Source organism: Mytilus edulis, chromosome 7 (assembly GCF_963676685.1).
Source record: "Mytilus edulis chromosome 7, xbMytEdul2.2, whole genome shotgun sequence".
In the NCBI taxonomy this organism is placed as follows: Eukaryota; Metazoa; Mollusca; class Bivalvia; order Mytilida; family Mytilidae; genus Mytilus; species Mytilus edulis.
Genome location: NC_092350.1, coordinates 28,071,872 through 28,143,960, shown reverse-complemented (window position 1 = coordinate 28,143,960; position 72,089 = coordinate 28,071,872). Strand labels below are relative to the sequence as shown.

At 33.8% G+C, this 72,089-nt stretch overlaps 5 protein-coding genes across 5 annotated transcripts; 1 reads left to right on the top strand and 4 right to left on the bottom strand.

Annotated features, from left to right (window-relative positions):
• Positions 1–29,304: 29,304 nt before the first annotated feature.
• LOC139483059 (uncharacterized) lies at positions 29,305–30,690 on the bottom strand. Its single transcript, XM_071267085.1, has one exon. The coding sequence runs from the start codon at positions 30,688–30,690 to the stop codon at positions 29,305–29,307; it is 1,386 nt and encodes a 461-aa protein (XP_071123186.1).
• A 1,045-nt stretch (positions 30,691–31,735) lies between these two features.
• Positions 31,736–32,929, bottom strand: LOC139483058 (uncharacterized). Its single transcript, XM_071267084.1, has one exon. It carries the CDS (start codon positions 32,927–32,929, stop codon positions 31,736–31,738), a length of 1,194 nt encoding a protein of 397 aa, XP_071123185.1.
• A 24-nt stretch (positions 32,930–32,953) lies between these two features.
• LOC139483057 (uncharacterized) lies at positions 32,954–34,783 on the bottom strand. Its single transcript, XM_071267083.1, has one exon. The coding sequence runs from the start codon at positions 34,781–34,783 to the stop codon at positions 32,954–32,956; it is 1,830 nt and encodes a 609-aa protein (XP_071123184.1).
• Positions 34,784–35,302: 519 nt separating this feature from the next.
• Positions 35,303–35,935, bottom strand: LOC139483055 (uncharacterized). Its single transcript, XM_071267081.1, has one exon. The coding sequence runs from the start codon at positions 35,933–35,935 to the stop codon at positions 35,303–35,305; it is 633 nt and encodes a 210-aa protein (XP_071123182.1).
• Positions 35,936–41,781: 5,846 nt separating this feature from the next.
• On the top strand, positions 41,782–42,717 carry LOC139483054 (adrenocorticotropic hormone receptor-like). The gene has a single exon (XM_071267080.1). It carries the CDS (start codon positions 41,782–41,784, stop codon positions 42,715–42,717), a length of 936 nt encoding a protein of 311 aa, XP_071123181.1.
• Positions 42,718–72,089: the final 29,372 nt, after the last annotated feature.

Genomic DNA, 72,089 nt, shown 5'->3' with positions numbered 1-72,089 from the left:
CATATCAGCTGGAGGGAAAATATGATACCAGCCCAAACGAAAAATATATAGGTAGATAATTAAGCTGATCTGTAATATTCATCTTTATGTCTTATACATCATGTACTGTGTTACGACGCTAGATAAAAACTGAAGAGGAAAATTAACCTCCGGCTACTGAAAGCTTGATTTTTTGTCGAGTCTAAGTGTTGCGATATCTCGGTAGCATGAGTTCGAATCCCGGCCAAATTTTGCTTCCTCAAATACACAGATCAAACATTGCTGGGCTGTTATATACACGAATTATATATACAGGATTTGTTTTCAGCGTTGTATCACCATCACTGATGGATAAAATCTGTCGTAGAGTCGTCAATGGCTTTGACGTACTTATATGTATATATATATATAAAGAATCTAAAAAATCTGACAATGTTAGAGTAGATATGATTGTTTACTTCCTCCCAAACCGAGACTGGAACCTTTCATTTTCACTTCATATCTCTACGGCTATACCACCTATCATTGATCAGACGCCTTATCCCATCTTCTTAATATTACTGATAAAAATCAGCTTTCGTTTCGGGAGGTGTTCCATTTCGTACTAATTAAACTAAACACCATAAAGAGCCTGCGTCGCACACCTTGGTCTCTGCGCATATTAAATAAAGGACACACATTAGAGACGAGAATATAATTTATGAAAAAATTGTGTTTTGGTGATCGTGATGTGTTTGTAGATCACTTAAGGTAGCACAATACAAAGATTTTGTCACTCCCAATCAGACAACTTTAAACTGATGTAATTCATTTCATCCTTCTTTATATTTTATAAATGAGGTACCAAAAGAAAGACGAAAGATTAATCTTTCAAATTGTGATAATTTCATTATGACATAATTATTACATAATTAATTATTATGTAATTAGATGCTATATTGTGATGTCCACACTTGAATGAATTTAGCTTCTTTGTTCTTCATAGCATTCCAAAATATTTTATAGATGAAAAATTCCGGTATTATCCAATATGGATATAGAAATATATCAATTTTTAATTTTAATATTCAACTTTTTCAAAATGCCGCTGGACGTTAAGCAACCAACAATCAATCAATTTCAAAATGTAAAAAAAAACATTTTTGGTGCCGGTAACTAAACTTTTGACTTGAAGTTATTTTTAAAATACTAATTCACTATTATGTTTAAAATTATTTAATACAAAGTTAACACTTCCGGTTAAAAAACAGTATGGCGTAAATTTCAGAGTATTAACAATACAATACAACCTCGTTCTCTTTAACCGACATGAACTACCGAATAAGCCTTAGAACTGAATTTTAAATATCACATGAGCAACACTACTGGTGACAAATGTGGAGCAGGATCTGCTCACCCTTCCGGATCAACTTATATCATCCCATCTGCCCTACATTGGTAAACCTATTTAACATCTGTCTAACATTGGTATTCACATTAAAAATCCGCCTATACTCACTGTGTCTAAACCACACCGGCAAAAATTGTTCGGACTCGATGGTATCTAACATCCGGCACAATGACGGAACATCAATAGATTTCTCCTTATTTTACTTTCTTTTATGATATCGAAGAATATATATACATATACAACTAGTTTCTATTGTGAGATGCAAGATTTTCTACAACCGTTCTATATTAACGGAGAAATAAGTCAAAATGCACATCAAAACGACGAATTGAGTGAACCTTGCCTCGAAATTGTTTAATTTCTCGTTAAATTGTTCACGTTGTACGGAAAGAAAGGTACGGGAAGATAGATACTGACACGGAGATTGCAAAACTATGCATTATGAACATCTTAACACTTGTATTTCTGAGTATGGAACGAAAGAAATGGGTCATGTCAAAATGAAACTGGCCGGTTTGTCAATGTTTACCACCCGGTTTTTGTCATAGATTTCACAATAACATAACCCGGTTTGGTCAAATAAAAAAAAAAATCATAATCGCATCACATTATCATTAATTATTGAACTTTAGCGTTAGGGTGGTATGGGTGTCTTCCGCCATCTCTGATTGTTAAAAACAGAGAATCTAAGGTCCATATTTTCTATGAAGTTAGCAAAATTTGATGCAGGAATGCAGATATTTAATGTAAATTTCATTTGAATGATCCAATTTATAAGAACATAACTTATAAATATATCAATATTTTTACAAGTGTTGATTATCTATGGTTGTTTTTAAATGTTTTTAAATTTGCATTTTAAGGGGAGGTTACTCTAAAACAGTGCATTTTCTAAAGGATTGTACATAAATTTTCTTATTTTGTATTTTAGCCGGAAAAAATGTACGGTGACCCTATCTTTTCTTTTGATATTCTCAAAGCATTGTCTGAAAGCTATCTTTTCCTAATTTATCTTACAATTCTATCATTTTGTTTAGTTTCTAATCACAAAATGGTGTTTTTTCCTGTATAATCCATACAAAATGTGTCACTTTGTCACAACCTGTAGCTTGAGAAAATGCGCGGTGACCTATCAATAGATACTACGTTTTGGCAAATTATGAACAAATTCTATCATTTTTATTTTAGACTCCCATACCATGGGTCGTTGGAAAACATGTTCTTTCACAGAACAACGGCTTATTATTTATATGAGTCTCAGATTCAAATAAACAATAAGCAAACACGTGAATACCTACTCTTATAGAACGCAAATAATTTCAATTTTACTTTGCTTCCCAAATTTTTTTTAACAGCAGAATAGATAGAAATGAAGATTATAACGCAAATTGAGGTTAAATCTCTCTAAATATGCGTTTTCTATATGAATTATGGAAAATATGTTTAAACTTACGGTCTTAAAAATCGAAACACACAATTAATATGTGATTTTCTCGCACAATAGGATGGGCACCTTTATAAGGGTGCATTTCTTTCTAACACACACGATGCAAACGGCTAAGCGCGCACATGGGTTTTGATCATCTTTTTCAAACACAATTGCAAAGTTTACATAAACTTGGACAAACTATGCAAACGCTAAAGATGCGTCTGCAGTTTGTCGTTTGTTAGTACAAACGCTGCATTTGTTTCTAACTTCAAGCTGATTAAACGAAGTATTTGTTTCTACGTTTGTAAAAAAGTCTGTTTACCAACAACATGTGCATGCTTTATTGAAAGTAAAAACAGGGTCAATTCGAACAGCTTTTACATACCGCCGAGCGTAGCGAGTCGAACAATATTTTCACTATTTTTTTGCTTTAAAAAATCGTTAAATACATGAATCAAAATAGTTTTGGCAATCAAAGGTGGGGTCGGGGGCCTGCAATCTATACGTCTTCTAGATTCACCACTTATTTTATAAAGTGTATACCGAATTAAAATATTGCAAGAAATAAGAAAACAGGGACACCCCGCGCGAAATCGTATTATGTGAGTTTGATTATGTTTATTATAAACATTCTCATTGATATTTTTAAACCAGCGAGACCAAATGATTCGAATTCATAGCGGTTTGAACTATTTGTATAAAGCTGCATCTGCAAAGTTAGAAGGTTTGACTGCAACATATACAAGTATGGAACACATATCTAACGATTTTTTTTCTATTTGCCATATGTCTATTGCGCTTGCCATTGACCTCATTTCTATATTATTTTTCCTGTGGCCACATGACGACTTATGAGACCAAGAACTTATTTCCTTGATTAATTGGTAAATGTTAAGGGTTTTGTGTTGTGGGTTTTAATAATTAGAATTTGTTCATGTCCGTCTGGCAGGATTCATTAGACCTCGACTTAAATAGTTCCATAACCAATCGGTTAAGTTTCTGTGACCATTTTTTTTTATCTTACAGAACTTCAAAATAAATTGAATTGCGATCATTTAAGCATTTGTGACATGTCAGTGCGTACACTTAAGTATGAATAATATGTCTTATTATTTTTTGTTGAAAAAAAAAAACGCCAGTTAAGTTGTTTGCTATGTCCGATCAAGTTATCTCGTTCGTGAAATTTGAAATTTTCAGTTGTTCCACAATTTCTTTTTAAATTCAAGAACGGTGCAATTTTGTTTGGAATTCTTGGTTTTTAGCTAACTTGACCCAAAAGGAAAAGTCCTTCTGTTTTCATCACTTGGCAGCGGTCGACCGTCGTTCATTGTCTTTCATATATTTTTTTACATAAATTTTCACATCTAAAATTACTAGGCTGCATTTAACAAATCTTATCTAAAGTCATATGCCTTTTTTAATTATAATTAGGGTATCTAGTTTTAAAAAGTTTACTGTGACCCCGCTTGTCAACCAAGATGGCCGTCATGGCTAAAAAATAAACATAGGGGGACATGCAAGTGCATGATGTCAATTATTTAAAAACAGCCGTAAACATTGAAAATTCGAAAGGACCAGATGATTATCTTCAAAATGTTGAGCTCTAACATTTGTCCATTTACTTCAAAATTCTCACATGTCTTCTTAAAGGAGTGAATGCATTGCCCTTAAATGACGAATTTCAAGTTCTTTTATCTATTATTTTCAAATATATAAAAGTAATATAGCAAAAATGATAAGGAAGACAAGATATACAAATAAGTCGACTTGGCCGATATCCTTATAAAACTTATTGACCTTTAATTACGAGTTTTTTTTTCATTTCTTTGCGTTTTTACACGCCTGTCACAATTTTTACAGGACGTATTATTGTATACATTCGTCCGTCTGTCTGTCCTTCTTTCCATCCGTCCGTTTCTCCATCTATCAGTCATTCTGTCCGTCCGTCCGTCCGTCTATCTATCCGTCTACCCTTCTGTCCAGCGTAAACATGTCGCGCCGTAACTTAAGAACAGCTTATCTAATTTTCATGAAACTTAACATAGTTATTTCTTATAATGGTCAAACGAGCTGTAAACCTTTTAGTGAAAATCAAATTAAATCTTTTTGAGTTACAGGACTTTTAAATTTTGATTAAGCGTTATTGAGTTTTTTTGTAAAAAAAAGGGGGGAGTCACATATTGCAATGTATCTCAAAACCTATATAAAAAATATAATAATGTTATAAAATAATTAGATATCAGTGTTTGCTATTGAGTAATTATATTCCATTTAAAATTATGTTGAAGATAAGTGAAATAAGGGATTCGCCTTTCATTAGGAAAATGTGTATTACCATAATTACCTATGTCAAAAAGTGTCCGTTTAAAATAAATTTAAACACGCCAAGTTTACTTTACAATAATTAGGTCTTTCCACCTTTCGTGTGGAAAGACCTATTGAATTTGTTCTGATTATTTTTTTTTTCTTCCGCCTAATTTTTTTCTTGCGGTGTAAAAATGTTTCGAAAGATGTCGCTTAGTTTTTTTGTATATGAGATCATACAGTCTATACGCTTTTGAAACTCACCCTGTTTAACCGAACACTTTTCTTTGTAAGAGTTATCTCCCCAAACACTGTTTTTCTTGTTATCAGATCTCCTCCGCAAACGTTAAAGAAAGCGACAAATTTATTTTTCCAAATTGCTCGTTATATCCTCAGGATGTTACGTTTTTATTTTGACCGAAGCTTTACGAAGACCCCATATGTGAGTAATTTCCCCTTTTGTATTGAGGGAATAAGTGAAATAAATTTGTAACTGGAAAACCATAAGTGATAGAGGCCTAGGGTCTTTTGATTTGAGGCCCTTGCTCAAAAAGTATGAAAATGAGGTCAAGGTCAAAGGTCAAGGTCATGTTCAAATTTTTTGATTTTGGCTTGTTATCTCTTATTTTCAGAAATCATACAAGATATCGAAAAAATATTTTCACACAATTGTTAGTTGCGACATGTCATAACATGTAAATTTTACTTAAAAGGGTACGTAACATTTAATGCGAGTTTTGCCCCCTTTTATATCTAATATAAGTTGTATGGTAATATAACTCATTAACAATATAAAGTAGAGGCCTAGAGTCTTTTGATTTGAGGTCCTTGGTTGATGACCTTGAAATTGAGCTCAAGGTCATAGGTAAATATAACGTTCTAGATTTTGACCTTTGCTTTTTCCTCTTATATATACATGATAAAGCCATGGGACTTTTGGCAAAAATTTGCAAGCAATGTGACCTTGAAAAAGCCAACCAGAAGTGACCTTTTGTAAACCGGAAGTAGCCATTTTTTGTACTAATTTAATGTAAAAGTATATAGAACCATCTATTTTTGGAATCAGTGTCAAGTAAACTATCAAAACATACCGGAAATAACATCTTTTTAACCGGAAGTAAAAAATGATCTCCCTTATGTATATCTTTTTGCATAGAAACCATATATTTTTGGAATCAGCGTCCAATAAGCTGTCATTTGACGCTAAAATTGACATTTAAAACCGAATTTTAATATTTTCATATAAAAAAGATCCTTACTGGTGGAAAGACCATCAATGGTTCTCTGAACAATTGGTTTTTAATTATATTCAATTTCTTTCGAAAGTCAATGTTCAGATCTGTGTTAACGTAGCTTTTCATAAATTGTTGGTTTTAAAAAAGATTAAAAAACCGGGTGATATATATAGACGAAACCGGGTGATTGTGTAGTAAACAACATTGACAAAACCGGTGTATTTTAATTTGACATGACCCATTTTTTTTCGTTCCATACACAAAAATACTAGTATTGAGATGCTTCTAATGACTAGTTTTGCAATCCCCGTGTCAGTATCTATCTTCCCGTACCTTATTTTCTGTACAATGTGAACAATTTAACGAGAAATTAAAAAAATACGAGGCAAGGTTCACTCAATTCGTCATTTTGACGTACATTTTGACTTATTTCTCCGTTAATATAGAACGGTTGTAGAAAATAATGCATCTCACAATAGAAAATAGTTGTATATGTATATATATTCTTCGATATCATATAAAAAATTAAAATGTAAGGAGAAACCTTCCTTTCTTCTGTCTATTGATGTTCCGTCATTGTGCCGGATGTTAGATACCATCGAGTCCGAACAATTTTTGCCGGTGTGGTTTATACACAGTGAAACTGGTAATCCCTTTAAACAGGTCGGGACCACTACCTGATATGGAAATGCATTAATTAGCATACTTATGCTCTCGCACATGTAATTGTTTATTTACATGTGACGCAATTTATTTTTACCTAGGTTTTTGACCAATCCACTAAATGAGTAAGGCCCTCGAGTAACAATGCATGATGGACTACTACGTGTTTACAATCAACCGAGAACACGTGTTATTTACTGAAATACAACACATTTTTTTTGTGCAATTCGGGATTTACAATTTCGCTTAGTTTTTCATTTTGTGTATCCTCATTTATAGTTCGTGATAAAAAGTATTCCTTTCATGCTCAGATTAACGAAGACGGAAGAGTTGTTTCTATGCGAAGAAAAAAGGGTTTGAATTACCCGATATATAGCCATTAATATGTTTGATTATGGCACGGATATTTCATGTATTCGTCCACCAGACAGCAACGAAACAACAGCGAAAAACACAATTACCCACGAGACAAACTTAAGCCGCCGATAACAGCCGGTGCTAATATTCACGAGTACAGCAAATTTCGTATAGATGATTAAAGGCAAATGTGTGATCCTTGAATTGTGTTCGTAAAAAAGGCGAAACAATATTTACATACATGGCAGTGTTAACAAAATCTATCAGTATTTATTTTTGTCACATTTCAGTTTATGAGACTTTCAAACTGTTCCCTTTGATTTGAAGGTAGTGAAGTCAGCAACTGTAGATTCATTTTGTTTTCGTTTTTTAACGGGCTCGGACATTTGCCAAACTGAATAAAATCATTACAGCTGATTTCCTAATGCTTGCAAAGTAAAACTTTGGTTGGCTTGCTTGCTTTGTGTGTATAGTTGTTTATACAAGCTTTGAAAATAAGATTGACATCTTTAAACAATATATATAGGCATAGTTTAACTTTTATATTTTATATTTGAATTTAATTGGTTGTTATCCTAATATGAGTGTACAATAGACAAACAAAGCAAGCAAGCTAACCAAATGTGCTCTACATGCATTAGGAAATAAGCTGTAATGATGTTATCCATATGTATGTGCGACGAGGTGGAAAATTTGATATGTTTTGTGAAAATTGCAGCGTTGGATCTAATATAAAAAAGAAGATGTGGTATGGTTGCCAATGAGACAACTGTCCACAAGAGACCAAAATGACACAGAAATTAACATTTATGGGTCACCGTACGGCCTTCAACAATGAGCAAAGACCATACCGCATAGTCAGCTATAAAAGGCCCCGATATGACAATGTAAAACAATTCAAACGAGAAAACTAACGGCCTTAATTATATAAAAAAAATGAACGAAAAACAAATATGTAACACATAAAGTTACGACAACCACTGAAATACAGGCTCCTATATATACAAACCTATATACGTTTTTATTTATAAGATAAATTTATTTTCCTTTTATATATTATATTGGGCCGTTTTTTGTTTTTTGTTTGTTTTTGTTTTTTGTTTGGATTGTTATACACAAGTAATTTTTGGGTCATTTATAGCGTACTTTTCGGCATTGAACCTATGACTGCTTACTTTACTAGAGTATGTCTTTTTTGGAAAGATGTCTCATCTGGCACTCATACCTCATCTTCTTATTTCTATATACAAAGCACGTTTTGGAATAAAAATGATAGATAATATGGCACCCACTGTGATCCAGAGGCTATTAATATTGGAGATATTTCACATACGTCAACATGACAGCAGCCGAACGATAAAAAAACCTCTGAGATATATTTTGTGATAAAATTAGCAACAAACGGACTTTATCGATGGGTGAAGCTATACAAAATGTATTAAGCTATATACCGTACCCGCTCAGTGGCGGATCCAAGAGGGGTCCGGGGGTTGGACCCCCCTTTTTTTGAACGATCAATGCATTTGAATGGGGACATGTAGTTGGAACCCCCACCCCCTTTTGTCCTGGGTTAGGACCCCCCTTTTTAAAATGGCTGGATCAGCCCTGGCGCTTTCAAAACACTTATTTTTAGCATACTGAATATTAAGATGTTTTTACTTCAGTTCAGGTCCCGATAAAAATTTTACACATCCAGTACAGAAAGAAGTGTTTCAATGAAAGTTGTTGTGTTTTTCTAGGCAGAAATGATTTTGGAATGACATTATACAGGTTTAAAAGAGCTCAAAAAATTTCATAGTGGACAGTGGTCATTTCATCTGAAATTTCACTGTTTCAGGTCGTAAAATTATTGCACAGGTACAATGCATAACATGGAAAAAACCTGTTCAACAACTTTAACAAGGCGAAAAAGAAAGTCGAATAGTGAATCCCGTAAAGAATACTTTTTTAATTTGAAGATTATGTTATATATTTTACAATAATCACATTCACAGAACAAAAACATATATTTTGAAAATCCCAGACACTTTATTAGTTGACAGTTCTTCCACTAATTCCACGTGTTGTAGTAAACTCGTAGCCCACAATGCATTGTAGCTCATTGAGTCGATTGATCAGTTTTTCAAGGCCGTATTGGCCTTGTGTTTAGGAAATTACAATGCAAATATATTCTGACGTAAAGAAATCAAGAGTTCTCGACCTGTTAAACCTTTGTCTCATATTGGAAAACACATTAAAGGTTTGCCGTACATTTGAAAACACCTTGACCACTTACCTTACATTGGTATAAAACTAGGACAGATTGAAATGAAACCAATGAAAAACTAATAACTTTGATTACTAACCTTTGGCAGTTTCAGTGTTTATGTATACAGTCTGTACTGTTGTAAATGTTTCCCTGCACTGTGGACATTCAGTTTTGTTTCTATTTCTCCATTCAGTGATGCATTCATTGCAGTAAAGATGTCCGCAAGGAATACAACACATTGGTTGTTTTAGATGTGCAAGGCAAATGGCGCATACTACCATTGTTACTTTTGAACTTTCTGTATGCGTAAATGAAATAATATAGTTTCACGATGTAAGATACAAGATTGACTTAAAAACAGACAATACAATATGCACAACAAATTCAAGATAAATGCAGCTGCTGTTATTTTCTTGTTCTTTTTTGATATTTTTTTATAAGATAAAATCTATATAGAACACGGACAAATTTCCGGAGACGTGGTTTACAAGTATCTCTATCTATAATAAACTTGGCTTTATAGTTTCAGAGGAAGATACATCTAAATAAAGTTTTGAAAAATTGACTTTAAAAGACAATGACTCTGGAAGTGGTCAATTCAATATTTTGAGCTTAATTTGGTCCAGATGAGCAAAAAAGAACATTTAAGGGGGCTCGCGGGTCTAAATCAATTTTTTTATTTAATATAGGATTTCGCTATATTTTTCTATAAATGAACTTCATCTTATACTTAATAGAAAAATGAAATAAAACAATGGGGTCACCGATTTACGCTCACAATCTGCCTTCGAAAGAAGTATATATTTTTGGTAATGTCCTTTTTTTCTGTTGAACTGATAGGAGAAATAGTGGTAACATCGAAAATTTTTTGGCATTTTTGCACCAAAGGGAGATAATTTTGAGCTTTTTCAATGATATCTACATTTTAAAAGTCAGTCCTGGGGCCAACACGAATTGATTTTTTGGAAAGATTTTTGTACCATATGATATAGTAACAACTACTAAAGGAAATAAATAAAATTTGTAATGAAAAATAAATGTTTATTTCTTTTCTGAAAATCTTATACCCGCGAGCCTCCTTAATGCAATTCACAAAGTATTATTTTAGTGTACATAAATAATCACCTATAAAAACCCTTCTTCCGGTATTATACAATATGCCGGACATAGAAATATAAATTTTTAATTTTAATATTCAACTGTTTTCAAAATGTAAAAAAAAAGTGTTTTTGGTGCTGAAACTTTTGACTTTTGGCAATTGGCGCATATTATTATTGTTAATTTTGTACTTTCTGTATGCGTGAATGAAATAAATATAGTTTCGCGATATAAGATACAAGATTGACCTAAAAACAGACAACACAATATGCACAACAAATTAAAGATAATGAAGCTGCTGTTATCTTCTTGTTCTTTTTTTTTAATATCTTTTTTTAGATAAAATCTTTAAAGAATACGAACAAATTTCCGGAGACGTGGTGAGACATCTAGTAATTTTTTTATACACAATAAAAATATAGTAATTCTGGTTAACCATTGTTCTACTGTCTGTCCCATGAAACTCTAGTCGCATTTTTCTTTCTGAGGAGCCACGAATCAGAACTCCACGAAATTAAATATAACGCATTTTTGTAGCTAAATTATAAAGTCAGGAATTTCGTAATCATAACATAGCTTAAATCTATAACTAAATTCTTTCATAGATACAAAGATTTGATAAGTAAATTTGGCTGCATTATTTAAAACGGCACTTCACATCAATTTTACGGCAATATTGTAAAATCGATTTTGTTATCAACAAATTAAAATATTACTAAATCTGTATTCTTTGTAAGAGGGATGTGTAGAAACACATTCACGTTCATTTTTTCCTATAAAGAAGTTAACTCCTAATTTTCCTTCTGCCTGTCAATACATTTATTCAAGTCATATAAAAAGCAAAATGTGGTATGTTGGCAATGAGATAATTCTCCACAAGAGACCAAAATGACACAGAAATTAACAACAATAGGTCACCGAACGGCCTATAACAATCATCAAAACCCATACCGTATAGTCATCTAGTAATGGACCCGAAATGACAAAACGAGAAAACAAACGGCCTAATTTATGTACAAATATGAACGAAAAGCAGACAGATGTTAGAGGGATCCCTACCCTAAGCTGGGACAGTGGTGTAACAGTACAAGATAAGAATGAACTATATATCAGTTGAAAAAGGCTGAATTCATCAGATGGATACACATGGAAATACATCTAAAAAACCACAGAGTGAAGTGGATGCATATACGAGAGATAAATAAACTCACCATACACTTTAAATAAATGTCTTCTCTTATTCATAGACCATTTGTTTATCTCAACTTCCTTGTGTAAGAAGTCCAAGGTACAAGATATAGATGAAGATATGATAATACATTAATGTACAACGTACTATTTGTTTTAAATGCGCATTTGTTGATTAAAATGTTCTTTACGCAAACAGCCGAAAGGTGCAATAAAAATAATTTTAGTCAAGGAAAACTTGTCTTAGCGAGTTACAACTAGAAAGCCGAAGATTTCTACATTCGAAGGTTTTTTTTTTTAAGTCTATCACTTTTAAGAGCAGATTCCAAATCCTCTAAACAGTGTTGACAGAATTTGTTACGTATTGAGACTTGCCTTTGGAGTAAAAGTTACTCGAGAAGTTTTAAAAAACTAAGGTTTTTCTACCTCAGGAATAGATTACCTTAGCTGTATTTGGCAAATTTTTTGGTCCTCAATTCTCTTCAACTTCGCACTTTATTTTACCTTTAAACCGTTTTAGATTCGAGTGTCACTGATGAGTTGAAACGCGCGTCTAGCGCAAATACAAAATTTCAATCCTGGTATCTATGATGAGTTTATATACACGGTAGATGTAATGTCCGACTGGGAACGATGGTTTTTGAGTGAATCGGTCATTTTTTTCCAATTTAGATCGGCATTTTTTATTATTAAAACATGCGATAAGGCATGCCCTTCAACTTCGTACTTTATTTGGCCTTTAATCTTTTTTTGATACGATGACTTTTTGTATTTTATAACTGTTATAAAGTGGAGGACAATATTTTATATTCCGAATTAATCAGCAAAACATATTACTACGTTGATCAAAATGAACCTTTTTCAATTTAATGCAAATTTTCTGTTCAAAATATGTCCAACTGCAAATTTGCAGTGTTAAATTAGAAGGTAATGGGTCCTTTATAAAACGGTCTTTAGAACATAGTGCAGGGGATTCATAATATTTTCATCATAAATTGATGCTACTTGTGATTTACAGTAAATAATATATCTTGTGAATTTAAGAAAAAGGAGTTAGAAACCTACTGGACAGCAATGAAGAATCAGAAAATGTTTTGTAATAAATAATATTCTACTAAACGAGGCCTGCCCCGCTCCCGCAAAAGAACCCAATTAATAAAAAAAAAGCACACACATACACTTTATACGCAACATTGGCTATACAATTTGAATTAAATTTCACATAACAAATAAGAAAATGAATAGTATGTATGCATGTATGTATGTAGGTAGGTAGGTAGGTAGGTAGGTAGGTAGGTAGGTAGGTAGGTAGGTATATGAATGAATGTATGTATGTATGTATGTATGTATGTATGTATGTATGTATGTATGTATGTATGTATGTATGTATGTATGTATGTATGTATGTATGTATGTATGTATGTATGTATGTATGTATGTATGTATGTATGTATGTATGTATGTATGTATGTATGTATGTATGTATGTATGTATGTATGTATGTATGTATGTATGTATGTATGTATGTATGTATGAATGTATGTATGTAGGTATGTAGGTATGTAGGTATGTATGTATGTATGTATGTATGTATGTATGTATGTATGGATGGATGGATGGATGGATGGATGGATGGATGGATGGATGTATATATGCATGTAAGCCAAACCCTAGCCAAATTCTTCATCCGGGTTATAATAACCAAAATAATGGCCCAAGAGGTCCACTTATATGTTTTCGCTGTGGTCAACCTGGCCATATGGCCAGAAATTGTACTGGTAACCCAAGAAGAAATGACAAAATGAACATAAAACCACCACCACCATCATTTAATGCTCCCTGGACTCAAAACATACCCAACTGTGATCAGAGAGGAGCTTATTCTTACAATGGTCCTCCATCACAAGACTTTGGGTTAAACTAGAAAGGATCGACCGGAACAAGACCTCAAGTTTCGAATTTAAAGGCCAAAGTTTGGTAGAGGAAAGTATTCCTATTGACAACAAAGTAATTAATAAAGAAGTTAAATTCACAGTGGGCAATGTTTCATCTAATGTTAAAGATGATAGATCCTTAGTTAAAATAAATTGTAGTCAGGGGCAAGAAAAATCCTTAGATGTTACAAATGAAAAATCTCTTATACCTGAAAGTGATGAGGAAGTTGAAATTTCATCTAATGTTAAAAGTTGAAACTCCTCATTCAGACCAATTGACACAATTGGTCGACAAGTCGTACGTTGCGACGGTGAATATATAGGTGGCAGTATTCAAGGAGTCAAAGTTACTTTTACAGCAGACACAGGTGCTGCTCGAACTGTCATTTCTACTCATATTTTCAACAAAAAAAATCCACATTCTGATAGACCTAAACTTGAAAAGTCAAGTACCTTGGCTAGTACCAATGGCCAACCCTTAGTTGAGAAGGGGAAATCTATTTTTAACCTTGAATTGGGAAATTTATCCCTAGCAAAGGAATTAGTAGTGCCTGAAATAGAAGATGAAGTTTTATTTGGATTAAATATTTTAATGAAGGGCGAGATGGGCCCTGCTGATATAAAATTAACCGAAGGAGTTATATTGTTAAATGGAGTAACTATTCCATGTATCCAAATAGGACAACCTGAACCCGTTAGAAAAGTCAGAGCAGCTGACAATTTTATCATTCCCCCCAGAGTGATATACTTATTGATGTTTTTTAAAATAAAACAGAAAATGATCCTATATCCCCACCCCAAGATTATTTGATAGAACCCAGTCCCCAATTTATAGAAAATCATCCTGTGATGATGGCATCTAGTCTAGTTGATATTTGCCATGATGTAACTAATAAAGTTAGATTAATTAACCCTTTTGATCGAGAGGTTCAAATTAATCAAGATACTGTAGTGGATTAGCCGAAAAAGTTGAACCAACCCATTCTTTGGTTTCATATGAAAACACTAAAGATTCTACTTATTTTGATAGTGTCAGACGTATCAAACTGGAGTCAAATCCAGTTATTGGCAAACCAATGAAGGTATAATCCGCAATATTACCAAAAAGGGTACTACGGACGGGGGGGGGGGGGGGGGGGGGGAAAGTGGAGCTGTTCTTCCACACTTAATAAATTTATATACTGAGGCCTCTGAAGGTCGCTCAGAAAGAGAATATGAAGCCATTGCAAATCTTTTACATAAATATGCAACAGCCTTTTCTGCCCATGGGACAGATTTTGGACTGACTCATTTAACTGAGCATTCCATTGATACTGGAGATGCCAGACCTATAAAGCAAGCCCCCAGCGAGTACCTCTGACCTTTGCGGAGGAAGAAAGGAAAATTATAACCCACATGTTTGACCAGGGGGTTATAGAACATACATATTCCCCATGGGCCTGCCAATTACTCCTTATAAGGAATAAAAGTGGTAAGATAAGACTAGCGGTGGACTATAGAAAAAATGAATTCTAAGACTGTTTGTAATACCTATCCCCTAGCTGAGGATAACTATTGTCTAAACGCTGTGTCAGGCGCCACCTAATTTGTAGACCTAATAAGCGGATTTCATCAAATTCCCGTGAAACCTGAAGACAGGCCTAAAACAGCTTTTACAACAAAGTATGGACTCTATGAGTTAAAAACTATGCCATTTGGCGTTTGCAATGGTCCGGCCACATGCCAAAGGCTCATGGAGCTAGTATTAAATTGTCTCCAATGGCAAATATGCCTCGTCTTCTTAGATGACATTATTGTCTTTGGTAAAAACTTTGAAGAACACATGGAGAGACTAGATATAATTTTAGATATAATTTCTAAAGCTGGTTTAAAATCAAACCAGAAAAATGTAGCTTACTTCAATCTGAAGTTACTTTTCTTGGCCATATTATTTTAAATAAAGGAATTCAACCTAATCCGGACAATGTATATAAAATTTTAACTTGGCCTACTCCCAAAACTGTCCCTGAAGTAAGGCAAGTTTTTGACATGGGAAGTTATTAATGGAGATTTGTAAAAGATTTCTCATCCTTAGTAAAACCACTAACAGAATTTATCAAGAAAATCAAAGGGTTAAGTTGGACACAATACTGCCAAGTTGCCTTTGACAAATTAAAAAGTGTATTTACAAGCCCAGAAATAATGGCCTTTCCAAAAGATGAGGGCGAATTTTATCTTGACACTGATGCATCTGACATTGCAATCGGTGCTGTTTTAAGCCAAATGCAAGACGGTCAATTAAAAGTAATCTCTTATGGGAGTCGGACCATTAATAAAGCTGAGAAAAGTTACTGCGTAACGGACAAAGAGCTGTTAGCTGTTAAACATTTTGTAGAATATTACCGACAATATTTATTGGGACAGAAATTCTGTGTCAGAACAGACCACCAAGCACTAATTTGGCTATTTAGTTTAAAAGAGCCAAAAGGCAGAGTTGCCAGATATGGCCCCTGTAAAAAATGCCACAAAAGAGCAATTGATAGCTCTCTGGTGAATTTATCAGAGATGCTAAACCAGACAATAGCAGGTCAAAATAAAGATGACCTAGTCCCTAGTAATGAAATCATTACAGCCCCCATATGTATGGTAAAAATCAGACAACAGCAGAAGGACCAAAATATTTGGACTCCTTGGGAGGGTGGACATTCAGAAACTGAGTTGTGTAAAATGCAAGAAAATGACCCTGATTTAGGACCACTCCTTAAATGGAAGAAAAGTTGTCACAGACCAACAAAATCTGATATACAGCAAAATAGTGCTGCGACACGACATTACTGGCACATATGGGATTCCATTGTATTAATAAATGGATTGTTATATAAAACTTTTAGTAGAAGGGATGGTGTAGAGGACCATACACAGTTTTAAGTCCCATTCCTACTCAAGATTTTTTTTTAGAAAACTTGCATAATTCTATATTGTCAGACCATTTAGGCAAAAAGAAAACAAAAGCTAAACTATCCCAGAGATACTTTTGGCACGAAATGAGGGAGGATATAGATATCTGGATAAGCCAATGTGACATATGTGGTGCAAATAAACACCCTCATAAGTCAGCAAAAGCCCAACTAGGAACTATGCCTGTTGGTGCACCACTTGATAGTTAGCCACTGATTTTCTAGGTCCCTTACCCACAACACCTAGAGGCAATAAATTTATTTTAACTGTAACCCACTCTTTTACCAAGTGGGTTTAGGTTTTTCATGTTAAAGACCAAACTGCTGTTGTATGTGCACAGTTGATTTTGAATGAAGTCTTATGTCGTTTTGGCAGTCCCTTGGCTATTCATTCTGACCAAGGTCGAGCCTATGAAAGCCACCAAATTTTTCAGGAATTATGTTAAATTCTTGCAATAAGAAAAACTAGGACAAGCACTAGAAATCCGAAATATAATGGACAAACAGAAGATTTAACTGTAGTATTATATCTATGATAAAATCTGATCTTAGGAGAGAACAGACCAAATGGGACATGAACTTGGGCTGTTTAGCTGGTGCATACAGAGCTAGCACAAATGAGTCTACATGTTTGACCCCAAATATACTTATATTAGGAAGGGAAGTTAGACTTCCATATGATTTACTACATAAAGGGCACCCTGGACCCAAATGAAGCTGATACTTCATGGGGCAATCATGCATTAAAATAAAAGAACGAATGCAACGTGCACACTGTTGCACAAAAACATTTGGAAGTAACATGTAACAGGCGAAAAGACTTTTATGATAATAAAACCATATAGAGTCTCAGATAAGGTGTGGTACCGTAATGAGATTAAAAGGAAAGGAATATGTCCCAAATTACAACCCCTTTTTAATGGTCCTTGTCTAGTGACCCAAAAAATCAATGACCTGCATTATGAAATTCAAATAGATGCCCATACCAAAAGGAAAGTTGTTAATCATGACAAACTGAAACCATATAATGGTCCCCAAATGGATTAAAAAGTTGAAACATTAAAGTATGACATCTTTTGAAGAGTCAATACTGAGTCAACACATTGTTTAGTTTTGTTATTTGAATTGTGTATTCACATTATACACAAAACATTATAAAATGTGTTTGTTGAAATCCTATGTCCCATGTGTAACTATTGTCTTTGACAATAAGTTTGACTTGAACTTAAGTCGAAGTATTGTGCTATCACTATTGCTATATACTTGACAAAGGGAGGTCACATGTACTTTTAAAGTTTAACAACTTCAAATTTTGCAAAGTCGTATGAACTTTGATCATGTTGATCATTGTTTTATAATTAGACTAAAGTCTAATACCTTTATGCCAACTTTTCCATTGTTTTCTATACATGAACTTTAACTTTGATCAGGGAAATATCACTAACGGTTTACAGAATTTAACACTTTTGCCACAAGGTCATGTTTTCTATTATGAGACTTTTATCTGCCCTTATTTTTTTCAGATGTCTGCACAAATTCGCAAAAAAAAAAATGTCAAAAAGAGGCTTGGCCTTCAGGTGTTTGAAATGTCCCCACAGAAGAAGCCTACGTGGCTGTGATGACCCGTATGGAGGCCCATATCTTCAAGAGACACCTGGCCCTAGAGGTGGCTCCGTTTTTCTGTACCCTCTGTATGTACATATGTGAATATCCGAAAGCACTTTACAAACATGTGGACACCTTTATGTCCCATGTAAATCAAAGGAACTTGTGCATTACAGACAACAGATTCAGAGGAGATTTGAGTACTTGTTCACCAGTTCACAACCACATCTTTTCAATGATGTACAAGACTTTCCGGACTACGAGGTCTTGCTAGCTTTGGATTAACAGAGGCATTGGGCATCCAAGGTCCGGGCAAGTCCTCTAGCTACTCCAGTAGGGGCAGCAGCTCTACCTTTCAACCATCCAAAGCAGACCCAGCCTCCTGTAAAGGCAGTGGCTCCACCAGCCACTCGCCCTAATCAGACCCAGGCTCAAGTGAGAGCATCAGCTCTACTATCCACTCACTATGTCCATACCCCGGCTCCAGTAAGGGTGGCAGCTTACACAGTCACTCACCCTTACCCTACTGGCAGCAACTACCATGTTGCTGGTGCTACACCATAGACTTCCCTGCAGTCTAGGTTGGGACCCCCGGTTTGTGTGGGAGCAGCCTCCCTACGCCGCCTTGCCTCACCTGTCAGCCCTGCAGTGCCATCTTCAATTGTTGAAGTCCCTGCCGCGACAGTAGGACTGGCGGCTAACCGGGTCATGTCATTGGAGTCCAGCACTCCAATGGATGACCTGTATGATTTTTGTATGCCAGATGTTACGATGACCTCCGTTGCAGACCATTCTACAACAATCTCATCTACCATTTCTCACTTCTTGCCGTTAGAGACACCCACCGCATCAACATCTTTATCACCTGTAACTTCTGCCAACCTATACTCCACTGTACTAACCACCACTACCAGGACATACCAAGAATCTTCCATGAGACCGGAAACACCTATGTCAACTACATGTACGTCAACTCCTGATCAAGATCCCTACTCTACTGAAATATCACCATCATTCCAGTACATCTTTGATCAGGATTTAATACAGAATGAAGACGCTGAGTACATCCTACCACATATTTTGGGATCTGATGCACCTGAAACCTCAACCAGTAGTGCAGACTCCTCAACCTTCTTTTACCCAACCTCCTACACCTAACTTGAACCAGCAAATCTTGACGGCATTATCTACTTTCACCACAACTCAAGAATTGTTATTTAAGGAAATAGCACACAACACTAAGGCAATTCAAACACTCTCAACAGATATTGCTTACCTGCATGGGCAGGTTAGACATTTTGAAAAGGTGCAAGGTCGCCAACAGACCATCCAATACAGGTTGTCTAACCTGTCTAACCGCCCATTCAAACCAATAAGAAGGAAGCCATACTTGGACAGACCCAAACCACAACAACGCCAACCGAAAGTGAAATCCGTGGTAGAAAAGAAAAATCCTGATGATAAAGAAAACTGTAATTAACTATCACTATTAATTTTATATGTATTTGCTTATTCTCTTTAACTTTTTAATTTTGGCCTACCTGCAGTAATTGTTATTAAATAATTAAAATTTTAACTAACTTGTTTTAGTATCAAAAGCTAATAAAAAAATTATTTATAAAGTCTAACTGATTTGACATTTGAATTTCGTATTGAAAAGAAAAAAATGTTTAGTGAATTTGTACAGCTAGAATTATATTCTTTTGAGTGGTCAGTTAGATTGTAAGGCTTGTGGTGTAATTTTTGAAATATTCAAAGTTTTAGTCTGCCATTTTAGATATATTTTAGAAAGAAATTTAATTGTAATGATTAATTCTCTTATACTCAACTCATGACTATACCATCTGTGATTAACAGCCTAAGGTTTCTTCATATTCCGTCATACCATGAGAAACTTTCTAAATTTTCTTGTAGAATAATATATAGTAATTTCAATCATTATTAGGAGAAGTATATATTTGTTGTTTAGTATTCTGAAGTAATCTAGATGTTAAGTCCATAGTACATGTACTCATTCCTGGTTTCCCTGAGTAATTGTCAATTCGATGACGAGGCATAGTTGTAATTACAAAGTGTAGTATTAATATATGCTCTTTAAAACATTTTTCTGGTTTATAATGGACTGCAGTTAAACTGTTGATCTGTGACTTTCAACCTGAAATATTGAAACATTATATTAACATAATTATGTATTTTGTTGTATAAACATTTGCGAGGACGTTAAATGTTTTATTGGGGGGGGGGGGATGTAAGGCACCAGCCCCTAATCCTTCTTGTATAAGAATTTGGTTGTTGATATTTTTATGTGTATTATATGACAAGTACATGCAGTGTTTGAATTGTGCATAGATTTATGATGTTATTTATTTGAATGTTCACCATATGAAATGGTTTGTTTAGACAAGCAGCTTTAAGTATTTTCAGTCATTTTGTAATTGTTCCTTTTAGAACACAAACAGTGACATAACAGAAATAGAACATATTTTATTCAATTTTATTATTGACTAGAAAATTTCTTCACTGTAAATAAACTCATCATAGATACCAGGACTACATTTTTTATATACGCCAGACGCGCGTTTCGTCTACAAAAGACTCATCAATGACGCTCGAATCCAAAATAGCTAAAAAGCCCAAATAAAGTACGAAGTTGAAGAGCATTAAGGACCAAAATTCCTAAAAGTTATGCTAAATGCATCTAAGGTAATCTATGCCTGATGTAAAAAATCCTTAGTTTTTCAAAAGTTCTAAATTTTGTAAACAGTTAATTTACCAATATAACCATATCAATGATAATTCATGTAAGCACAAAAAGTGCCGACTACTGGGCTGGTGATATCCTCGGTGAAATAAATCTTCACCAGCAGCGGCATCGACCAAGTGGTTGTAAATAAACTCATCATAGATACCAGGACTACATTTTGTATAGACGCCAGACGCGCGTTTCGTCTACAAAAGACTCATCAGTGACGCTCGAATCCAAAATAGTTAAAAAGGCCAAATAAAGTACGAAGTTGAAAAGCATTAAGGACCAAAATTCCTAAAAGTTATGCCAAATGCAGCTAAGGTAGTCTATGTCTGAGGTAGAAAAGCCTTTGTTTTTCAAAAATTTTAAATTTTTTAAACAGTTAATGTACCAATATAACCATATCATGATAATACATGTCAGCACAAAAAGTGCCGAATACTGGGATGGTGATACTATATTCTCATTTTAAATGATTTATGGCACATAAAGTTTAACTTTTTACAGTTTAAATCTTTGAAAAGTTAAACTTTGTGTGCCATAAATATATTCGGAGTTGAAATACTGTGTTTCGCTATGACAAATTAATAATGAACATGTAGAAATTTCTACTTTACATGTAATTCTAACTTCAGCTGAGTGAAATTCATTTTGTTTTCATTAATCACGTTATGATTTAAGATGAACAAAAGTCTTGTCTAAGTCAAAATTTAATTTTTAGAAACTCTTTAATTATGACATATACGCCTTACGAAATTACTGCTTAACGTTTATAGGATTAATTACTCGGACCATGGTTGGACCTTACGCATAAGGTGTTAAATATATACAAATGAACGATACTATATTTGGCCATTTTAACTTTCTTTTATTCGAACGTCACAGATGAGTTTTTTATAGACGAAATAAGCGTCTGGCATCAATACAAAATTTAATCCTGGTATCTATGATGAGTTTATTTACAACCACTAGGTCGTACCAATGCAAGTGGAGTTTTTTTTTGTTCCCCGAGGGTATCAGCAGCTTATTCAGTAGTTAGCACTTCTGTGTTGTCATGAATTATCATTGATACGGTCATAGATATAAATTAACTGCTTACAAAACTTAGAATTTTTGAAATACTAAGGCTTTTATACCACAGGAATAGATTACCTAAGCTGTTCTTTGCAAAACTTTTAGGAATTTTTGTTCCTCAATGCATTCAACTTTGTACTTTATTTGGCCTATTAACTCTTTTTTTTCGAGCGTCACTGATGAGTGTTTTGTAGACGAAACGTGCGTATGGCGTAAATACAAAATTTCAATTCTGGTATCTATGAGTTTATTATAAAATGTAAGTATTTGTACACCATTAGCAAACCGATGCATTGCTTTCGTGCCTTAACTTGATTTTTTTAAATTGTTTCTTAACCTAAAACAAGAATGTGTCCATAGTACACGGATGCCCCACTCGCACTATCATTTTCTATGTTCAGTTGACCGTGAAATTGGGGTCAAAATTATAATTTGGCATTAAAATTAGAAAGATCATAGCATGGGGAACATGTGTACTAAGTTTCAAGTTGATTGGACTTCAACTTCTTCAAAAACTACCTTGACCAAAAACTTTAACCTGAAGCGAACGGACAGACGCACAGACAGGCGAACGGACGAACGGACGCACGGACGAACGGAGGCACAGACCAGAAAACATAATGCCCCTCTAATATCGTAGTTGGGTCATAAAAACACTGACACATACCATTTTAAGCGATAGGAAATTTGTAAAATCACTCGAATAAACCCGGACATATAGAAATGAATATAGTCTCAAAATGTCGTTTTCAATGCAATAACCAGAATTTTTATATCTGTATATCCAGATTCCATGTATGCATTTTCTTTGATATTTGCATTGGTATGCTAAAAAAAAACGGCTTTATTCTGTATTTTGGAATATAAGCATTTACTAAATTTTATCATCGGTATAAAGACATCATTCGTAAATATAGCTCAACATGCAGACTTCTAATACGTTCAGGTATTTCACATCCAATATTTTATGGAAATATTTTTTATAAAGCACAAAGTTGTCAGTATTCACCTCAGAAACTTACAAAACCTTTGAATAGACTTATTAAGAAAGGATATAATTACGATACTGTTGTCAAGTCATTAAAGATTGCATATTTTGGCGTTAATATTGAGTCACTGATAAGGTCTTTGCATCGGAACTAAACACATTTATTCTAAAAACAGTTATTGGCATGACACGGGTTATGTTCTTCTCATATATGTTATGATGGTATGATACTAAACCCCTAACGGGAAGGATTGTGCCTGATGTTCATATGATGAAATCATAATCTTTCAGTCAGTTTAATTGAAGTCTGGAGCTGGCATGTCAGTTAACTGCTAGTAGTTTGTTGTTATTTATGTATTATTGTCATTTTGTTTATTTTCTTTGGTTACATCTTCTGACATCAGACTCGGACTTCTCTTGAACTGAATTTTAATGTGCGTATTGTTATGCGTTTACTTTTCTACATTGGTTAGAGGTATAGGGGGAGGGTTGAGATCTCACAAACATGTTTAACCCCGCCGCATTTTTGCGCCTGTCCCAAGTCAGGAGCCTCTGGCCTTTGTTAGTCTTGTATTATTTTAATTTTAGTTTCTTGTGTACAATTTGGAAATTAGTATGGCGTTCATTATCACTGGACTAGAATATAATTGTTTAGGGGCCAGCTGAGGGACGCCTCCGGGTGCGGGAATTTCTCGCTAAATTGAAGACCTGTTGGTGACCCTCTGCTGTTGTTTTTTATTTGGTCGGGTTGTTGTCTCTTTGACACATTCTCCATTTCCATTCTCAATTTTAAAACTAAATTTAATTTTTTTTAACGAAAAATAAAGTCATATACCTTATATCTTTTCATCTCATATACTAAACATACCATGTATAACATTGTATATTAAAACCAAGCTTTTATATAACATCTTGTCAGGAAATAAACTAATCATAGATACCAGGATTAAATTTTGTATTTACGCCAGACGCGCGTTTTGTCTACAAAAGACTCATCAGTGACGCTCGAATCCCAAAAGGTTAAAAAGGCCAAAAAAGTATAAAGTTGAAGAGCATTGATGATCCGAATTCCTAAAAGTTTTGCCAAATACAGCTAAGGTAATTTATTCCTGAGGTAGAAAAGCCTTAGTATTTAAAAAATTCAAAATAGTTTGTACACAGTTAATTTATAAATTTGACCATATCAGTGGCAATTCATGTCAGCACAGAAGTGCTGACTACTGGGCTGGTAATACTCTCGGGAAATTAAAACTCCACCAGGAAATTTGTTTGTTTATTTTTTTATTTTTTTATCTCATTTATTTGGAAAAAAGCAATCATGTCCAAGATGTACCCATATGTCGATATCGTCGATATCGAAAATGACGACACGATATAGATACAATATCGCTGTTCGCTTAAACAATACTGTAATTATACACCCTGCTGTTATAAACAAATCAAAACATATATTACATCAATACATTCACAGTGATCCATCGTTGACTTTCTTCTCCTGCCTTGGGTACACAAAATGACAACCTAATGCCAAGAAAATTAAATTAAAAAACTGTTTGCCTTATACACCGACATCAAGTTAAGAAAATATATTTATTCTAAATACTAGTACTTTGACGGTATGAGTTCGAATAACATACTATAACATAACCCATGTGTTATTGTATATATATATATATATATATATATATATATATATATAAGTACGTCTGAGTCAGTGACAACCCTACAACAGATGTATCCATCGGATCGCCATCAATGATGGTGATACATGGCTGTGTACATAATGTATATACAACTCGTCTAAACATCAACCCAACAATGTTAGATCTGTAAATTTGCTTTCGCAAATTTTTGGTTCTTCCCTCGCCGGGATTCGAACCCATGCTACTGTGATATCGTGACACCAAATCGCCTGCACTGCAGCCGTCCCGCTAGACCACACGACCACCTGGGCTCTTAAAAAAAGAGCTTTCGCTGGCCGTGTGTTACCTTTCCACGTCAGTTTTAATCTAGCGGCGTACTGCAGTACATGATATATAAGGCACGAAGATGTTATTGTTACAGATCAGCTAAATTATCTATAGTAAAGGATCCTACAAATTAATGTAAGATACAGTCACAAAAAATAATTATATTTATAAGTACGTCTGAGTCAGTGACAACCCTACAACAGATGTATCCATCGGATCGCCATCAATGATGGTGATACATGGCTGTGTACATAATGTATATACAACTCGTCTAAACATCAACCCAACAATGTTAGATCTGTAAATTTGCTTTCGCAAATTTTTGGTTCTTCCCTCGCCGGGATTCGAACCCATGCTACTGTGATATCGTGACACCAAATCGCCTGCACTGCAGTCGTCCCGCTAGACCACACGACCACCTGGGCTCTTAAAAAAAAAGAGCTTTCGCTGGCCGTGTGTTACCTTTCCACGTCAGTTTTAATCTAGCGGCGTACTGCAGTACATGATATATAAGGCACGAAGATGTTATTGTTACAGATCAGCTAAATTATCTATAGTAAAGGATCCTACAAATTAATGTAAGATACAGTCACAGAAAATAATTATATTTATAAGTACGTCTGAGTCAGTGACAACCCTGCAACAGATGTATCCATCGGATCGCCATCAATGATGGTGATACATGGCTGTGTACATAATGTATATACAACTCGTCTAAACATCAACCCAACAATGTTAGATCTGTAAATTTGCTTTCGCAAATTTTTGGTTCTTCCCTCGCCGGGATTCGAACCCATGCTACTGTGATATCGTGACACCAAATGGCCTGCACTGCAGCCGTCCCGCTAGACCACACGACCACCTGGGCTCTTAAAAAAAGAGCTTTCGCTGGCCGTGTGTTACCTTTCCACGTCAGTTTTAATCTAGCAGCGTACTGCAGTACATGATATATAAGGCACGAAGATGTTATTGTTACAGATCAGCTAAATAATCTATAGTAAAGGATCCTACAAATTAATGTAAGATACAGTCACAGAAAATAATTATATTTATAAGTACGTCTGAGTCAGTGACAACCCTACAACAGATGTATCCATCGGATCGCCATCAATGATGGTGATACATGGCTGTGTACATAATGTATATACAACTCGTCTAAACATCAACCCAACAATGTTAGATCTGTAAATTTGCTTTCGCAAATTTTTGGTTCTTCCCTCGCCGGGATTCGAACCCATGCTACTGTGATATCGTGACACCAAATCGCCTGCACTGCAGTCGTCCCGCTAGACCACACGACCACCTGGGCTCTTAAAAAAAAGAGCTTTCGCTGGCCGTGTGTTACCTTTCCACGTCAGTTTTAATCTAGCGGCGTACTGCAGTACATGATATATAAGGCACGAAGATGTTATTGTTACAGATCAGCTAAATTATCTATAGTAAAGGATCCTACAAATTAATGTAAGATACAGTCACAGAAAATAATTATATTTATAAGTACGTCTGAGTCAGTGACAACCCTACAACAGATGTATCCATCGGATCGCCATCAATGATGGTGATACATGGCTGTGTACATAATGTATATACAACTCGTCTAAACATCAACCCAACAATGTTAGATCTGTTAATTTGCTTTCGCAAATTTTTGGTTCTTCCCTCGCCGGGATTCGAACCCATGCTACTGTGATATCGTGACACCAAATCGCCTGCACTGCAGCTGTCCCGCTAGACCACACGACCACATTGGCTCTTAAAAAAAGAGCTTTCGCTGGCCGTGTGTTACCTTTCAACGTCAGTTTTAATCTAGCGGCGTACTGCAGTACATGATATATAAGGCACGAAGATGTTATTGTTACAGATCAGCTAAATTATCTATAGTAAAGGATCCTACAAATTAATGTAAGATACAGTCACAGAAAATAATTATATTTATAAGTACGTCTGAGTCAGTGACAACCCTGCAACAGATGTATCCATCGGATCGCCATCAATGATGGTGATACATGGCTGTGTACATAATGTATATACAACTCGTCTAAACATCAACCCAACAATGTTAGATCTGTAAATTTGCTTTCGCAAATTTTTGGTTCTTCCCTCGCCGGGATTCGAACCCATGCTACTTTGATATCGTGACACCAAATCGCCTGCACTGCAGCCGTCCCGCTAGACCACACGTCCACCTGGGCTCTTAAAAAAAAAGAGCTTTCGCTGGCCGTGTGTTACCTTTCCACGTCAGTTTTAATCTAGCGGCGTACTGCAGTACATGATATATAAGGCACGAAGATGTTATTGTTACATTTATATATACGCGCACATAGATTGAAAAGGAGGCCTTAGCTAGATAAAATGTCAAGTGTACTTGTAGGTACGATTATGTAATCTCATTGTTTGACCTTATGATGTAATGAATCTAACAATTAAACTATGAATCAAAGGTATAAAGAAATTAAGATTTATTTGGCTGTAAATTTGTCATGGCATTTATTGCAACTAAGAAACACAACCAACTTGTCAATCAAAACTTGATGACGATTGAATTACAGAAGGTCGATCCAGCAGTAATAAAGTTATATCAGGAGCCACTGGGTAATCCATAGCAGCTTAAAGTAAATTCGGCCTGTCCATTCACAATAAACGAAAGCACTAAACTCGAGTCTGTCATTTATGCCATGACGCTGGTTATAATCATTCTTCCAAAACTGAAAAGATAAATGAAAAGCAGCAGAAAAAATTCATAATGGGAAACTGTGAGGGCGGGTAAATCTTATAGCTTTGGTCAAGCTCCGTGTAAGGTTTGAATCCAAATGACCAAACTACACGAGGTAAATTGCACGGACTAACATTTCGCGGGCTAAACTAATTAGCATATAAAAGTGACCAGTAAAAAATGAATCAAACACACCGGCAATTAAAATCATACCAAGTTATATAATTACAATAACCGAATTTAATTATTATTGAATTAAATTCTATTATTGTATATATATATATATATATATATACGCGCACATAGATTGAAAAGGAGGCCTTAGCTAGATAAAATGTCAAGTGTACTTGTAGGTATAATTATTTAATCTCATTGTTTGACCTTATGATGTAATGAATCTAACAATTAAACTATGAATCAAAGGCATAAAGAAATTAAGATTTATTTGGCTGTAAATTTGTCATGGCATTTATTGCAACTAAGAAACACAACCAACTTGTCAATCAAAACTTGATGACGATTGAATTACTGAAGGTCGATCCAGCAGTAATAAAGTTATATCAGGAGCCACTGGGTAATCCATAGCAGCTTAAAGTAAATTCGGCCAAAATTACCAGTAGAGTAACTAGTTGCGCGACTGGTAATCCGCCATAACATTTACCGCATGACAAATTTAACGGCAAGAATAAACATTTTAAATAACATCAACTACAAAATCAATATCATTATCAACTTCAACAACATTATCAACTTCAACATCATTATCAACTTCAACATCATTATCAACTTCAACATCATTATCAACTTCAACATCATCATCAACTTCAACATCATCATCAACTTCAACATCATTATCAACTTCAACATCAACCTCAACTCAAATACAATACTATAAAAGTTATTAGACAATTTAATTGAAATATTAAAATCAACTTAAATTCAATATTGTCATCATCTAAGCTATTTTATTCATTGTAAGGGAAAACCAAACAATTAGGAAATTTGAAAAACATTTCCAGAGCTCCTTCAATCTGATTAAGGTATATATCTATAGATGATAGTTCAGGCAACGATATTACAACAACTGTTCAGCCATTACATTTAATATACAAGTACGTATTTCCGCCCAAGGCGACGTCACTGACAATACGACGTCGACAATAGACATGTACAATAGTTGGAACGTTATGTTCCCGCGATAATCTCAACATACTGGGGCCGCGAAAAAGTAAAAATTATCACAATTTTCTAAAAATCTCAATTGTCCATTAAAAATAATATCACTTTGAAATTGTCTCTCGCGTTGTGTTTTTCTTTGTAATACTGAGCAAATCATATAAAAACGGAAATTACATTTAGCGATTAAATTCAATTAAAGTCTCTCATGAAATAAAATAAAATTCAACTTTGCAATAAAACGTGTAATTGTTAATGTTCATCGCTAACATCACTGGTGAATCCACTTCTGTATCGTCTCACGGGCTTTTAGACTAGCTTTTCGTTTCGGTCTGTCCTCCATATGTTCCTGTTCACCAATTGGAAAGTTGGAGTTGTTTGTCATCGTTTGTGTTACTTCCAACGGATATAATTTTGCGATCGGTCTTGTAGTTTCTCCTGTGCTGGTCCTTATTCGTGCTGATCTTACAAGTCCATCATTACCTCTGGCTAGTTCGATTACGATCCCAATTTTCCAGTTTATCCTCGGACATTCGTTGTGAATTTGTACGATGTCTCCTGTATTTATTAATTGTTCATTTTTTCCGATTGTCCTATGAAATTCGCGTAAAGACGTATGGTATTCGGATTTCCATCTTTTCCAGAAATGTTGAATCAATTGTGTTTGTCTGTATACACTTTTATTAAGATCTTTATGTCCCATGTAAGTCGGGTCTAGGATATTCTCAATTTTTGATTGCGGGTACGGTAATGTTGAAATGCGCCTTCCGTATAGTAGATGAGACGGAGTTAAAGCTTCACAGTCTTTGATATTGGACGATGGATATGTTAGCGGTCTGTCATTTAAGATAGTTTCTATTTCCGTAACAACTGTTTGAAGTGTTTCCATGTTTACTTGGGATCGTCCAAGCACTTTCTTCAAACTTGTCTTCGTCAGAGCAATCAAGCGCTCCCAAAATCCACCATACCAAGGTGCACGTTTCGGTATGAATCTCCACTCTACACCGTGTGTTGATAAAGTATCTTTAACTATATCCGATTCACATAATCTTTTTTTTTCTGCAGATCCTGCAATGAATGTAGTTGCATTGTCAGATACTAGAATTTTAGGCAAAGATTTACGGCTAACAAAGCGTCGAAATGCCTGAATAAATGAATGTTCGCTCAAGTTTGGAACTACTTCGAGGTGAACTGCTCTTGTCGATGCGCATGTAAATAAACATATATACGCTTTCCTTAAAGTTCCTTCTGAGTTTTTTATGTATAAAGCACCTGTATAATCGACTCCTGTGACGGTAAATGGCGAAGCTTCCTGTACTCTTATTTTCGGTAGGGGTGGCGGATCCGGTTTGTTGTAAGATTTTCCCATAACTTTGCGGCAAGTTACACATTTGTTTAATAACTTCTTAACAAATTGTCGAAGTGTCGGTACCCAATACGATTGTCGTACATAAGTAAGCGTAGCATTTAGTCCAGAATGGAGTGAACGTTCGTGTGCGTCCATCACTATCAGTTTGGTAAGTGGATAATTTGCAGGTATAAGATATGGAAATTTAGTATTCTCTGAAATCGGTGCATTGTGAATCCTTCCGTTGCATCTCACAAGGCCATCGTCATCTATGAAGAGTCCTAATTGTCTTATTCTTGGATATTTCATTGTGTTTTTATTTCGTGTGTCCTGTAAACTTTTTATTTCGGCGGAATATGAAGATTTTTGGCAATCTAATATCCATGAACGCACCGCGGTATTAATATCATTTGTCGTCAAGACTCCACTTTTTCTTAGATGTTTGGTAAATCGGCAATTAGATATGAACCGACGAACGTAAGCGGTTACTCGAATCAATTTCCTGAAAGTCCCATATTTCGAAATGTCTATGATGTTACCAATACCATAGTTATCAGTATGAACGTCATTGTTTAGAAATTCCTCGTCGTCGTTTTCTCCTGTAATTGTCAATACTGCTTTACTTGTTGGAGTTATTTCTGGCCATTTTGTCTGATTCGTTAACCAATTTGGTCCTTTTTTTCCAAATGACACTATTGATGTATTGATCGGCGTCAATTCTTCGTGTTAAGAGATCTGCTGGATTGTATTCTGTAGGACAATATCTCCATTCATGTTGATTTGTAGATTCCGTTATTTCTCGCACTCGATTGGCAATAAATCGTTTTAACGGTTTCGACGATTTTAACCAGTGTAATACTATGCAGCTATCCGACCAGAAAAACACGTTTTTACATTCAAAAGTCGATTTTACATGTGACGCTAGTCTAGTTCCAATAACTGCGGCCATAAGTTCTAGTTGCGGTAATGTTAGGTTTTTCACTGGCGCTACTCTGCTTTTCGCCATCACTAGCGTGGTTTCGGTTCCGTTGTTCAGATATGCAGTCGCTCCATACGCTTTTGGACTTGCATCGCAAAATACATGTAGTTCAAATTGTTCCGAAGTAGAATTAACGGAGAAATAATATCTCGGAAATACGATTTGTGTCGCTTTCTCTAAGTCGCTTGCTACATTAATCCAAGTAGCCTTAAAGTTTTCCGGAACTGGTTCATCCCAATCAAGTTTACTTTTCCATAGCTCCTGTATGAGCATCTTTGCTCGTATTGTTACGGGGCTGAGTATTCCAAGTGGATCGTATATTTTCGAAGAATATTTCAAAATCTCCCTTTTTGTTACAATGTCTCGTAGTTGAATCTAACATTTCTGGTACATCAGATCATCAGATATGCTATTCCATAACATACCAAGTACTTTTGTGTTGATGTCCTTATCTAGTACATTTTCCGTCTTAGCTAGCGTGCGTATATTTTCACTGTTCGATGTCCACGATCGTAGGTTGAATCCGGCTTCCTTCATCATTGTTCTCGCTTCCTTATAATACGTATTAGCTTCATCCTCGTTCTGTAAACTTGTCAGAATGTTGTCCACGTACAAGTCTCTTTCCATCAATGTAGATGTTGTACTGTTGTAACGTTGTAAATGTTTCAGTATCGTGGCGTTAAGCATAAACGGCGAACAAGTCGCTCCGAAAAGGACGGATTTGAACCTGTAAGTCTGTAGATTACTTGTTGGGTCGGATGGGTTACTGAGCCACAAGAAACGTGTAGCGTCTCGGTCATCTTCGTTTAATCCAACATGTAAAAAGGCCTTTTCAATATCCGTTGTTATGGCGACAGGGTTGGCTCTAAATCTCATCAGGATTTTTGTCAGGTCGTTTAGTTTCGGCGGTATGTCCAAGAGGCAGTCATTCAAACTAGGCGAATAAGCCGACTGGCGGCAACTGCAGTCATAAACGATTCGGATAGGCGTAGTGCTTGATTCCTTCTGTACTGGATGGTGAGGAATATAGTGTATTTTTTCTTGACTTTCAGCTGTTTCATCCACTCTCTCTATGAATCCCCTTCGTTCCTGTTCTTGTATAATGTTCCCGTACTTCTTTAACATATAAGGTTTTTGGGTAAGTCTTTTAATGACGTTTTCTGTCCTTCTTTTCGTGACTGCTAAATTTGTAGGCAATTCATCATGATCCTGTTTCCATGGTAACCTAGCGAAATACTTATTTTCTCTGAACTCAATTGATCTGGCCTGATATGCTTTAATGTAGTCATCGTCGTCTTCGTCTAACTCCTTACTATTTATACCTATTGATTCTAAATTCCAAAATCTCTCTAAATTGTATTCTTCATCTTTGTGTGATATTAGAATATTAAACATGCTAGTTTTCGACGTGTTAGTTTTCTTACTGTATGAAGGTCCCGAAAGCAAATATCCTATCTTAGATTTCACGGCGGTCGGACCGTTTCCCCGTACAATATGGTCTTCTACAATGTCCCAGTAGTGATCTGCACCTACAAGCAACGATATCTCTAATGAATCTTGCTGCGTCATCGTGTGTGCTAACTTCAAACCACGTTAATAACCGTTCTGTGTATCAATATTACGTATGTGATTCTGTAGAGGCGTGGCGATCATCGGTACTATCAGTACTTTGATTGGCAATACGTGTCCTGCATCGGTTTTCAGATAGATTGTTGTCTTTTCTAAGTGTCTCGTGTTTTTCTCTTCACCTCCAAATGCCGATAAATGTATTATCTCTGTTCCTTCTATCTGTAAATTGAGTTTATTCGCTAAGTTCTGCGTCAAAAACGATCTTTGAGCTCCTTCGTCAAAAAGAATATTCGTATCGATAAAGTGCTGATTCGAACCTACTTGAGATACGGCGGTTTTCAATAGTACATTTGATCGCGATTCTGTCGATTGAGAATACAAAATGGTAGTATCTTCTTCTGTATCATGAAGTTCATTTACGAGTTGAACGTTTGTCGATGACGGGTTTGACGGGTTGCTGTTCTGGTTATCTTTCGCGTGGAAGTTCGTATGCGCTGAGTTACTACTCCCGTTTCTATTGTTTACCTCATTCACTGGTTTTATGTTGTTTGTTGGACGTGCATTACACAAGCTTGTATGGTGTTTCTTACCACAATTTCTACATGTATGTTTAGATTTACATTCATTTATTCTGTGTTTACCGAGGCAGTTAAAGCATAACTTATCACGTTTTACTATCATCATACGGGATTCTGTGTCGGTTATTTTACTGCACTGGGTAGGTGCGTGTATTTCATGACAAAATACACAAGGTCTTGTCTCAATAATCTTGAAAGATTTGGATTTTGCCGATTTCGCTCCGGCACAGAAAGACGATGTTGTGGGCAAATGGTTTGTCGACTCTATCTCTTGTCCTGCGTCTATTATATTTATTTCATCTAAAATGCTTTTACGGAGGTCCCGTAATACCCAAGTTTGTATTCTATGTTCTCGCGCGAGATGTTGTCTGACTTCCCCGGGTAATTTCTTCATAATAATCGGAACAAGCAGAGTACCGTATGTTTCTTGTGTCTGACCTAAAGCTTCTAATCCCCTGACGTAACTTTCCATTTTATCGTAAAAACTTCGTAAGCTTGTTAGATTATTTCTGGGCGAAGGGATTTCTAATAATGCCTGCATGTATGCATTTATGATTTTGTCTTGTTGACCGAACCTCTCTTTTAATAAATTTACGGCTTCATCGTAGTTTACATTTGTTAGTGCGAACCCTGCTATAGAATCTAGTGCTTCATGTTCTAGCTGTGCTTTCAAGTAATTGAATTTTTGTACATTTGTAAGTGACAAGTTAAGGTGTACGGCCGACTCATATGAGTCCCAGAAAGTTTGCCATTCTAAGATGTTGCCTGAGAATATTGGAAGCGAAAGTTTTGGTAGGCGGTGACTACTAGCTGACGAAAATGTACTTTGCTGTGTGTTGAACGTATGACTGGCTTGTACAGACGGGTTCTCAAACGACTGTGCGTTGTGTGGGTTGGCTATGTTGTGCGTTGGAACAAACGGTATAGTTTCTGGATTTAATGTGTGGGTTGTTGTATGTGAATCAATATGACGTGACTGTGGTGTGTGGACATTTTGTATGAACTTACGTATGTGGCGAATCTTCGTTTCCATATCCACTGAATATTCGTCTGAATCAATAATCTCATTTTCCACATTTTCCGGTTCTGTTAACTTTAGAATTTGTTCGTTTAAGTCCTCAAACAATGTTTGTTTTTGCACTAGTTTTCCGAGTGTTGCAATAACTTCTTCTTCGTCGAAATTCGAATTTTCCTTCGCTTCATCTAATCTTCGGAATAATCTGGTAACAGCGCTTCTGTTCCCCGATCGGACTGATTTCAATTTTACGAGATCCATTGGTCAAGGCACCATAAATATAGATGATAGTTCAGGCAACGATATTACAACAACTGTTCAGCCATTACATTTAATATACAAGTACGTATTTCCGCCTATTTATTCTCCGTCTAGTAGTTTCCATAGCTCCAGTATTATTAGAGAACCTCCATTTATATCTAGGTAAAATATTTGACCATACTAAAGCAGTGTCCGGTAACATCTTTGAAAGAATGGCTATGGTAAACTTCATATGGTAGAGTAATTCACCACATGGTGTGTCCCCAATGTCATTACCCCCACAGTGAATGATAACAGAAAACGGAATACTTCTCCAATTGAGAATACTTTGTACTAAACTAACCAAGTTCTGCCATTTCATACCCGACATACCGATCCAAACTAACTCACATCCAATTTTCTCTAATCCTAGCGAATCACCTATAGGCCTAATGTGAGCGTGCTCACTAGCTCTTGTGACAATTGAAGAGCCAATTATCCAAATATCTTTCTGGTACCCTGAAATTAAGTGTTTTAGTACTATACGAGGTTTGTTCTTATATAACCTTTGTAAGCAGCCGATTTCCATCGACCTTTCAATTTAATACTATTTTCATCTAAACCATCGAGAAAAGACTGTGTTGCAGCTCCAATACGTAATGAATGTGTATTAAATTCAGAAGGATTATGACCTAGAAATGCTAGTGTTTTCTTTAAAATATTAGAAAACTGGTACCTCGTTAGGGTTTTCATGTTTGCATGACAAAATAAATGTCCATCATCTTTATGTCTCATGGCAATATAGTCCGACATCAACTGAACAGGACAAATTGAACTAATTTTATACCTTTCCAGAACGATCGTTACTGAATTACCCAGCTGATCAGTTTTAGAAGAAGGAACTACTATATAAAGTGACCCTGAATTATTTCCAAATGTTATATTAGATCGTTTTACGATATGATTCTCATTAAAATTAGATTTTGCAATTTCTCCTACACGAAGAAATCCAAAAAATGCAACTGAAAATGAAGCTTTAAATAAACATGTTTCATATACTGAATAACATATTAAGTTCAGTGCATCTAAAAGTCTAGTTAATATATGATAATCAATGGTAATAGGCTTACGACAGTCATGTCGCTTATCTAAACGAAGCATGCCACGGAGCATTTTTTGAACTATGAAACATTGAGTGTTGTCCATCAAACCATTAATCTTTTGATAAAAACTAATGCCCGAAAGGTACGCTTTCATAGTTGAATAAGAATATTCTTCCTTAAACATGTAAGCTATATAATTAACTAAATGTGAAACAGGGCATGGCCATACGTCGTACAAATTTACTTTATGTTTAAAGTTTTGAAATGAATTTAGTCCATTTTGATACGTAAGCCAAGTATTTGAAGAATTTGAGGCTTCAATTAGGCTCAGCACTTCTGGTCTAAAATTGTCCAAAAGTCCGCTGGAACTAAAGTTGGGTGAGGTTCTGCACATGGAGCCAATTCCTTGTATTTCTGAAATTTTCCACGAGAGATTAAATCAGCAAAAACATTTTTATAACCAGGAATATGAACGGTTTTAATGTGAAAACTACCCAGCAAAGACCACAATACGATGTGTCTAACAAGTGACATAACGCGAGGTGATTTTGATGAGCAGGAATTGATAATTTTAACAACGGACTGGTTATCTGAATGAAACATAATTTTCTTTCTTTGCCATACGCTACCCCACAAATAAATCGCTAATGCGATAGGGATCATTTCTAAATAAGTTATGTCTCTGAAAACGTCTTCCTTCCAATACATAGGCCAAGGTAAATACGACCATTTCCCATTAAAATATATACCACATCCGCCTCCTATTCCCCCAGCACTATCGGTAAAGAGATTTAAAACAGAACTCGACAACCACTCGTCGTCCAAAATATAAGAAATCCCATTATAATTTTCTAAAAATATTTTCCAAATTGAAATGTCATTCAAAATATCCTTTGATATTCTGATTAAGTGATGCGGTTTTTTCCCTCGCTGACATGCAATATATAAACGTCTGTTAAAAGCACGTCCGGCTGGTAAAGCTCTGGCACAAAAGGCTAATGAACCGCATAAAGATTGTAATTGTTTTAACGTTATCTTTTTACGATTACTGGTATCGTTCAACTTTTGGAGCAATTCAATTATCTTGTTTTCTGGGATTTGAATTTGCATTTTTTCTGTGTCAATTGTTATACCTAGATATGTTATTTTCGTGCTTGGCCCTTCAGTTTTGTCCTCAGCTAATGGAACCCCTAATTCAACGCATACATTGCAAAACGTGCTCATTAATTTTCGACAGTTGTCGGTATTTTCCGCTCCAGCAAATAAAAAATCGTCTAGATAGTGATCAATATCACTAATTCCCGATTTTCTTTCTACAGCCCAGTGCAAAAACGATGAAAATCTATTGAAATGACTACACGACACAGATAACCCCATAGGCAACGTTTTCTCTATAAAATACCAATCTTCAATTTTAAAACCCAATAAATCAAACTCGCCAGGAAACATTGGCAATAATCTGAAGGCGGACTTTATATCCATTTTTGCAATTTCCGCCTTAAAACCTAGCTTTTTTATCATGTTTACTGCATGGTCAAAAGTTGAATATTTTACTGAAGTATAGAACTCATCGATAAAGTCATTGACACCGCCATTAGCTGGTGAAGACAAGTGTGTTATTAAACGAAAACCACCCGTTTTCTTTGGCACGATGCCAATAGGAGAAACTCGTAGATTTGAAATAGGTCGATAATAAAAGGGGCCCGCAATTCTGCCATTTTCCACTTCACTCATGACTTTTCTCCAAGCTAAACTTGGATCTTGTAAAACAGACTTTAAATTTTTGCTTTCATAAGCAACCCTTGGGCCTGTATAATGTGTACGAAAACCATATTTAAAACCATTGTATAATATATTTGCCGAAATTATATCGGGGTAGTCTATCAACATATTCCCTAAAACCGTAGTATTAATAGGGGTAAAACCCAAACACCAAATATCGTACTGATGATTGAAAGCTGTAAAAAAGAGATAAATTCAACATTTGAACATGTTGAAATTGCATTCGTGGACCAGGAAATCTGTTATTAGTATATGAAAAACGAGAATTTTGGTTAAAATTTCTTCGTGGATTCGAAAACCTATTTGACTGTGTTGTAGCTCTGGCATTGGACTGATACCTTGGTGCAAAATTTTGTGTAACAGGTGCCCATGGGTAATTTTTGATACCTAGGAGCAGAAAAGTGCGAAGTTGCAGAACTTCGAGGATTACTCCTACTACTTGCGTTATTTGTACAGTACATCAAAGGATGGAACTGGCTACATCTTATCCATGAATGGAGGTATACACAATTCATACGAGTACAAACGCCCTTAAAATTATAATCGTACCAAGGGTTGTTGACTGTTTGAGATGTATAAGAAGATGTCTGTTGAACCCGATTTATGCCTACTGCAATAAACTGAAGCCATAGCTGCCCATCAATGACGTCCCAAGCACGCGTATGATCTCTAGCTTTTCTTAGTCGAAATTGCATGTCATATTTATAAACTTTCTCAAAAGGTACACTAGCGCCCCTAATAATCGTCATGTAGCTAATCAATTCATTTGCCAAAGCCGGAAATCTTTGTAATAAAATTTTCATGTAATTTAAAAAACCTTCAGTCTACTCACCAATGCTAGATAATGCTTTGACTTTCGAAAACTTGTTTCTTTCAATTGAAATGTCCCCATCTTCATCAAAACCTAGCACTTTTTTTCGGTTGATCAATATTTGAAACAAAATTTTTGTAAAGTAATTGGGCCAAATCAACATATTCTAAATTCCAAATTTGATTTATAATTTTTTGTGGTACAAACACATCAACATCATTACTAGTAGGTATAACTAAATTTTCACCATTTTCTACAGTGTTTCGAGCTGCTGGCTGCCCTAGTTGTACACCTCCCTGACCCGGGTCTTGTTGTTCAGCGGGCTGTTGAGGGATGTTTGAAGCTCCAATCTGTTGTGGTGGTAGAATTGGCTGTTGAGGCAAGTATTGTGGCATTAGTGGCTGTTGTGGAGGCATTAATGGCTGTTGTGGAGGAAAAATTGGCTGTTGTGGAGGCAAAATTTGCTGTTGTGGAGGAAATAATGGTTGTTGTGGAGGCAATAATGGCTGTTGTGGAGGCAATAATGGCTGTTGTGGAGGCAATAATGGCTGTTGTGGTGGCATTATTGGCAACTGTGGATTGGCTTCATTTTGACCAATGATTTCAGCTCTTCTTGCACGACGCCTTCTGTTGACAGGTAGCTGTACCGGATTGTCCTGCCTGCGTGCAGCACGGTTTGGCAGTACCCTCTTTCCTTTTCCTCTCGGCATACTTAAACAAATAAATACGCTATTAGTGAATGCATAAGTGAAATTTTAACAACCCTGCTTCCCTAGTTAAAAAATTTGAATCAATATGAAAAACAAATATTTCAAAATGTTCAATGACTGGTTAGTATTAATAAGATGCAATGTATAAACCACGTATATAAAAACAAAAACAAGAAAAGAACGCAAAAACATGATTGTTTCTTTCAATGTCCAGTGGCAGATATTTCAATTATATTCACAATGATAATCACAAAATTATGATGACGATAATCATACAAAATTAAATTGAGTTATCCCCCAAATATAAAATGACGTGGCTTTTATCAATGAGAAATTTTTAACCCTATAATCGGCTATTAACATGAATGAAACTGTGAAACAATTCAAACGAAAATTATATCTAATTGAATTAAACAACTATAAACTTCCTTGATAATTAGCAATAATTTACGAAAATAATGATTGATTGTTGGTAGCTATATGTCCAGTGTCGCATATTTCATACATATGTTGGACAAACAGAAATGTATCTACATGTATGTCGAAACTTATATATGCCGTACTCACCAGTTACTTAGTACTGCCAGATTTGGATTAAAATTCAATTGCATGGGAAATGTCCATTAGCGTAGTAAAACAGTTAAACAATTATGTATTGCAATTCGCATTATAATTAACTATTCACCGATTTACAAATAAAATTATAAAATAATATCTATTAACAGACTGTCGACAATTTACGCAATAACAAAATTAAATTACATTTATATTACACCAAAGAAAATTACGACTTTTTTTCTTTCTTTTTTTTTTTAAAAAACAAACCTTTAACAAAGTTAGAATTATAAAACAAATGACATTAAAGTTCAACCGTTTATATTATTTATCGACTATTCTTTATAACTTTGTTAATTCAAAAGCTTAAATTATATATATATAGAATTGAAAATACTCATCTTTTCTTCTGTGTAGAATTTTCTTTTAAATCTTGTAGCTTTGGTCAAGCTCCGTGTAAGGTTTGAATCCAAATGACCAAACTACACGAGGTAAATTGCACGGACTAACATTTCGCGGGCTAAACTAATTAGCATATAAAAGTGACCAGTAAAAAATGAATCAAACACACCGGCAATTAAAATCATACCAAGTTATATAATTACAATAACCGAATTTAATTATTATTGAATTAAATTCTAATATTTCAAAACTAACCAATAACACTACGTAGTTCATACACCCCCTTGAATACCAAACTATCATATATTTGAGAAAATAGTTTTAAAACAGTTTTAACATAAATCTAGTTATAATAACAAAGAGGTGTTCATTCTGTTCATTTGACGGTATTTGAATACGTGTTAATGGGAACGATCATGATCAATCAGTTTATTCAGATCAACATGCAGTTTGGCTTAACTAAAGGGGTTTCTCCAAGTTATGTGAAAAAATGCATCCCACATCAGCTCCAACATTATGAGGAAACTGATTGAATTCATAGCTAAATGCTCTTGATAGCCATAAATCTGTTGTTTTTTTGTGGGGTTCTTGTTGCTTAGTATTTAGTTGTCTATGTTATGTCTTGTATACTATTATTTGTATATAGTTGTCTATTTTCTTTTTTAACCGTGGCGTTGTCAGTTTATTTTCGATCTATAATTTAACTATCCCTCTGGTATCTTTCACCCCTCTTTTGTAGTGTAACATTGATCACAGAGAAGATGTATTTGTTTTCGGGCAAGGTATCAATATATTAGTTAATTATTGCCCAATTTTGAAAAGCACAACATCAGAGTCTATATCGTGTTGTATGTTCAAGGTGTTAAACATATTTGGCGGCATTGTCTTGTTTTAACATATGAACATTTAAGTGCGAGGAATACACAATTTTTATTTTTTATATAGATTAGACCGTTGGTTTTCCCGTTTGAATGATTTTAAACTAGTAATTTTGGGGCCCTATTATAGCTTGTTGGTCGGTGTAAGCAAAGGCTCCGTGTTGAAGGCTGTACCTTGGCCTATAATGGTTTACTTTTATAAATTGTTATTTGGATGAAGAGTTGTCTCATTTGCACTCAAACCACATTTTCCTATATCTATCCATGTAAACATGTGACATTATTTTAGAAATCAATCAAATGAAAAACAATATCACAATTTAAAACAAAAAATAGACAAATTGAAAGAAAAACATCATTTAATTTAGACTTTGAACTGGAAATAATGCTAAGAAAAATAAAACAGATACATTACATCAAAGCTTTAAAATTTTGAATAGGAAATATCACCAGCACATAGGACACTTTACTCCTAGATAAAAACTCTAAAAATGTGTGAAATGAAACATAAAGTTACCGAAGAAAAGTCGTTCACATATTTTCTTTTAAAGATATATAGACCTTATTTAAACAGGTAAATGTAAATATAAGAAATATCATGAATATTAACGAATCATTACTAAGGTAAACAATCATGACCTATCAAATATTAAAAATATGAATACAAACATGTTGATATAGATCTTAGGTGTGACATAAAATTCATACAATGTTTTGTTTATACAACTATGCGGATTTTTCATTCATTTTATATGTTTTCTGAGGACTGTCCACAACGATGTCTCATTCCGGATCTAGCTGGTACACGTGTATGCATGATAATTATACAGCTGGTCAAACTTCATGTTTGTATATAAACAACTGTAAACCGATGAATATATTTTTGGGAGCTCTGGCAGCCTTTGGATTTATTTCAAATTTGTTAGTATTTATTCTAATTTGGATTGATAAAAATCTTAATAATCCTATTTACATAGGAATACAACTGTTATCTATACCAGATTCAATTGTCCTTTCAATACGATTTTTGTGGATAGCAATTCCATCAATAGACTATAAATCACGTGATACGAGTCGTCTGCTGGCTGTTAGCGTTGTTGTTATGGCGATATATTTGACATCATGTGTTTCATCAGCTGCTCATGTCCTCTTACTAGCAGTTCAGCAGTACCTTCTAATCGCTCACCCAATAAAAAGTAGACTTTGGATAACAAGAAGGAAAACAGTCATTTCGTCAATGGTATTGTGGACTATCACAGCAATAATAATGGTACCGTACATTTATTTGATATATGTTAACCATGATTACAAGATAGAGACTTCAATTTTCAATGACGTGTATACCGCTATTTATTATGTCGTTCCAATCGCTATATTACTAACACTTCATGTTTTAAAGACCAAAGCCCTGAGATCATCATTACTGAACAGAGACGCTGCATTGAAAAGGGTATCTAGAATGATCTCCCTTGTAATTTTATCTTACGTCATTACAACTGCTCCTACAAATGTAAAGGGAGTGCTGGAGCTATCTTACTGTACTATGATTGACGAATGGTACATTGTTTTTGGACACATTGGAAATATACTTCTATTTCTGAACTACACAATTAATCCATACATATATTTCTTGAGCACACCTCAATTTAGACATGCTCTAATTATATGTTGCAGATTTAGTTATCGAAATAACAATTCTATGTTATACAAATAAAGATATTTGTCCAAAATGAAAAATGTATATTTATATTATTAGTAAAATGACACAGAGCACTTCTTTTGTGTCTAGATGACATATGAAGTTTTATGAATATGACTAAAATCATATTCGTAAAGGTGTGTCATTCAAGTCGTGCATTTTCCTTTTTAAGTATTCAGAGATCCTGTTTAATGCATTTTATATGTTCTGTTCTATGATTGTTCACATTCATGTCTTATACTATATATAGCTCACACATATGTCATGTATGATTGTATATCGATTATATTATACAGTAAATGAAACTGCATGCTTTTTTTAAAACAACTGTTAACTTGTATACGCGTATTAGGCACTCTGGAAGCCTCTGGATTTTTTCCCAAATGTGTTAAGTTTAACTTTTATTTTAATACGAATTGATTTAAAACGGTAAAATCCTATAAATAAGACAACCGATATTTAAATCTTATCAATCGATTTAGATGATGCTAAAAAACGGGAACAAAAACAAAAATGAGCGTATCGCGGGAACTGTTAAAGAAGTAAGACCGGTTGCGTCGACAAGTTAAGCGTTTACTGCTAAATGTATCACCGCAAATCGATACTCGGTCAGAATGTCTAATGAATAGGCCACAATCTGCAAAAAATAAAATCCCTTAAACACTGAACTCAAATTCAAAACAGAAAGTTAATAATCAAATGACAAAATCAAAAGCTCAAACACATCAAACAAAAGGATACCAATTGTCATACTCCAGACTTGGTACAGGCATTTTTGGATTGGAATGAACCTGATTTTATATTTAGGTAAACCTCTCACTTGTATGACATTCGCATCAATTTCAATTATATTAATAACGATGCGTGAACAAATCAAACAGTCATAATACGTAAAATTTACCGCTCAAAATCTTTTGATGACTACACACTTAATCCTCTCACATTTCCTTTAAATATTTTTTTAATTTTTTTAATAGTGTTCCTGTAATATTTCAAAATGTATTTTTGTACACTTTTTTGATACAATGTTTACTCACTGGAACTGTAAAGATGTAAATTAAATCTGTTTTAATATTGACATCCGAATAAAAAAATTCATTGGTTTATCGTAAAAATGTTGTTAGTACTAACTGTGAGCTTTCAGAAAAATATAATATTACATAACAGTTTACGGGAAATTGAATCAATGCCGGTCCGGTCTTTGATAAACAATCATGTAGGGAAAACGGTACTATTTATTCTGCCATAGGCGACAATATTAACATTTTCTAAATTTACCACTTTTTAAGATAAAAACCTGGATAAACAGTTATATGTTGTGTTAGTTTTATTATTGTTTTTTAAAAATTAAAGCCAAATAGTATCATGACCAACTTCCAACGGAGCTTGTTTATGTTATCCATGCCCACCGTCATTTTGCACCAAATTTATGAAATTTTGCAAGTCTTTTCCAATACTTCTCTAGAAAATATTTCAATAGGTTTCAAAATTTATATTGTAAATATACACACTGCAGTTATTCATAGATAAATAAAAAATATATTGTATCCTTACATCCTATCACAGCGCTCCTAATTTGACTTCCTTCACCTGCCTTGGGTACACAAAAGGCCAACCTAATGCTGGGAAAATTAAATACTACCGTTTTCCCTATACTGTGACATAAAGATATAAAGAATTCTTATGACATTATTAATGCAATACTTGGCTATTGTGAAAACCTTGGCCATAATAAATACTTGTATGTCCCCAGTGCTTAAAGAAACATAGATCATTTTATGTCCCCACCCCTACATGCTGGTTTACCTCATTCTCTACTTCTTTCAGAAAAGCCTTAATAAACAACCTGTATCCAATCATATCTTATCTTATTTAAAAAGAATGATAAATAGTTCCATTTAAACAGATAAAATTGACAGTTCCATTCAATTTGTATTCATTTTATCAAAAATTTACAACAAATGAAAAATTCAAGATTTTTCATACTAATCTCCATTCCATGCTTTAGTATATGCCATATTGTGGTTAAAAATTTCAGAGCTTGTTATAAAATCTATTATTCTGTCTTGAGATGATGAAAACAAATATATTAGACACTTTAAACATTAAATATGCAAAATACTCAGCTGTAAAGTTGCCTTTGTTGCCTGTATTAATCAATAAAAAAGCTGAATTATGTCCCTTGGGAGTATTAATTTCCACCAAAAGTCCTTTCAAACAGTAGGAAATGAAAAATTATTTATGTCTGATATAATAAAAGAAAGAAACTAAAAAATGAAGCACTTTTGAAATATTTGTTGCATGAATTATCAAGAATGTGAACAATTCTTTACACATGAGAGTATACATTCTATGTAAATTTAGCCTCAAGTGGGCCTCTTTTTTTCTTAGATTAACAATTCTAACACTGAAAATGCTTCCAATGTGACCAAATATTGCCTAATTTCTTAAACAGTACAAACTTAACCAGACAATTTCCCATTTTAATAGATTATGTTTACAGAATTACCCAAGTGATACATTTAGGGAATTATGCAGCAAAAATGGCAAACATTTCAGTAAAAAATATTTGTCGCGACTTGAATTCTGGTGTTTCCAATTGAAAAAATCATTGCGAAAGGTGAAATCAAATACAAAAGAACTATAATATGGTGCATTTTACACAATATAGTTAGTATTGACATCCTAGAATAAAGTTTTATATCATTACCAATCAATTTGACCTATCATGATGACTCAGCACTTTTCTCAACACAGTATTGTTCTCAGTGAAAAATTTCTATTCTTTGTGATAAAAATTAAATGTACTAAACAAAAGCTTCAAAATAGTATAAAAGAATTGAAGTCTGAGTGACTTTGATTGCCCTTGCTATCTTCAGTATAGGGAAAACGGTACTATTTATTCTGCCATAGGCGACAATATTAACATTTTCTAAATTTACCACTTTTTAAGATAAAAACCTGGATAAAACAGTTATATGTTGTGTTAGTACTTTATTATTGTGTTTTAAAAATTGAAGCCAAATAGTATCATGACCAACTTCCAACGGAGCTTGTTTATGTTATCCATGCCCACCGTCATTTTGCACCAAATTTATGAAATTTTGCAAATCTTTTCCAATACTTCTCTAGAAAATATTTCAATAGGTTTCAAAATTTATATTGTAAATATACACACTGCAGTTATTCATAGATAAATAAAAAATATATTGTATCCTTACATCCTATCACAGCGCTCCTAATTTGACTTCCTTCACCTGCCTTGGGTACACAAAAGGCCAACCTAATGCTGGGAAAATTAAATACTACCGTTTTCCCTATACTGTGACATAAAGATATAAAGAATTCTTATGACATTATTAATGCAATACTTGGCTATTGTGAAAACCTTGGCCATAATAAATACTTGTATGTCCCCAGTGCTTAAAGAAACATAGATCATTTTATGTCCCCACCCCTACATGCTGGTTTACCTCATTCTCTACTTCTTTCAGAAAAGCCTTAATAAACAACCTGTATCCAATCATATCTTATCTTATTTAAAAAGAATGATAAATAGTTCCATTTAAACAGATAAAATTGACAGTTCCATTCAATTTGTATTCATTTTATCAAAAATTTACAACAAATGAAAAATTCAAGATTTTTCATACTAATCTCCATTCCATGCTTTAGTATATGCCATATTGTGGTTAAAAATTTCAGAGCTTGTTATAAAATCTATTATTCTGTCTTGAGATGATGAAAACAAATATATTAGACACTTTAAACATTAAATATGCAAAATACTCAGCTGTAAAGTTGCCTTTGTTGCCTGTATTAATCAATAAAAAAGCTGAATTATGTCCCTTGGGAGTATTAATTTCCACCAAAAGTCCTTTCAAACAGTAGGAAATGAAAAATTATTTATGTCTGATATAATAAAAGAAAGAAACTAAAAAATGAAGCACTTTTGAAATATTTGTTGCATGAATTATCAAGAATGTGAACAATTCTTTACACATGAGAGTATACATTCTATGTAAATTTAGCCTCAAGTGGGCCTCTTTTTTTCTTAGATTAACAATTCTAACACTGAAAATGCTTCCAATGTGACCAAATATTGCCTAATTTCTTAAACAGTACAAACTTAACCAGACAATTTCCCATTTTAATAGATTATGTTTACAGAATTACCCAAGTGATACATTTAGGGAATTATGCAGCAAAAATGGCAAACATTTCAGTAAAAAATATTTGTCGCGACTTGAATTCTGGTGTTTCCAATTGAAAAAATCATTGCGAAAGGTGAAATCAAATACAAAAGAACTATAATATGGTGCATTTTACACAATATAGTTAGTATTGACATCCTAGAATAAAGTTTTATATCATTACCAATCAATTTGACCTATCATGATGACTCAGCACTTTTCTCAACACAGTATTGTTCTCAGTGAAAAATTTCTATTCTTTGTGATAAAAATTAAATGTACTAAACAAAAGCTTCAAAATAGTATAAAAGAATTGAAGTCTGAGTGACTTTGATTGCCCTTGCTATCTTCAGTATAGGGAAAACGGTACTATTTATTCTGCCATAGGCGACAATATTAACATTTTCTAAATTTACCACTTTTTAAGATAAAAACCTGGATAAAACAGTTATATGTTGTGTTAGTACTTTATTATTGTGTTTTAAAAATTGAAGCCAAATAGTATCATGACCAACTTCCAACGGAGCTTGTTTATGTTATCCATGCCCACCGTCATTTTGCACCAAATTTATGAAATTTTGCAAATCTTTTCCAATACTTCTCTAGAAAATATTTCAATAGGTTTCAAAATTTATATTGTAAATATACACACTGCAGTTATTCATAGATAAATAAAAAATATATTGTATCCTTACATCCTATCACAGCGCTCCTAATTTGACTTCCTTCACCTGCCTTGGGTACACAAAAGGCCAACCTAATGCTGGGAAAATTAAATACTACCGTTTTCCCTATACTGTGACATAAAGATATAAAGAATTCTTATGACATTATTAATGCAATACTTGGCTATTGTGAAAACCTTGGCCATAATAAATACTTGTATGTCCCCAGTGCTTAAAGAAACATAGATCATTTTATGTCCCCACCCCTACATGCTGGTTTACCTCATTCTCTACTTCTTTCAGAAAAGCCTTAATAAACAACCTGTATCCAATCATATCTTATCTTATTTAAAAAGAATGATAAATAGTTCCATTTAAACAGATAAAATTGACAGTTCCATTCAATTTGTATTCATTTTATCAAAAATTTACAACAAATGAAAAATTCAAGATTTTTCATACTAATCTCCATTCCATGCTTTAGTATATGCCATATTGTGGTTAAAAATTTCAGAGCTTGTTATAAAATCTATTATTCTGTCTTGAGATGATGAAAACAAATATATTAGACACTTTAAACATTAAATATGCAAAATACTCAGCTGTAAAGTTGCCTTTGTTGCCTGTATTAATCAATAAAAAAGCTGAATTATGTCCCTTGGGAGTATTAATTTCCACCAAAAGTCCTTTCAAACAGTAGGAAATGAAAAATTATTTATGTCTGATATAATAAAAGAAAGAAACTAAAAAATGAAGCACTTTTGAAATATTTGTTGCATGAATTATCAAGAATGTGAACAATTCTTTACACATGAGAGTATACATTCTATGTAAATTTAGCCTCAAGTGGGCCTCTTTTTTTCTTAGATTAACAATTCTAACACTGAAAATGCTTCCAATGTGACCAAATATTGCCTAATTTCTTAAACAGTACAAACTTAACCAGACAATTTCCCATTTTAATAGATTATGTTTACAGAATTACCCAAGTGATACATTTAGGGAATTATGCAGCAAAAACGGCAAACATTTCAGTAAAAAATATTTGTCGCGACTTGAATTCTGGTGTTTCCAATTGAAAAAATCATTGCGAAAGGTGGAATCAAATACAAAAGAACTATAATATGGTGCATTATACACAATATAGTTAGTATTGACATCCTAGAATAAAGTTTTATATCATTACCAATCAATTTGACCTATCATGATGACTCAGCACTTTTCTCAACACAGTATTGTTCTCAGTGAAAAATTTCTATTCTTTGTGATAAAAATTAAATGTACTAAACAAAAGCTTCAAAATAGTATAAAAGAATTGAAGTCTGAGTGACTTTGATTGCCCTTGCTATCTTCAGTATAGGGAAAACGGTACTATTTATTCTGCCATAGGCGACAATATTAACATTTTCTAAATTTACCACTTTTTAAGATAAAAACCTGGATAAAACAGTTATATGTTGTGTTAGTACTTTATTATTGTGTTTTAAAAATTGAAGCCAAATAGTATCATGACCAACTTCCAACGGAGCTTGTTTATGTTATCCATGCCCACCGTCATTTTGCACCAAATTTATGAAATTTTGCAAGTCTTTTCCAATACTTCTCTAGAAAATATTTCAATAGGTTTCAAAATTTATATTGTAAATATACACACTGCAGTTATTCATAGATAAATAAAAAATATATTGTATCCTTACATCCTATCACAGCGCTCCTAATTTGACTTCCTTCACCTGCCTTGGGTACACAAAAGGCCTACCTAATGCTGGGAAAATTAAATACTACCGTTTTCCCTATACTGTGACATAAAGATATAAAGAATTCTTATGACATTATTAATGCAATACTTGGCTATTGTGAAAACCTTGGCCATAATAAATACTTGTATGTCCCCAGTGCTTAAAGAAACATAGATCATTTTATGTCCCCACCCCTACATGCTGGTTTACCTCATTCTCTACTTCTTTCAGAAAAGCCTTAATAAACAACCTGTATCCAATCATATCTTATCTTATTTAAAAAGAATGATAAATAGTTCCATTTAAACAGATAAAATTGACAGTTCCATTCAATTTGTATTCATTTTATCAAAAATTTACAACAAATGAAAAATTCAAGATTTTTCATACTAATCTCCATTCCATGCTTTAGTATATGCCATATTGTGGTTAAAAATTTCAGAGCTTGTTATAAAATCTATTATTCTGTCTTGAGATGATGAAAACAAATATATATTAGACACTTTAAACATTAAATATGCAAAATACTCAGCTGTAAAGTTGCCTTTGTTGCCTGTATTAATCAATAAAAAAGCTGAATTATGTCCCTTGGGAGTATTAATTTCCACCAAAAGTCCTTTCAAACAGTAGGAAATGAAAAATTATTTATGTCTGATATAATAAAAGAAAGAAACTAAAAAATGAAGCACTTTTGAAATATTTGTTGCATGAATTATCAAGAATGTGAACAATTCTTTACACATGAGAGTATACATTCTATGTAAATTTAGCCTCAAGTGGGCCTCTTTTTTTCTTAGATTAACAATTCTAACACTGAAAATGCTTCCAATGTGACCAAATATTGCCTAATTTCTTAAACAGTAAAAACTTAACCAGACAATTTCCCATTTTAATAGATTATGTTTACAGAATTACCCAAGTGATACATTTAGGGAATTATGCAGCAAAAACGGCAAACATTTCAGTAAAAAATATTTGTCGCGACTTGAATTCTGGTGTTTCCAATTGAAAAAATCATTGCGAAAGGTGAAATCAAATACAAAAGAACTATAATATGGTGCATTTTACACAATATAGTTAGTATTGACATCCTAGAATAAAGTTTTATATCATTACCAATCAATTTGACCTATCATGATGACTCAGCACTTTTCTCAACACAGTATTGTTCTCAGTGAAAAATTTTTATTCTTTGTGATAAAAATTAAATGTACTAATCAAAAGCTTCAAAATAGTATAAAAGAATTGAAGTCTGAGTGACTTTGATTGCCCTTGCTATCTTCAGTATAGGGAAAACGGTACTATTTATTCTGCCATAGGCGACAATATTAACATTTTCTAAATTTACCACTTTTTAAGATAAAAACCTGGATAAAACAGTTATATGTTGTGTTAGTACTTTATTATTGTGTTTTAAAAATTGAAGCCAAATAGTATCATGACCAACTTCCAACGGAGCTTGTTTATGTTATCCATGCCCACCGTCATTTTGCACCAAATTTATGAAATTTTGCAAATCTTTTCCAATACTTCTCTAGAAAATATTTCAATAGGTTTCAAAATTTATATTGTAAATATACACACTGCAGTTATTCATAGATAAATAAAAAAATATATTGTACCCTTACATCCAATCACAGCGCTCCTAATTTGACTTCCTTCACCTGCCTTGGGTACACAAAAGGCCAACCTAATGCTGGGAAAATTAAATACTACTGTATTCCCTGTATTGTTGCTCTAGTGTATACTTTTATTTGAAATAAAATTTCATCTGATTAATTGGAATCTCCTTAGTTTTCCCTCGCCCATCAACCTGATACGCCCAGAAAAGTACTTTCTATTGCATTAGTTAAATTCTCCCTCGACCTGCTCGTCCGAATTTAAAGTATTTAATCTCTAAATTCAATAGGCTATAAACAAGACAAACACAGATATAGGATTAGTTGCTCGCAGTAACATCTTCTTTTCTCTTGCGATACAATATTTTATTTTACTATAATATACATATTTCTTCGATTGAAACTATACATAAATACATGACATATATAACATTGTTCCTCTTTCTCATCGTTTCTTTTTCCTCGGCTAATACTTCCAACGCCTGTACGTACAATAAACATAGCAGCAACTGCACATATACCTATGTGACCAACTTCAATTCGAAGTAACTGCGAGGACCTTCGATACTAATACATTTAAATGCCAAACTGTATATAGTACCATTAAACCCCACCCATAAAAACCACCAAAACTTTCCTCGTGCCTCCTGCACCTAACATCAAATTTATAAATAGTACATACTGTTACAAAACCAGTTAAACTAGTTCCCATCTATAAATAATAACTACAAATAGCAAACGGGAAAAACCCTATTTCAAACGAAATAAAATACATATAAGTTTGTGTTTAAAGGAAACTTTAATACACTCATATTCAAAACTTCTTGTACCTGATTTTTAATTTTATAAATTTCTAGAAAGTTATGTTTTCTTCGTATCACCATCTTACACTGCTACTTTTGCATATGTACCGTACTATTTGTTTTACTTTAAAAGTATTGTAATGTTAATGTACCTGTATTTTACAGTAATTGATCTGTTCTAGTAAATTTGGTCCAGAAATAATACCAAAAGGGATCGCAATATTCAATGTTTTAAGAGATTTGAAATAGACAAGCTATCAAAATGTTGAAAATGTAAAGTCATTTAAAGGTGTAACCAAACATCTGTAGTACTTAAATTTTAAGAACAAATAAAGTACTGTAAAAGTACAGGTACTAAAATTATACAATAACTCCAAAGTAACAAAATAGTACTAAATATTTGAAGTAGATTTCCAGTACTACGGATTTTTGGTACGAAAATAGTTCCTGTGTTAAACTACTTTGTAGGATGTACATACCTGTGTGGCATACCCGTGTCTGTCTTGATATCGACGTTTGAATGTCATTAAAAATAATATGTGTACCAACCAAACATTTTGCATGATCTTCTACTTCCTAATATCGTATACAAAATTATTAAAGGATACAAATGACTAGCTGAAAAGGTTTATTTTAGATAAGTGGAAATAAAACGAGATATAACATTTGTGTACTTGTTGACCTACATCCTGTTTTCAGTTAGTTTAGCTTTGGCATACTACAAGTTCATACTTATTGTTTCACCTTTAATGGTGTGTTACATTAACTTGATTCAGAGGTATATTGTGTATTGAGAAAAATAGATTCCTCTTGTGGCCAGTTCAACCATGAGTTTGTAGAAGCTGGCAGTATTCCAAGTTCAGCACACCGAAATATACTTTAAATGTCATGCCCAAGTAAGCTAATTGATGTTATTTGGTCTCTATTACCAGGTATCTGGTGGAGAGCTGTCTAATTGGCAATCATACCTCATCTTCTTTTATTTTCATAAAGACAATTTCATGGCAACAAAAAACACAAAAAAAAACCCGACAAAAAGGCCAAACAACAGTTCACAAATCAATATAAAGAAAGAAAGACTGAGCATCACGAACCTTATCAAAAACACAATTCACAACAGGATTTTTTTCACCAGTATTAAAAAAGAAAAGTTCCAAAGATACCTTCAAGATATATACTCTGACATTAATTGATAAACTGTCAAACAGACAAATCTAGACACTTTAGTGTTTCTGTTGGTACGTTGTTTTCCTCATATAGTTGATGTGTTTCCCTTAGTTTTAGTTTGCAACCCGGATGTGTTTTCTCGATCGGTAATAACTTTTGTACAGCGGTATACAGGTATACTTCTGTTTATTTACTTGTCAAAATAATGATGACGAACTGTTCAACTCAGATCCAGAGAAAACTGTTTATAAGTCTCAGCCTAGTGAGATTATTACTATTTTATATTAAGATTTAAAAGATTATATATTTTGAACACAGTTCTTTAAATAGATTTGTAAGCTTTACCTGTTGATACTTTTATCTATGTTGCTTTACCCAAGGCTTTAAGGCTTTGAAGATTAATCTAGATACTTTCAAATCCGCGGCTTCTATTTAGAACATACTAGGATTTACTAAAACAACACATAAAGTTTCTCTGTTTTAAAAAAAAGTCCCCACTGAAACTGAATACTTCAACATGTTTTGTTTCGTTTTGACGATTTATTTTTCAACAGACAATACTATTTTTTATTTCTATTAATACAATATCTAATTTAATCTGATTGTCGACGTTCATTTCTTCGTATGGGGCAGACCTCGTACAGGTGCTTTCATTGAAAGTAAAAAAGGCTTTCTAGTTAAAACTAATTAAAAGTTCATTTAGGAATTCGATGGAAATTAAGTTCAATTATTTACCTGTTTAATTCTACTAGGTATTAGTATTTCTATGACAGTAACAAGAAAAAGTAAAAAAAAAAATGCAAAACAAACAGGAATCTACCTTTAACTTCACGTACCGCTATAAATAGAATGTCCTTACAATGAATAATTCACAGCTAAAAGACAATGCTTATATTCCAGTGAAAGTGAAATAATAAATAAATTAAAAACAGTTGAGTCTGCTTCATATTGACATGTATCTAGAAATTAAAAATTAGATTCGGTTGAACACTAAACTTAATGACCAAAAATTATTTCAATTTACTCATTGTGATTTTTCAATTTTTGCGTACCATAATTCCAAGAAAGACAGAATATAAAAAAAAACCCGATACGATATATTTATTTGCTATCATGTTTCATTGATGGAAGTTACTGCAACAAGGGTTTCAAATGGTAAAGATGAAGTCGCCCTATCGAAAGTGTTATGCACACCATCTTATTTGGTCGATTAGTAGATAATTTATTACGCAGCTTCTATTTAGAACATACTAGGATTTACAATAAAATATCGCTCTCAGGGAAAACTTGTAAACACAAAGTCCCTAAGCAAAAAGCTCAAACACATAACATAACCAAATGGATAACAATTGTCATATTCCTGACACGTGGTACAGACATTTTTTTATGTAGAAAATGGTGGATAAAACCTGGTTTTATAGCTAGCTTAACTTATCACTTGTATTACAATCTCATAAAATTCCATTATATTGACAACGATGTTTGGAAAAAAACTAAATATATATAGTATGTAAACATGTCACAAATAGAGGTACAGCAGTCAACATTGTGTTATAATCGCAATCACTATGAAGTCAAACAAATATGTAACAAAGAAACACATAAGATAGTGAACATGAGCAAAAATGAAAGACAAGAATACAAAATTGATTTTAAACAATAACACAATGACGGGATGTATAAGTACAGAGCCATGTCATATGTATCAAAGAAACACAAAAAAGCATATAGACAGAGCACATGAGCAAAACTTTAAAGACAAGAATACAAAAAATATCATAGAACAAAAACACAATGACGGGATGTATAAGCACAGTCACGTCAAATGGTATCACCTAAAAAAGACTTAACATAAAAAGTAATATGCATAAACACAAATAAAAAAATACAGAACCCGTTATTAAGATGATAAACATTATCAGTACTCAGAATCTATACTTGTATCGTGTATAATTGTGAAGTTGATACGGAATATTTAATAGGCCACAATCTGCAAAAAGTAAAATCCCCAAAACACTGAACTCCGGGGAAAATTCAAAACAGCAAGTGAAATAATGAGTAACTTAAAAACAGTTAAGTCCGCTACATATTGACTTGCATCTAGAAATTAAAAATTAGATTCGGTTGAACACTAAACTTAATGACAAAAAATTAATTCAATTTACTTATTGTGATCTTTCAATTTTTGCGTACCATAATCCCAAGAAAGACATAATATAAAAAAAAAAACCCGATACGATATTTATTTACTATCATGTTTCATTGATGGAAGTTACTGCAACACGGGTTTCAAATGGTAAAGTTGAAGTCACCCTATCGAAAGAGTTCTGCCCACCATCATAATTTAGTCGACCAGTATGTTAGATATGTGTCGCACATGACACTAATTAATTTCCATTTATCGTTATCACAATCCTGTCTGGCTTTTCTGATCTGGAGCTAAATATTTATCACGTGGGTTAACGTACAATTAGTAACACGACGGGTGTAACTGGTGGTCCAGTAACATCTGATAGATTCTTCTAGAGCCTTCAGTTCAACCCCGTGTTTGAATGGATTATATTTACTTGGTCTGTAGATTTATGTGAAGTATATTATTTAAATGTTTTTGTCGATTCCTATGTGCAATGGTGTTGTTGGTTTTGTTTTTTTTGACTTTTTAAATTGAATTGTCAAATAGGCATCTCCTCACCCTTTCAATAGATTTCATATATATTTATACTTGGGTGTCAAAATTATATTCGGACACTTTTAGTGTTTGTGACATCCATTCATTAGTAAATAATTTATAATTTTATAAAATTAATATTATATATGATTATTGTGGTACATAATTTAATTAATTTGAAAAAAAAATTACAATACAAGATAGGATTCAGAAATGTTAAAAGTCATGCGGAATGAGAAAAATGTCTTTAAAAGAATTCGAAATTTAGATGTGTGTACAATTATAACATTAATTAATATATCATGGATAGAAATAAGAAGATGAAGTCTTCAACATGAAGCCTTGGCTCATACAGAAAAGCGAGGTATAAAGGACCCAAAAAATGACTACACTTTTGCTGAAGATTTAGTAGCGTAGGAAAATACAGAACTTAAAGGGAAAATCCACCATTGAAATTTAGTCATAACATAAAGTATAATTTCTTTTACAAAGGTATTGTGATACTTTCATAGTTTGCAATTACTATTCTAATGTTTATGAAAGGTAGTAAGGGAGATGACTTATTGTCTGTCAAAATCGGAAAAACAAAAGAAAGTGTTGACATCTGTTTTGTTTGTCTGTATTTAACCCCAGAATCAGTAACTGTGGCTTTGTCATGTAGGACACTTTTTACCGGGATGAATACGGGATTCACTTACAGAAATAAACGACTTTTGACAGGAAAATGCAAACCTTATTGAGCATGGTCAGAGTCGAACACATTTCTCCTCCAACGAATGACATTTTTTTTGGGTAATGGCGAACACATGTGAAAGTCAACTATGAATGGCCTAATGTTATAATAAAATTGAGAATGGCAATAGTGAATATGTCTTCAAAACACGTATCATTTATGCATAGATAGATCTAACCTGTATCTGTCTCTACTGAAGATTTCATATCCATTTCCAAAGACATTTAGAAATTAATTATACATTATTTTTGTTTGCCATTTTTAGTTGCAGTACGTGTATTAAATGCCGTGTTTTCAAAAACTGCTACATGATGTAAATTTCATATTGACATGTAAAAATATCAGAATTATGAAGACATAAAAACGCAATAATTGAAAAAAAGAAGAAAATAATCACTGTGTTACTTAACACACCCAATCATCCAAGATAAATAGGCAATTTTGGTTTATATTCAGAAAACCTAATTGAATTTGACAAACTTTGCTTCATTCATCATAGTCTACAACCATCTTGGTCTTAAATCTGCACACTTCTACCCTAAAATCGTAGCTATAATATTACACCTAATGACATATCATTATATAGGAAACAAGTTTTATTACTTAGCGAACAGTGAACAGTGTATTGTGATCTATCTAGATATGATATTTTTATTTTCCTGAACGATCAAGTTTTTTCCCATTTAAATTCCTTTTTGGTCGTTTTCTGTGACACAGTAACTTCAATTCGTTTCGCAGTTTTTCACTCATTATGAAATAGATTATTGAATTTGTCATACATCCTATTAGTGAAAACATCTTTCGGCCTTCATTTACAAAAAGAACAATTTCCCATCTTTTTAGCGGATGTTTTTCCAGTTGTTGAAGAAATTTTAGTTTATTTGATACAATAGTCGTCATTGCAAACTTGTGATTTTCCACATTCCACAAGGAATAGAATTTATCATCTGGTGTTATCTCCGTACAAAATAAAATATAAAGATATATTTCAGGTATTGCAGTGATTAAAAATATAACCATTATCATGCTGACCAATACAGCTGACTTCCGTTCTTGAACCCTTCGAGATTTATGTTGGTCGCGCAATTTGTACGTACATATTCTATATACAATATGAATAGTACAGAAGAGCATTGCGAAAGTAAACCCCGATAGTAACATGGTTTTAATGAATATGAAATGAAAAGAAGAGTAGGTCAATAGACTGTCGTTTCTGTATGTTGTAATACAATAATTAGGGTCTGCTCGATATGCTTCTTCAACTATTGTAAAATTTCTTGGAATATGAATAGCGCATGACACAATCAAACAAACGACACAGCATATAATTGAATGTCTCTTTGTCAAATATGACCGTGTCCATAGCGGGAACTTTAGAGCAAGACATTTTTGTATCCCTAAAGAGAGTGTAAGCATTGTTGAAACCATGACGAATAGATCCTCACATAACGAAACGTGGACATAAAGAGCACAATACGGATACGCCATGGTCAGTTTTGTATTAGACTCGTCAAATGAATTATCCAAATATTTTAGCTGGTATAAAATTTCGAATCCATAAGCACAGAAAGCTGTTGATGCATCGGCTATAGCTAATCCTTGCATAAGCACAGTTGCTGGAGATGCTAGGTTTTTCCTACATAAAACTATGAAGATAGTTATATTGAAGATCACTGCTATATAAGACAAAACACAGCCACTAACCAAAACACGGGAAATCAGACCTTCTCTATCGGTATATACAGTGAATACAAATCGAGCTGACATGTTATCAAATTCTGTGACTTTTCTTTAGGTCAATACCCCCGTTCCTTCCAAGAACATGAAGAAAAAAATGTTGTTTCATTTTCAATCACAAACAAGTAACACTAGTCTTGCCGTCATGCATCAATTCATTATAATCGTGCTTTATAAATGGTATTAAAATCTAATTCGATCATTATTTTAAAATAAATACGGTGATATTCAAAATGTCATCACTTCATTTAATATTTGATAATTTTATAAATTGGTTCATTTAACTACAATTACAACTGTTAAGTTCATGCAAAGATAAAAAGATAAGCCAAAGATGATTATCATGCAACAAACATAAAGAAAAAAAGTACTTTTATATAATATCTTGCGCCCAAAGCATGTTTCTTGATGCACATTTCTATATACCATGAAGATAATTATTCGAATTATTTGAGAAGAAGCATGCACATAGAAGTGGTTACGAAAACAGTGTTGAACGGGTCTTTGATAAAGACGCCACATTTAGACCGTTACATAAAATCAGAAAAACATATATATCAATATATTGCACGTGATAATCATCTATAATTGTAATGCCTTGCATCAATACATTTTTATGCAAATAACACTGAATATATCGTACTATTAATAAATATCACCGCCATGAACACCTTCGCAAATCCTAGTATCAGATCATACTGTACAAAAAAAAGTGGTAAAATTTCCAATAAGACAATTCTCCACAAGAGACCAAAATGACACAGAAATTAACAACTATAGGTCACCGTACGGCCTTCAACAATCAGCAAAGCTCATACCACATTGTCAGCTATAAAAGCCCCTAAAATGACAATGTACAACAATTCAAACGAAAAAACAAACGGCCTTATTTAATATGTACAAAAAATTAACGAAAAAAAAAAAAAAAGTAACACATAAACAAACGACAACCACTGAATTACAGGCTCCTGACTTGGGACATGCACATACATACAGAATGTGGCGGGGTTAAAAATGTGAGCGGGATCCCAAACCTCCCTAACCTGGAACAGTGGTGTAAAAGTACAACATAAGAACGAACTATAGAAATCAGTATAAAAAGGTTGTTTTTTTTTTACTGTAAACTGATGAAAAAATCGGATTGGAAAAGTTGACACATCCTGGTACTTTAGGAAAAGTCATTTCACATGTTTCAGACAAAGAATTCATATACATATCAACGACGGCGGCATTCAATCTATTGTCTGTTTATAGTAAGTTAAACAAATAAATGGGTCTATTTATTTCCCATGTTCCTATTTAATTTTATTGACATTTTGACGAGAATTCAGTAGAAATGATAGTCATTATAATAATGATAATTGTCGATGACATACCAACAGAAAACCTGTTTGATTTCATATAAATTTATGTCATATGGGAAAAAGTAATACCCTAGTCCCACTAGGCCACGATCGCACTACGATCTGTGAAAAAAATGCAAATATTGATGATCGTGGTACGATCGTGTAGGTCGCAGTAAGGTCGTACCACGGTCGTGGTGAGGTCTTCAAGATCGTGAAGAGCGTGGACAACTTTGAACATGTTCAAAACAATCGTGGTGCGGTCGTGGCGAAATCAGGTCGTAGTAGAAGCGTAGTGAGAGCGCACTAAGATCGTAGTAAAATCGCAAAGGTCGCTGTACAATCGTAGCAAGAGCGTAGCGAAAGCGTGATTCTATTCGGAGAGATTGCGCTACGATCTCACAGCGACGTAATGACGACCTTACTACGACCATCACGTTCTCACCGCGACCCAACTACGCTTCCACTACGACTTTACAACGCTGTTCACGACCATAGTACGATTCTAGCACGCCCTTGCCGTCCTTATCACGCTCTTCTCACGACCTTACTACGTTCACACTACGACCATCATTTCTATTGTCATTTTCACATAAAATATATAAAAGAAACTCCCTAAATTTTGTTTGTCTGAATGTATTTATCCATTTGCTCTAACGGCTCAACCATGCTTCTCTTTTTTCTAAGATTAGACCGTTGATTTTTCCCATTTAAATGTTTAACATTAGTATTTTTTTGGGCCCTTTATAGCGTGCTGTTCGGTGTGAGCCAGTGCTCCGTATTGAAGGCCGTACCTTGGCCTATAATGGTTTGTTATAGATTATTACGTTGATGGAGAGTTGTCTCATTGGCACTCATACCACATCTTCCTATATATATATTGACACATCTGTGTCATCTCTGCTATCGTTCACTAAAATATCGTCATTTGAGCTTTATGGACCAGCAATAGGTTGTAATTTAGGTTTGATTGGTCATCTCTTGATGACAAGTATTATACTACATATGTGTATAGTATCAGTTTAATTGGAGTCTAGAGCTGGCATGTCAGTTAACTGCTAGTAGTCTGTTGTTATTTATGTATTATTGTCATTTTGTTTAATATTTTCTTTTGTCACATCTTCTGACACCAGACTCGGACTTCTCTTGAACTGAATTTTAATGTGCGTATTGTTATGCGTTTACTTTGCTTCACTGGCTAGAGGTATAGGGGGAGGGTTGAGATCTAACAAACATGTTTAATCCCACTAATGTTGCGCCTGTCCCAAGTCAGGAGTCTTGTACTATTTTTAATTTTAGTTTCTTGGAGTTTAGTATGGCGTTCATACTTTGCTCCCTCTGTCTCTACATCAACCCCTACCACCACGCCCACGTGTTCTAGTAGCTTTTGGTGGCATGACTGTATTGTTTCCGAGAAATCTCCGTTTTAATCAGAAATAGAAGGAATGGAACTGTATTGATATGAAACACGATATTGACGGTATTGCTGAGAACGTAGTAAGATCGCGGTATGAACGTAGTATAATCGTGGTAAGAACGTGCTATAATCGCAGTAAGATCGTGTTGCATGCAATCGGATAACTCGTGGTATGGTCGTAGTGAGAGCGTGAAGAGCGTAGAAAGATCTTTATGAGCGTAGTGAGGTCGCAGAATAAGCGCGGTGAGAACGTGGTTTAATCGTAGCGGGATCGTTGTAGAAACGTAATTAGGACGTAGTAGCATCGTGGAAGCAACGAAAATTAACATTTTCATGCCGCTCATGCCGCGACCTCACCACGATCTAAATTTATTTTAGATCGCGGTGAGCGTGGTGCGATCGTGGTCTAGTGGGACTGGGGCTTAAGGCAACAACTATTTGCTATCGAAAAAACCCCAAGATAATAGTTGTCGACATAGATCAATGTCAGCCGTTGTGTTATTTGATAATTTAATGCAAATATTGAAATTAAAAACAGCAATTTCTAATATCATGTAAACTTTGCCAAACAAAATAAAGATAATTTGAAAATAATTGCTAGCAAATTATTCCATATGGATTACAACAAACAAAAATTGTATATTATTAGGTCTTTCCACTTTTCCGTGGAAAGACCTATTGGATTTCTTCTGATTATTATTAGGTCTTTCCACTTTTCTGTGGAAAGACCTATTGTTTTTCTTCCGCCAAATTTTGTTCTTGCAATAAACACTTGTTTTGCAATATGTCGTTTAGATATTTGGTATATGATATCGAACAGTTTATGCGCTTTTGAAATTTACCCTGCGTAACCGAATACTTTTCTTTGTAGGAGTTATCTCCCCAAACACTGTTTTCCTTGTGATCACAACTCCTTCGCAACCGTAAAAGATTACGACAAATTTATTTTATAAAATTGCTCGTTATATCCTTCGCATCATTTGTCCAATTTCGACCGAAGCAATATGAACGCTCCATATGAGAGTTATTTCCCTTTTTGTATTGGAAATTTTGAAATGTATTTTAAACTGGAACACCATAAGTGATAGAGACCTAGGATCTTTTGATTTGAGGTCCTTGGTCCAAAAAAATGAAAATTAGGTCAAGGTCAAAGGTCAAGGTCATATTCTAAATTTTGAATTAGGCTTATTTCCACTCATTTCCAGAAACTGTATAAGATATCGACAAATTATTTTGACTAAATTGTTAGTTGCGACATGTCGTTACTGAATAATTTTAGTTGAAAGGGTGTGTAGACAATAAATGGGAGTGTTTGCCCCTATCATATCTAAAATTATGTGTAAAGTGATATAACTTATTAACCATACATATTAGAGACCTAGGGTCTTTTGATTTGAGATCCTCAGTTTGTGACCTTGAAATTGAGGTCAAGGTCATAGGTTAATTTGACGTTCTAGATTTTGACCTTTGCTTTAAATTCATATCTATACATCATAAAGCCATATTAACTGACATTTTAGACTGATTTTTAATATTTTAATATCAAAATATATATTAACTGGTGGAAAGACCTCAATTGTTCTCGGAACAATTGGTTTTTAATTATTATTTTTTTTCTTCCGCCAACTTTTTTTTCCTTTTGATTTGAGGTCCTTGGCTGATGACCTTGGAATTGAGCTCAAGGTCATAGGTAAATTTAACGTTCTAGATTTTGACCTTTGCTTTTAGCTCATATGTATTCATGATAAAGCCATGGGGCTTTTTGCATTAGGTTGCAAGCAATGTGATCTAGAAAAAGACAACCGGAAGTGAAAATTTGTAAACCGGAAGTAGCTATATTTTGTACTATAAAATAAATGTAAAAGTATATAGAACCATATACTTTTGGAATTAGTGTCAAGTTAACTATAAAAAAATACCGGAAGTAACATCTTTTAAACCGGAAGTAAAGAATGATCTTGTTATGATCCCTTATTTATATCTTTTTTGTATAGAAACCATATATTTTTGGAATCAGCGTTCAATAAGCTGTCATTTGACGCTAAAATTGACATTTAAAACCAAATTTGAATATTTTCATATAAAAAAATATCTTTACTGGTGGAAAGACCATAAATGGTTCTCTGAACAATTGGTTTTTAATTATTAGGTCTTTCCACTTTTCCGTGGAAAGACCTATTGACTTTCTTCTGATTATTATTATTATTTTTTTTCTTCCGCCAACTTTTTTTTCCTTCGCAATTTTTTTGTTTCGCAAGATGTCGCTTAGACATATGGTACATGATATCAAACAGTTATTACGCTTTTGTAAGTGACACCGCGTAACCAAAATCTTTTCAATGTAAGAGTTATCTCCCCGAACACTGTTTTTCTTGTGATCGCTTAATATTCGCAACCGTATAAGAAACCGACAAATTTATTTTACCAAATTGCTCGATATATCCTCAGGATGATTTGATTTATTTTGACCGAAGCTATCCGGAGACTCCATATGAGAGTTATTTCCCCTTTTATATTTGATATAAGTGATATGCATTTTTAACTGGAAAACCATAAGTGTTAGAGGCCTAGGGTCTTTTGTTTTGAGGTCCTTGGTCCAAAAAAATGAAAATGAGGTCAAGGTCAACGGTCAAGGTCATGATTAAAATTTTGATTTTGGCTTGTGATCTCTTATTTTCAGAAATCATATAAGATATTGACAAAATATTTTCATAAAATTGTTAGTTACAACATGTAGTAACACATAAATTTTAGTCGAAAGGGTACGTAGACATTTGACGCGAGTTTTCCCCCTTTTTATATCTAATATCATACGTATGGTAATATAACTCATGAACAATATAAAGTAGAGGACTAGAGTCTTTTGATTTGAGGTCCTTGGTTTATGACCTTGAAATTGAGCTCAAGGTCATATGCTAATTAAACGTTCTAGATTTTGACCTTTGCTTTTACCTCATATGTACACATGATAAAGCCATGGGACTGTTTGCATTAAGTTGTAAGCAATGTGACCTTAAAAGACACAACCGGAAGTGACCTTTTTTAAACCGGAAGTAGCTATTTTTTGCACAAAATCAATGTAAAAGTATATAGAACCATATTTTTGGAATCAGTGTCAAGTAAACTATCAAACAATACCGGAAGTAAACTTTTTAAACCGGAAGTAAAAGATTATCTCCCTTTTTTTCCCTTTTTTTTTTATAGAAACCATATATTTTTGGAATAAGCTTTCAATAAGCTGTCATTTGACGCTAAAATTGACATTTAAAACCAAACTTTAATATTTTCATATAAAAAAAAGGTCTTAACTGGTGGAAAGACCATCAATGGTTCTCTGAACGATTGGTTTTTAATTAAGGTCTTTCCTTTCTTAAATGGAAAGACCTTACTGTATTTCGTTTGTTTATTATTATTATTATTATTATTATTCTTTTTCTTCCGCCGTTTTTCAAAGTTAATCGGTGATAAAAGTACGCAAGATATCAAAATGATCTTTGGTATCAAGTATCGGGTTAATAAAAGCTATCTTGTAAAAGGGGCACCGAAGTGTACTATTTACTTTATAGGAGTTATCTCCCTAATTACAAAAAACACTGTTATCGCTATATCTCATAAACTATAAGACTTAGCGGCAAATGGTTTTTTTTTAAATGTTCCTTGCCAAATGATACAAGTTCAAATAATTTTAACCGAAGCGATCCGGTGACTTATTATAGGAGTTATTTCCCCTTGAATATTTAAATTTTCGATATGCATATAAATCTCATGAACCGTAAGTCATAAAGACTGCGGGTCTTCAGATTTGAGTTCATTGGACCAACACTAGAAAATATAGGTCAAGGTCAAAGGTCAAGGTCATATTTTAGATTTTCAAAAGTTTTTCATTTCCCTATAACTATTGAACGGTTATAGATACAGAAAAATTAAGCAGTTGAAAATGATTGGTACTTCAAGGGGCAACTTTTTTACATTATGACTATACTGATTTTACCATCATGTAAGGGACATAACTCCCATTGATGGTTTTTAAAAAGCCATTTTTAGGCAAAACTCTTTAACAAAAGGTCCTTGACCCATACGGTCTTTTGCAATGACCTTGTGGAGCAATGACCTTGACGAAGGTCACAAGGTCAAAGGTCAAGGTCATCAAATTATGTGTTTTTTGGCACTATTTAAACAGTTTTATGTGTGTTTGAATTCCAACCAACCAACCAATCAATCAATCAATCAATCAATCAATCAATCAATCAATCAATCAATCAATCAATCAATCAATCAATCAATTAATCAATCAATCAATCAATCAATCAATCAAAGCAAGTTTCCGTTTCATGTGTTTAATACGGGATCCAAGGTCTCTTTTTTTCGCTTGTTTTAATTGACACTTTCCAACGTGTTTAACCAACGTGTTTTACCAACATGTTTTACCAACGTGTTTAACCAACCAACCAACCAACCAACCAATCAATCAATGCATGTTTCTGTTTCATGTGTTTCATACGGGATCCAATGTTGTTTTTTTTCGCTTGTTTTAATTCAGCCTATCCAACCAACGTGTTTAACCAACGTGTTTAACCAACGTGTTTCACCAACGTGTTTAACCAACGTGTTTAACCAACGTGTTAAACCAACATGTTTAACCAACGTGTTTAACTAACCAACCAACGTGTTTAACTAACCAATCAATCAATGCATGTTTCCGTTTCATGTGTTTCATACGGGATCCAAGGTTTTTTTTTCTCGCTTGTTTTAATTGAGCCTATTCAACCAACGTGTTTAACCAACGTGTTTAACCAACGTGTTTAACCAACGTGTTAAACCAACGTGTTTAACCAACGTGTTTAACTAACCAACCAACGTGTTTAACCAACCAACAAACCAATCAATCAATGCATGTTTCCGTTTCATGTGTTTCATACGGGATCCAATTTTTTTTTTTCGCTTGTTTTAATTGAGCCTATCCAACCAACGTGTTTAACCAACGTGTTTAACCAACGTGTTTAACCAACATGTTTAACCAAAGTGTTTAACTAACCAACCAACGTGTTTAACCAACCAACCAACCAATCAATCAATGCATGTCACGTTTCATGTGTTTCATACGGGATCCAAGGATTTTTTCCCGCTTGTTTTCATTGAGCCTATCCAACCAACGTGTTTAACCAACGTGTTTAACCGACTTGTTTAACCAACGTGTTTAACCAACGTGTTTAACTAACCAACCAACTTGTTTAACTAACCAACCAACGTGTTTAACCAATCAACCAATCAATCAATGCATGTCACGTTTCATGTGTTTCATACGGGATCCAAGGTTTTTTTTCGCTTGTTTTAATTGAGCCTATCCAACCAACGTGTTTAACCAACATGTTTAACCAACGTGTTTAACTAACCAACCAACGTGTTTAACCAACCCACCAATCAATCAATCAATGCATGTCACGTTTCATGTGTTTCATACGGGATCCAAGGTTTTTTTTTCGCTTGTTTTAATTGAGCCTATCCAACCAACGTGTTTAACCAACGTATTCAACCAACGTGTTTAACCAGCATGTTTAACCAACGTGTTTAACTAACCAACCAACGTGTTTAACACAACGAACCAAAAAATCAATCAATGCATGTCACGTTTCATGTGTTTCAAACGGGATCCAAGGTTTTTTTTCGCTTGTTTTAATTGAGCCTATCCAACCAACGTGTTTAACCAACATGTTTAACCAACGTGTTTAACCAACATGTTTAACAAACGTATTTAACTAACCAACCAACGTGTTTAACCAGCCAACCAATCAATCAATGCATGTTTCCGTTTCATGTGTTTAATACGGAATCCAAGGTCTCTTTTTTTTCGCTTGTTTCAAGAGACCCTATATCAAGTGTTTAATTAATAAACCAATCATCCAACCAACCAACCAACCAACTAATCAATAAATTAATCAATCGATATATATGATATATTTATTTATGACAGTATAATTAAAAGAAAATGGAAGGAAAGACCTATCAATTATTCAAGAAGAATTGAACTTTAATTATTATTTTTTTTCTTCCGCCAACTTTTTTTTCCTTTGCAGTTTTTTTGTTTCGCAAGATGTCGCTTAAACATATGGTATATGATATCGAACAGTTATTACGCCATTGTAACTGACACCCCGTAACCAAAATCTTTTCAATGTAAGAGTTATCTCCCCGAATACTGTTTTTCTTGTGATCGCTTAATATTCGCAACCATATAAAAAACCGACAAATTTATTTTACCAAATTGCTCGTTATATCCTCAGGATGATTTGATTTATTTTGACCGAAGCTATCCAGAGACTCCATATGAGAGTTATTTCCCCTTTTGTATTTGATATAAGTGAATTGTACTTTCAACTGAAAAACCATAAGTGATAAGGGTCTAGGGTCTTTTGATTTGAGGTCCTTGGTCCAAAAAAATGAAAATGAGGTCAAGGTCAAAGGTCAAGGTCATGTTCAAAATTTTGATTTTGGCTTGTGATCTCTTATTTTCAGAAATCTTATAAGATATCGACAAAATATTTCCACACAACTGTTATTTGCGACATGTCGTAACACGTAAATATTAGTTGAAAGAGTATGTAGCATTTCAGGTGAGTTTTCCCCCCTTTTATATCTAATATTAGCTGTATGGTAATATAACTCATTAACAGTATAAGGTAATGGCCTAGAGTCTTTTGATTTGAGGTCCTTGGCTGATGACCTTAGAATTGAGCTCAAGGTCATAGGTAAATTTAACGTTCTAGATTTTGACCTTTGCTTTTACTTCGTATGTATATATGATAAAGCCATGGGGCTTTTTGCATTTAGTTGCAAGCAATGTGATCTAGAAAAAGCCAACCGGAAGTGACAACTTGTAAACCGGAAGTAGCTATATTTTGTACTAAATTAATGTAAAAATATATAGAACCATATATTTTTAGAATCAGTGTCAAGTAAACTATCAAAAATTACCGGAAGTAACATCTTTTAAACCAGAAGTAAAGAATGATCTCCCTTATTTATATCTTTTTGTATAGAAACCATATACTTTTGGAATCAGCGTTCAATAAGCTGTCATTTGACGCTAAAATTGACATTTAAAACCAAATTTGAATATTTTCATATCAAAAAATATCTTTACTGGTGGAAAGACCATCAATGGTTCTCTGAACAATTGGTTTTTAATCTCTCCTTTCTTTGTTGTCCTAAAAAAGATAGGGGTTATATCACCATTGTTTTCCCCTATAAGTCACTATTTATTTTTTAAAACATTGTGCAGAACTTATCTTTGTTTTAAATACAGAAATTTATGACACGAGTATAGTTGTATCCTATCCAGTTCTATTATATATAGTGAAAATTTCAGCTACATTTCATCGCCATCACCGGAAGTATACCAATCAAATTTTAACCCCTTTTCTCCTGTTTACAAGCTTAAGTATCAATGTCAATCCATGTTTCCAAAATATTATATAGAAAGAAGAAAGGCGGGCACGGAAGCGTATTAGCGCCACACATTTATTTTTTAAAGGCAGTGCTTTAAGGCCTGACTTTCAAGTCATGAGGTTCATCTTTCCTTACGCAAATCTTTGCTGGGGGTCATTTTGCAAGAAATAGATCCGGAAATGTTTAAATTTCTCCTCTACTTTTTGTGGTATGTATTGGTTTTTGTTCCTTTCATTTACATTGGGAAATAAAGAAACGATCAGTGTGTATTGTTCGTTTTAAAAATCTGTTTATTAATGTGTCTTTTGCATTATAAGCAGTCAATCTGATTACAAACTATCATTATTCGAATTCCGTTTGGAAAGAGGTCCGTTCAATTTCGAGTACTATTTGCGATCTAAAGATATTTTAAAATAATTTCACTCGTTGATATAACATGATATTATAATTAAAAGTCGACTGACCGTGAATTATATTGCATAATATACAATTTAAAGTATTTCTGTACGTGAAGCCGTATGACGTTATAGTTATTTCGGTCTCAGTTATGTAAATATGAAATTATCGTTCCTGAATAGGGTTCCACTAATTAAAGACAAGAAGCGTCAAAAAGTGATAAGAAGCGACAATAAAATTAAAATAGCGATAAGAAGCGACAATATAATTAATTTAGCGAGAAGAAGCGTCAAGAAGACTATATAGCGACTATACATAAATAAAAAAAATGTCATTGCAACAACTTATTCCCCATAGATATTAAAAAAACATGCATTATTTTTTATTATAGGGGCGGTTATAAAACATTTTTTATATTACTGTACATTGATAGATAAAAATATGTTTTTATTAAGAAGAAAGGGATTAGTTTTTATTAGATATAAAAAAAAATATATTTTAAGCACACGCTAAAAATTGGCCATCAAAACAAAAAAAAATCAATTTCCATTTAAAGAATTTATTGAATCAAAACCATGCAATATCATTTCCTTTCTAACAGTGAAATTCATTTTTTTCATAGGGACATATTTGATAGGTGTAGCTTCACCCTATCACATCAAATGAGAATAGCCTCATGAGAGAATTACGATTCGCTTGTCCCTTGTTAGTTATTGTCGCTTCGTCACTAAATTAAACTTCTTGTCGCTGTTTGTCTCTAAAATTCTTCTTGTCTCTTATTAGTGAGACCAGTCAGTTCCGTCCGTAACTTCCGTTTTTGCACTGCACAATCACACAATTAACGATGCCTAGTCCTTGTTGGTGTGTACCTGAGTGTCATTTAAGGGGAGGACTTGCATTTCTAAATGACTTAATAAGAAGGAAAAGTTGGATCAACGCCATGGCTCAAACGTAGATTGTCATGTGCGATGCAATCGTAGAACCCATATCAATCAGCTGTTGTTGCAAGGCACATTTTACTGAAAACGACTACGTTCAGGAAACTATTCATGGTAAAACTTTATTTTCTTTAAGAAATATATACTGTTATTTATATAATCGCCATGCAAGTAAACCAAAGTCTGTTTGCAACCGCAATTATCGTTTTAGAATAAAAAGGGGGGTGAATTCAAGACGTCATAACTTTTGGGATTACGATTCAATATCATCTGTTTGACATTTTTTGGTTAATACTACAATTGTATGGTTTTTCTACAAGAGATATATTATACTGATAATTATTTTAGCAGTAATTATGTAAATTTCGGTTGTAATGACAAGAATTCATGAGCTATGCCTCGGGCTTTCTTGAAAAATATCAATGACAATGTAAACAGGAACAAAACCTTGACATGAATGATGCTCTCCACCTATGTTATAGTTATTTAGGTATGTGTGTTGCACAAGTCTTTCACAAGTTTCAAAAAAGCTAATGTTATAAAACTTTTTTCAGGGCACATACATTTGTACCCACTTTATAGAGACTTGTCTACTGCCATGCATTCCCATCATATTTTCATGCACCATTTGTAAGCAAGAGACTGAATGGTTTACAAAATTAAAAATCAGGACGGTGTCCCGTTAAACCAAAAGAACTAAACTGGATGAATATTGTAGGAGAAATCTAGAGGAAAGTTTTGATTTGTGAAATTGGTTTTCCTGAACAGTTGTACATTCATCCTGCAGGAAAGATTTATAACTGTCCACCACCAACTGACGAGCTAATGTTGAGCTTCACAGATGGAATTACTCAAACACCATAAATGCCTATGTTTTCAGCACAGATTTCACAAATCATGACACAGCTGTGCATTTTTATGCCCCACCTACGATAGTAGGGGGGCATTATGTTTTCTGGTCTGTGCGTCCGTTCGTCTGTTCGTCCGTCCGTCCGTCCGTCTGTCCGTCCGTCCGTCCGTCCGTCTGTCCCTCTTCAGGTTAAAGTTTTTGGTCAAGGTAGTTTTTGATGAAGTTGAAGTCCAATCGACTTCAAACTTGCTACACATGTTCCCTATGATATGATCTTTTTAATTTTAATGCCAAATTAGGGTTTTTACCCCAATGTCACGGTCCACTGAACATGGAAAATGATAGTGCGAGTGGGACATTCGTGTACTGGGGACACATTCTTGTTTATACCTGTTAAGAGTCGAAAACTAAATATTATTTTTATATAAATAAACATATATTGTGTCATTTTAGAACTTTAATTTTTCCAAAGGATGCATGAATGAAAGTAGTGAAATTCATTTTGCTTTGATATATAGATTTGAATTACAATTGTTCATGTTATTGTAATGCATATAAAAATAAGGAGATGTGGCACATTGTAAATATATGATATTCTGTGAGTTTATCAAACTAAAGGCGATAAGAAATGGGTATAAGCAGTTACAGGACTGTACTACTGTACAATCTCCAACAATGAGAAAAACTCATACTGTAAAGAGAATTTCATATTTACAAGTAAGTTTTGTTTTTGCATTGAATAATTTTCTTCTATTGTCTTAAAAGCAAATATGGGAAGTGGTTAAAATGCTAATGAGACAGCTTTTATGGCCACCAGATGTCATTGTTACCTTGATTAAAAACTCCTTTTTAGCTCACCTGACCTGACTCATCACTTGGTTTCGTCGTCCATAAACTTTTACAAAAAATCTTCTCTGAAACTACTGTGCCAAATTTAACCAAACTTAGCTAAAATCATCATTGCGGTATCTAATTTAAAAAATGTGTGGTTAGACCCGGTCAATCAACCGAGATGGCCACTATGGCCAAAAATAGAACATACAGGTAAAATGTAGATTTTGGCTTATAACTCTGAAACCAAAGCATTTAGAGCAAATCTGACATAGGGTGAAATTGTCTCTTCAGTGAAGATCTATCTGCCCAGGAATTTTCAGACAAATCTGACAACCCGTTGATGGATTGCTGCCCCAAATTAGTAATTTGAAGGAAATTTTGCAGAGTTTGGTTATTATCTTAAATATTATTATAGATAGAGATAAACTGTAAACAGCAATAATGTTCTGCAAAGTAAGATCTACAAATAAGTCAATATGACCAAAATTTTAAGTTGACTATTTAAAGAGTTATTGCCCTTTATAGTCAATTTTTAACAATTTTCATAAATTTTTGTATTTTTCATGTTTTTTGTTAATTTTTAAAAAATATTTTCAACTGTAAATACTGGGCCATGTTTATTATAGATAGAGATAATTGTAGCACCAAGAATGTTCAGTAAAGAAAGATCTACAAACACATCCCCATCATCAAAAACACAATTTTGTCATTTTATATGTGTCCGTTGTTTAATATGCACATAGACCGTCCAAGGTGAGCGACACAGGCTCTTGAGAGTCTCTAGGTCATTAATACAGGTAGATAACTTTATCATGTTTATACTGAAAAATAATTTTGCT

Excerpts from the sequence above, each read along its gene's own strand:
- LOC139483059 (XM_071267085.1), bottom strand. The coding sequence starts at position 30,690 with ATGAAATATCCAAGAATAAGACAATTAGGACTCTTCATAGATGACGAT.
- LOC139483058 (XM_071267084.1), bottom strand. The coding sequence starts at position 32,929 with ATGACGCAGCAAGATTCATTAGAGATATCGTTGCTTGTAGGTGCAGAT.
- LOC139483057 (XM_071267083.1), bottom strand. The coding sequence starts at position 34,783 with ATGGATCTCGTAAAATTGAAATCAGTCCGATCGGGGAACAGAAGCGCT.
- LOC139483055 (XM_071267081.1), bottom strand. The coding sequence starts at position 35,935 with ATGCTCCGTGGCATGCTTCGTTTAGATAAGCGACATGACTGTCGTAAG.
- LOC139483054 (XM_071267080.1), top strand. The coding sequence starts at position 41,782 with ATGTCTCATTCCGGATCTAGCTGGTACACGTGTATGCATGATAATTAT.